The sequence below is a fragment of the Xyrauchen texanus genome, chromosome 41, assembly GCF_025860055.1.
Source record: "Xyrauchen texanus isolate HMW12.3.18 chromosome 41, RBS_HiC_50CHRs, whole genome shotgun sequence".
Classification (NCBI taxonomy): domain Eukaryota; kingdom Metazoa; phylum Chordata; class Actinopteri; order Cypriniformes; family Catostomidae; genus Xyrauchen; species Xyrauchen texanus.
Genome location: NC_068316.1, coordinates 6,977,517 through 7,049,605, shown reverse-complemented (window position 1 = coordinate 7,049,605; position 72,089 = coordinate 6,977,517). Strand labels below are relative to the sequence as shown.

The window sequence follows — 72,089 nt, the reverse complement described above, 5'->3', positions numbered from 1 at the left end:
GCACCCAATTCCAATTTGTTTTCAGATTAAATCCTTAGGACTGAATTATTTGTCTTGCTAAGACTAAGGCTTGCTAAGGCTTACATTTTATGTATCATAAATGCACACAATTATATAATAGTTTCACACTTTTTGCATAATTTGGCAAAATTACTGCTTGATTGGAAATGATGACCAATAAAAATATTCTGCTTACAAGTGATATTTACCTTGATTGTTCTTTGTTTTCTTAAAATATCACTTGTTTCATGTTTCATATTTCACAGAATAGAAGAATAGGGAGCCCTGCAACATATATTAACATGATTTTAGTTTGATTAACATAACATGATTTTCGCATTTTAATCTTTTCTGTGTAAAGTTTATTGCCAATTTTACAACTTAATTGCTATGACGTAATGTCAACAAACCCTAAAATGACGATTTTGACAACTTTGCAGCTCAAATAATACATGAGTTTTAAAGGAAGAATTAATATAAGTGCTTTTAGAAAATGATAAACTTTACATTTCTGCATTTAAACCCCCCAAGAAAATGTAATGAAAAGGACGGACGAGTCGAAATATTTTTTTGTGGTAATTAACATCATGCTGCAAATGCTGCAAAATGAGATAAGCTTGTATTGAACCCAGAATATTAATTTAATGAAAATCATCCCCTGGCACATGAAATTGCCAGAATTTGAAGAAACCCATATATTGTATATGTTATTTTACATTATATTAAACATTAATGTGTTTTAAAGAATTACTTTGAAGTAGTTGCATGATTTGTAGGTGTGCCATTGTGTAACCTACTCATTCGCCCTGGGAAAAGGGGCCAGATGCCCTGTGAATTCAAGAAACAATGTTTATGTGTGCTTGGGTAAAATAATAATGTACAGTACATCGAGTCCCTGTGGTTGATCATTATTATTATTATTACTGAACTGGGACGTTGAAGTGCGTTTTATTGAGCCTGACACTGAACTTGTGGTATTTATTGAGGTTGGAGCCATTGGAATGAAATTAGGTGCAGTGGTCCGCTCTCGCTTCAAGGTGCTGCTCGAATACCAATCAATAGCAAGTTAATCTCCCTCGACATCTCAAAACACTCTCCTGTCACTCATATCGTAGGCTCATTAACCTCTCTGTGATGTGTGGACATCACATCACTTGTCTGATAAATGACTTGCCCCCTAGCATTTACAATATTGAACCACAGATGATTTCTCCTTGTCATGCTGGCACTTTGGTGATTTAGAGCTAATACAAAATAATGCCATGCACCTTAATTTAGAGGAACCAATATTATTTCATTTTCTTTATGCTTATCTTCAGTTCAGGAGAATGGTATTGCTATTTATTGAAGGTTAAGAAATAGCTCTATAATATAATGTAGTAAAGACGGTGTTGATTTAAATGTTAGGAATTTTGCCCTTTTAAAGGGATAGTTCACCCAAAAATGAAAATTCTCTCATCATTTACTCACCCTCGTGTCATCCCAGATGCGTATGACTTTATTTCTTCTACTGAAAACAAATCATTTTTAGAAGAATATTTCAGCTCTGTAGGTCCATACAATGCAAGTGAATGGTGGTCTGACCTGTGAAGCACCAAAAATAACATAAAGTACTCATAAAAGCAATCCATATGACTTCAGTGGTTAAATCTATATCTTTAGAAGTGATTTGATAGCTGTGAGTAAGAAACCGAACAATATGTAAGTCCTTTTTTACTCTAAATCTCCACTTTCAGATGCAAAATTGAAAGTGGAGATTTAAAGTAAAAAAGGAATTACATTTTGATCTTTTTCTCACCCACACATCATAACGCTTCTAAATATATGGATTTAACCACTGAAGTCATATGGATTGCTTTTAAGTGTCCTTTATGTAATTTTAGGAGCTTCAAAGTTCTGTTCACCATTCACTTGCATTGTATGGACCTACAGAGCTGAGATATTTTATGAAAAATCTTAATTTGTATTCCACAGAAGAAAGAAAGTCATACATATCTGGGATGGCATGAGGGTGAGTAAATTATGAGTGAATTTTCATTTTTGGGTGAACTATCCCTTTAAGACCAGATCTAAAGTGAAACTAGATTTTTACATTTTCTACATTAACAAGCACCGCTAAATAATAAAAATAACTTGATGCTGGAACAATGCTTTTGCGCATTTTAAAGAATGGAATTGCAGTTAAGCTGGAGATGATAAAATAGGTTTCGTGATTGTAAAAAAAGTTGAAATGGCAATAACAAAGACATTTGTCTATACAGCACAAATCGTATTAAATTTGATCTTAATTTCCCTACTTTTAGCACTGGTTGACCGAGTTAGAAATCTTCGCTATGCTATTTGCCGCAGCTGTGCACGATTACGAACATACCGGCACCACCAACAACTTCCACATACAGACCAGGTACCATTGCACTAAAACATGTTTATCACTCAACTCTATATTATTCAATACATCAGTGTGCTTGAAAACTACTGATGTATATTTTACAGATCAGATACAGCTATACTCTACAACGACCGTGCTGTACAGGAAAACCACCATGTGAGCGCTGCATATCGCCTCCTACAGGACGACGATGAGATGAACATCCTCTTCAATTTGTCTAAAGATGACTGGAGGTTAGAAACATGCAGTCAGGCAGTAATTTCGACTCTCCCCTCATTCATAAAAAAAATAAAATACAGAATTGTGGTTACAGTAAGGCACTCAAAATGAAAGGAAATCGGGCCAGAGTGTAATTTTAATGTGTATGGACTGCCCCCATTCACTTCCATTGTAAGTGCCTTACTTTAACCGCAACATTTTTAATAAATGAGGGCCAAGTCTAAATAATTTTTTTGTGGTGATCAATATTGTCACAAATGCTGCTTAACTTGTACTGAACCTAGAACATTCCTTTAAAAGAAAGATTCCAGTTACAGCTAAAAAGGGTTTAAAAGCTTTCCACAAAGAATTTAATATTTTTCATAATAAAATTAGAAAGGCATGGTGATTTAAAGAACCTAAGATGTTAAACAAAGCCATTGAAGAACTTTTATTTTATGAAGTGAATACTAAAAATCACTCTTTTTCCCAGAGATTTTCGGACGCTGGTGGTTGAGATGGTCCTGGCCACGGACATGTCCTGTCACTTTCAGCAGATTAAAGCCATGAAAATCTTCCTCCAGCAGCCTGAAGCGTAAGTTGGGTCGTACACTTTAGGGTAACAAGATCTTTAGCTTATCACACTCCTGCTGGTGCAAGAACATTTGTGCATCTTTATGTATTCATATCCACATAGTGAGGGGTTGGACAGTGTTTGTAACAGCTTTGTAGGGCTGAATCTTTCTATCCTTTACAGGATTGATAAACCTAAGGCCTTATCCCTGTTACTGCACACGGCTGATATAAGCCACCCCGCCAAAAACTGGAACATGCACCATCGTTGGACCACCTCACTGCTGGAGGAGTTCTTCAGACAGGTCAGTTCCTGTTATTTTCGCAGAGCCAGACCGTTTGACTATCAGCAAAGTCTGGTAAAATGTGGAGCTTAGTTTGGCCAAAAGCCACCCATTTGGACAGGAAGGAGCTGTCTGACCAACTTGTAAAACGATCAACAGTAGTGCACTTTTTTACATGTTTAAGGGGTGAGAAAATCTGAAATCGCTGATACTACAATAATTAATAAATAGTAAATCTGTGTGAGACGGTTGTACAGACGACACCAAGAAATGATGAGGAAATTTGTGTGTAGACTTTGTCGTCAGGATTTATGAAGACATGTCCAGATCACACAGCATCTGTCTATCTGGCTACATGTTAGCTTGACTGGATCAGATGATATCGTCAGAAATGTTGTGGCATCATGGAATGCTAAACCAATCGGACTGGGTTCAGATTGATCTAACCAATGGTGATAGTCCTTCATATATGGGCAGAGAATCCTGTGATCAATCACTCTAATTACATATGGCCACCAGGAGATGGCACCAAGTACTCAATGATTAAACTCTTAAAACACATTCTGTGAAATCTCATTAATAAAGACATATCTGGATGCTATGCAAATCTTTAGTATATGTTGTGTTTGCATGTGTAATTAGTTTTATGTACAAGTATAATGTTTTATTTGTTTGGAGAGGCTTTTGGACTTTTTTTTCCTTAAGGATAAACTGTTTACAAGCCACTAAGTACCTCAAATAAAACTCTAAATGTCTATGATCAGAATTTCATTTTCCATTAAACTCACCAATTCAAATCCAGCAACTTGTTTTTTCTAGGAAGAACTCATTGCAGCAGCCCAAGACTTTGTGTCCCGGTAGACCGTTAAAAACCTGTGTACTCTCACTCCCAGAAATTGTGTTTGCAATCAAACTGGAGATTGCAGTTTTAAGAAAGCACTTTCCATTTTTGTGTGCAATATGCATCAGATAGTCTGTGAATGGTGTGTTGGCTTGCCGTCTGAAGCAGAGACTGGTCCCTTAACCATTTTTATGGTTCTTAAATCTCACATTAAGCTTTCTCTCTCTCTCTCTCTTTCTCCCTCTAATGTCCTCTTCCATATTCCCATTTTCTGGTCATCTCCACGCTGATCTAATCTCAAATTGAGTCTTAATCCTATTTAGCATTCCAAGCTTGTAACGTCCACTGTGAAAATCCCATTAATCTCTTTAAACATCCATTTCCAGCATCCTAACCTCGACATTCGAATCTCGCTTGGTTTACTTTATTCTACTGGCTTTTGCATCTCCATAAAGACATACAAAATATTTTAGAATAGCACAAATTAACTAGGAAAAATGCTATTGAATGTGATAAAAAATACCCCAGATATTAATATTTCTAGGGCATTTTCTCTGTTCTATCTGTTATAGAACATTTTAAATATTTCATAAAATTCTATTTGGCAAAAGCATATAGGCTATATAGCACGATTGAGAGTTTGATATTGCTTATTTACAACAGTTCAATTAACAAGTATATTTTAAAAAAATGAGGAAAAACTGAGTACGGTCATAAAAACGCATTTATGCATGGAACTACTTTCTTACGCGACGAATCAGAATCTGCCGTTGCTGGTTCAAAACAAATGATGCGTCCAAACCTCTGTTTGTAATTCAAAAATGTAGATACTGTTAGAAACAGTATCTCGGCTTGGGCCGTTTCTACCAAGTTATTGAATAAACGAGGATGGATGTATGTGTGTGTGTGTGTGAGTGAGTGAACGTGTATTTATCACTTTGTGGGGACCAAATGTCCCCATAAAGATAGTAAAACCCGAAATGCTTGACGTTGTGGGGACATTTTGTCGGTCCCCATGAGGAAAACAGCTTAAAAATCATACTAAATTATGTTTTTTGAAAATGTAAAAATGCAGAAAGTTTTCTGTGAGGGTTAGGTTTAAGGGTAGGGTTAGGGGATAGAATATAACATTTGTACAGTATAAAAACATTGTCTATGGAAAGTCCCCATTAAACATGGAAACCCAATGTGTGTGTGTGTGTGTGTGTGTGTGTGTGTGTGTGTGTGTGTGTGTGTGTGTGTGTGTGTGTGTGCGTGTATTTATCACTTTGTGGGGAACAAATGTCCCCATAAGGATAGTAAAACCCGAAATTTTTGACCTTGTGGGGACATTTTGTCGGTCCCCATGAGGAAAACAGCTTATAAATCATACTAAATTATGTTTTTGAAAATGTAAAAATGCAGAAAGTTTTCTGTGAGGGTTAGGTTTAGGGGTAGGGTTAGGTTTAGGGGATAGAATATAAAGTTTGTACAGTATAAAAACCATTATGTCTATGGAAAGTCCCCATAAAACATGGAAACACAACATGTGTGTGTGTGTGTGTGTGTGTGTGTGTGTGTGTGTGTGTGTGTGTGTGTGTGTGTGTGTGAGTGTGTGAGTGAGTGAGTGAGTGAGTGAGTGAGTGAGTGAGTGAGTGAGTGAGTGAGACAGAGCGTGTGCGATCACCTGTTGGCACACCCAAGCAGAGATGCTGTTAGCTTTCTGGAGATCAGCTTTCTCAGTGGAAAAATAGCGTCCAAGCGGGGGTATTTCTTCCTATTTCGGAGTATTTCACTATAGAGACCGCAATGTCCTCCGCCATTTTAAACAGTACTTTTTCTCCAATGTGTAAACTCCAGTAATAGGTAAGCGCCTTGAGTTGAGTAATTAATCTGTCTGTTGTGTCTCTCAGATGTGATGAGCTGTAATGCTGAATTTTTTCGCTTAAAGCTATTTACCTGCTGTAGTCGTTAAGTAGTAATACGAGCAATGACTGACGGATTCACTTCAATTCACCAACTGCTCATATTATACACAAAAATTATCTTTTACCACCACCTGCTGGCTAACATATGTAATCTCAAAAAATTTATAAAAAAATACATGTAAGAGACACTTATACAGTAACTCTTAACACATATGCACTACTCTAGTTTAGAACAGCATGAACACAAGCGGAGTTATACACACAGTGAAGCATCGGAGGGCTAATGGTGTCAGACCATCAGTGCTCATGGAACGTCTCTCATCCAATCAGATTCGAGGACCAGAACTAACTGTTGTATATATGTGTATGCATATGTGTGTTATGTGTGTGTATATATATATACACACACACTGTACATATTTAATGTTGTTTTTGAAGTTAACAGCTAAAATTGTTTAAATTGAAAATTTATTTCAATTAAATAAAACGTAGTTGTATTATTTTTAAATAGACTACATGTTGTGTGTTTTATATACAGTAGTTAGAAAAGAATTGACCTCATAAATGGAAACATTTAAAAAATATTAGTAAATTTTTGACACTAGCTCCCAAACTAGTGTTTTTTTCTTTGGATTAAATAAATAAATTAAGTACAGCTAAATTTTCTTTGCTTAATGAAAATAGGTCTAATTCTTATCCTAACACAATGTCATGAGTATCACTCCTGTAGAGCCACACCAATTATCAGATTGTCAGATTTCAAATCACACTGGTGTAACTGAAAGATTTGGTTTATTGACATTTTAATGTATATCTGATCAGCTCATCACCAGGTAAGGCGTCTCCAGATATTATAATTGTAATATCAGGGGCATGAATGAATCATTGTTCATCTTTCCTCAGGAAATTGGAAAGTGTGATCTGCATACGTTCTCATGTGAAACTGCAGTAATTTGTTTAGGAGTCTGTTTTTTAGAGGTCACAGCTTTATCACTCAGTAAAAAGACACAGAACATCATCACAGCAAAGTTGATTACAGCTATTGTTCCTCAGGATTAACTATGTTACTTGCAAATTAAGTGTTATGGACTTCAGAGGAATTATTCGGAATACAGAGAATGCAGCTAGAACTGAACACGATATGCAAGGAGGAGTTTTGAGTTAAAATATGTGAGGAATTGAAATTGACACCTCAGCAGTGCTTATATAGTCTTCGGAAACTTGGGCTTGCCAGTCACAGTGATGTAATAAATGTGAAGTAGGACAGATTTTATCATTCTTAAACATAATTACTAAACAATATGTGCATCTGAAGTTTATTTTTAACAATCTTCTTGGTTATTTAAGTCTGATTTAAATGTTTAAATGCATAAGCGTTCTAGCTTTGTGAAAAGGTCATTGGTAGTGCTAGTTATATTGGAACCAACAGCAGACCCGCAGCCTGGGTGTAAGCATAGCGATTGTCAATTCTAATTGTCAGAGAGAGTGTGTAAAATGGTCAATAAAAAATTTACAACCAGATAACAAGTAAAAAGATATATGATGTTGTGACCCCTTCAATAATGATAAAGCTTGGCGAGATTGATTGGCTGGTGCTAGTGTGTTTGTTTGGGTTACAGCCTGTCCGCTATGTTTTATAGGGAGATAAAGAGGCGGAGCTTGGATTGCCTTTCTCTCCTCTCTGTGACCGCAAGTCTACCATGGTGGCCCAGTCTCAGATCGGTGAGTGATCAATCATTTGTGAGTAAAGCAGGAAATGGTTTATCCCCATTTGTGTTGTGATGTTCCATTCACTTCTGTAACTTAGGTTTCATTGATTTCATTGTGGAGCCCACCTTTACCGTTCTCACGGACATGATCGAGAAAATCGTTAGTCCGCTAGCCGAAGAGTCCTCACACTCCGGGCTGGCTGGATTCAGACGATCCAGGTGAGCACAACCGAATGGGCAGCAAAGGCACTGGTCTATTAAATGAAAATCAACACTGGTGTCTATTTGCTGTAGTTGAGATATGGTGTGCGTTTGATTAAATTACATAGGTTTTTGAGCTCTATGGCATGCTGTGGAAAATAACAACCAATGACAATAATTTTGACTTAACCCTGAGTTTGTAAATACAAGCCAAAACCATGTGTATATTAATGCACTTACAATGGAGGTCTATGGGCCAAGGCATTGCATCGTTATAAACTTTGAGAAATACAAACTGTTTAGAAAGTATTTCCACAAGAATTAACATGATATGTTCACATGAGACTCGTGTGATAAAATCTCTTTCTAACCATGTCTATGCAAACATATCCAATCTTCCTGCCATGACCATGTAATGCCAATAAATCTAGTAACTTTCACATGATATGGATCAAGAATACTAGAAACAACTGTTTACATAGAGAAAAACCCACCCACTGTAATTAGCCGTATGCTTCCACATGGAAAAGGAGTCTTACAGCATAAAGGACAATTAGAAAAAAAACTTTACGGCTCAAATAACACACTTTTTCAGATGGATGAATTAATAAAAAATAAAAGATGCACTTTCCCCTATTAAACCCTCTGGAGTGTCTTAACCCATAGATTTCCATAGTACTTACATTTCAGTAGACATGTTTTTTACTTGTTTTTACAAACTGAGGCACGAGTTGAAATTATCGTCTGTTGTAATTGACAGTATTCCACAGATAACATCCATCGTTACACATTTACATCCAGACTTGCACTGGCCAGTTTTAATTCCACAATCCACTTTGATGAGGTCATAGTGTATGAACCTACCACACATACAATATATACCAGAGTGTCCTTGTTATTCAGGTGAGCTGGTATTTCTTTCTGGTACGCGAGCACACACACATCCCGAGTCTTGTTTTGGAAACTCTCACAGTTTCTGCGTCCTTGATCAAATTGACAACTAAAGACATTACTCATAAAATTGATGTACTTCCATATAAACCAAAGCCAAGCATTAAGTGGAAGCTAAATAAACCCTGTCTTTTTATGTGTTTATGCAGTCTGAATAACATCCCGACAGATGGTAAACGGTCTAATGCAAGAAGCACGGGATTGGAGAGCGGCACTTCTTTGAACTGCTCCATACACACTGTGGACTTCAAGTCATTCAAGGGCACCTGGAACGAGGAAGTGCACAAAAACCGAGAGAAATGGAAAGCGCAAGCAGCCAAAGGTACAGGTTTAAACACACACATATAATAAACATACAGAAATACATAAAGTGTGTTGTAATATTTAATCACGACACACTACATACAGTGGATAGAAAAAGTATGTGAACCATTTGGAATTACCTGCATGTATATATTAATTTGTTTTAAAGTCTGGTTTGATCTTCATTTAAGTGTATTTTTCTTGTACATATTGAATACATAATTCAAACATTCACAGTGTACGTTGGAAAAAGTATGTAAACCCCTAGGCTAATAACATTAATAAAAGCTAATTAGAGTTAGTAGTTGGCAAACCTGGCATCCAATTAATTAAACAATATTGGAGGTTTGGGTTAGAGCTACTTTGGTGTATAAAAAGCACTTAAACATTTTGAGTTTGCTATTCACAAGTAGCATCTACTGACGTGGATCTTGCCTTGCAAAATAAGAGATCTCAAAAAACCTACAATCAAGTACGATGTTGCTTGCATAAAGCTGGATAGGGTTACAAAGTTCTAATTTTTGCACATATCTATCCTTGAAGAGCATAGATATTAATCTGTCCACAGTTAGACAAATTGTCTAGAAATGGAGACGATTTAGTACTGTGGCTACTCTCCCTAGAATTGGTCGTCTAGCCAAGATGACTCATATGGCACACTGCAGAATGCTCAAAGAGAGAAAAAAGTTTATGCACCAACGTGTTTGTCTATACTTGTGATTTTGATGAATTACTTGTGACATTTTATAGCCAATTAATGCAGAAAACCAGCTAATTCCATAGGGTTCACGTATTTTTTCTTACCACTGTATGTACAACATGGCAACAGATCTCATCAGAACACTTCGTCATCTCAGAGACATGATGAGTTGTCTGGCAATAGAATTACTCTGACAGTAGTTATGAACTCTTCATTTGTGTGTTAGATTTAGAAGAGAAGGCCAAACAGGATGATAACGAAAAGAAAAATGACAATGCCACAGACTCACAGATCAACGACAGCAAAACGAACAAAGACAATGATACTAAAACACAAGACATAGACAAACCAATCACAAACTTGCCTGAGAAATCTCATGACAAAGGGAAAATAGATGCAAGACAAGAGAAGGATGGCAAGGAGAAAGATTCAAAAACTCAAGAGGATTCAAGCAAAGCTACCGTTGATAACAATGAACCCACAGAGCAGCAGCCCAGAGAGGAAGAGGGCGATAAAGACCCAGGGGGTGTAAAAGGGACACAAACGCTAGCGTCTGATGCCAAAGAGCCTGAGACCGGCAGTGACACAGACAACAGTCAGCGAGCTCAAAGCGGTGAGTTCTCTGAATGTATTACATATTGCTTTTTGCAATTAGTAATTTGAATAAAGCAATATCCTGTTATTCTCAGTACTTTCAAGCAAAGCATATGGTGGCTTTTATGTCTAACATCTGTACCTAAAACCTCAACACTTTTTTTTTTACCTTCCTTGACTTAAATTGTATTATTCAAGTATATAAACTAGTGCTCGACCAATATGGGGTTGTTAATATTGATTATACCAAAACATCTAGAGGAGAGGGTGGCCAATGTAATGCCAATATATTATATAATCTAATGAAATCACATGTTCGCAGAGTCATAAACTATAGTATAATAGCTACAATAAACTATAAAGTAGTCAATATAACTATGCAATAACAGCTTAAACATAATATATTTTCTTTGCTTACCATTGTGGTTTTTGTAACAAGTACTATCACCAGCAAAACTTTGAATGCTAAAATAGTAATGGCTTAGTTTTATATAGTTTATTGTAGTACACTTAATTCTTATGGTGTTGTGATGTGTGCTCTTTACTGTATACTATGCTTAATCATTTATAATCTGCTGTGTAGGGGAATAGAGTGCAATGTAAGTGTATAATGTTCACAAGCGAGTGGACTAACTAGTGTTTATTACTAAGGGTTACAATAGGGCTAAAGGCTCACTTTAAGGAAAATGTGCTTTTTTTCTGGTCACAAAATATATCAAGATTGATAAAAATAAATGTTTCTATATATATATCGATGAAGCAACATTTGTGTGAAAGAAAATAATAACGGAAAGATCTTTTGATTATTTTATTATTATTATTATAATTTTTTTATTTTAAAGGTGGTGTTATAGTGATATTGTGTAAATTTAGGAACAATAGTTATAGGGCAAATTTTTCAACTAAGGCAAATACATTTGAGACAACAAGATGCTTTCTTTGAGTAACAAATTAAGAGAATGCTTATTCAAAATAAAACATTCAAAAAAGGATGAACCATTTTCTGTTGACTTCAATCACATCTCAAGTGTTCTGTTAACAAATCAAGCTCCATTGTGATTTGACTAGTCATAGTCAGCCCACTTAAGAAAAACAATGTGTTTTGGGAGGGCTTTAGCTCCTGCAACAGGGGGGATTTTACCCCAAATACTATCCTTTCACTTATTGGACAATTATTAAAAAACTGTTCATTCAATCCCTTGAACAAAACTGCAAATGACAAATAAATATTTTGTCTTCAAATAAATGTGAGAATTTCTGGGTCTCTCATTAGCTACAGAAATGTGCACAATTTTAAAATGAGTAAATATTCGATCAAATTACGCAATGACCTCATGGATCAGGTGTATTTTGTAGTGTAAACTGACAAACAGGTGTTAAGGAAAGTACTTTGGTAGTTTTTGTGGCTGTGAAAATGAAATCAAAAGTGCCATTTCCCCCTAGGGACCTTTAGCCCCAATGTACCCTAGTGCTGTACTCTGTATGGGGGCCTTTATTGTGTTTTTTAGGTGCTGCTGTGTGCTATAGTACGCTTTAGTGTAGTGCACACACATTTATGTTCTTGCAATACATTTTACTAAATCCAGAATATATTGCGTTTGCAATGACTAGTGTAAGTATATATGTGCAGTACTAAAAATGAAACCATGTAGTTCCAGACTGAATGCACGGTCAGTATATTAAGGGAGAAATTCACTTGTGTTTGTAGGACTGGCCAGAGAAAATGGTTTGTCTTTTCATTGTTTATTTGTTAATAATATTGCAGCACAATCAGTATAGTATGACAAATGTTCGCCTACTATGAAAAGGGTCCGTCTTTTCATTTGTTTGTCTATTTATTTTTTGTATACTGTTCCCTATACAAGCTAAGTTAGTGACCCATGTCTTATCTGACTGTCAGGGAACGAGGAACTGAATTCACCTTCACACAGTGACGACAGTGAAAGCAAAAGTTCAGACGGTAATACCATCATCTTCCTAAACTGCTAGCAGCATCATATAGTGGCTGAATCCCGATTCACATACTACTACTACTACAGTAGTATGTATGAAAAATATGTACTGTGTTGGTGATGGTCACACCACCAAAACTCCCCAAAAACTCAGCTCAACATGGAACATATAACATGTAGTTTTTATTGTATCATGACACCTGGTTAGTACACAAAGGCCCCGATTTACTAAGATCTCAAATAACTGGTGCTAATTTGCTTGTGCAATCTTTGAGACTGCGTTGGAAATTGCACGTGTGTAATTTACGTGATTTTAATTAACACTGCAAATAACTACTATCATGCAAATATGTTGGACACACCCTCCAAAAGCAGGCTTTTGCATGTTGTACTTGAACCAAATGCAATTACTGTACAGCTCTCACTAAATACCATTCTATTTTTATTCAATATGGCATTTATATGTTTATTTATAGGATTGTATGAAGTCATCATAAACAAGTTTAAGTGTAGTTGATGTGAATGCACATGACACTCTTCACTTGAAATATTCATAATTCACAAAGAAAATACAACATTATGTACGTGTTAAACCATTGCACCACTGATGTATACTTAAATTAAAGTTGAATTTCAAAACACTATTATCTTGACCATGGCAAAGTTAGCAGCGCACAAGAGACACGGCAAGCTGCACGGTACAGAACTTGCGCTCCCTGTTCATTTCACGGGATCAAGACGAAATCTGTTCTGCATGTAGGTGTATATTGGACTGCCTACTGGAAAGAACCGGCACTTAAAATATTTAGAAATATTTCAGCACAATAACGCACAAAAATTGCCAAGACATGCTATCTTTAAAAGACTATGTTAGTAGATCAGCTCTGACCTTTTTTAGTGTGCTGTCAAGTTGCACATGTGTTTATACATGCAAACATTTAGTAAATCAGTGCCAGAGAGTACAATCTACTTACTTTTTGTGACAAGTGACTACAACATTAAGAACCATCAAAGAACCATCACCAATCAGGGGTACAGTATGTGGCAATTTTAGTCCAAAAAGCATGCACTGATACATTCTTTAACAATCCACTAAATAGTGAGCCATTCGGGCACATTTAGCATACTGTTTTCAACATATAGTGATTTGGGATGCACTAATCTCAATTTTGCATGTTGTATTTATGATGGATAATATATTATTTGGGATTCAGCCATTATCAGCAGGAGAGCTTCACTAAGTCACTTTTAAATCATCACCTCTCATCAGAGCGCATGGCATTTTCATGCATCGTCTTTCACATTGTCTTTCACCTCAATGTTTAGTATTCTCAGGCTCTCTCATTTTTGCTGTAAAAATGAAAACAAAAACAAAATTTCCATTCCCTGATGTGATCAAGGCATCATACTGTACATTTTGTACTGTATAATTTGACAGACAACAAATATGGACATCTGTATGTCAAACAGTAAGAAGTTTTTTTTACTTTAAGGGCCTGTGATATATTTTTGACTTGCACATTTATAAAAAGTGATATATATATATATATATATAGTGGGATTATTTCTGTTTTTATCCTAACAAAAAGTGCTGCGATGGCAAATTTAATTTGCGAACATATATTTTTGGTTTACTGAATATTTATTTAACTTTACGTGGTTACTGACCTTGAAACCCCTGTTTAAACACACACACACAGACACACACACACACATACACATATATATATATATATATATATATATATATATATATATATATATATATATATATATATACACACACCATCAGCCACAACATTAAAACCTGCCTATCCACCTGCCAAAGCAGTGCCAACCTGCATCTCATAATAGTATTCTGAGATGATATTCTTCTCATCACAATTGTACAGAGAATTTATTTGAGTTAATGTAGACTTTGTCAGTTCGAACCAGTCTGGCCATTCTCTGTTGACATCTCTCATCAACAGTGCATTTCTGTCCACAGAACTGATGCTCACTGGATGTTTTTTGTACCATTCTGAGTAAATTCTAGAGACTGTTGTGTGTGAAAATCACAGGAGATCAGCAGTTACAGAAATACTCAAACCGGCCTGTCTGGCACCATCAATCATGCCACACTCCAAATCACTATGTCCACATTTTTTTACCCATTGTGATGGCTGATGTGAACATTAACTCAAGTCAAGTCAAGTGCTTTTTATTGTCGTTTCAACCATATACAGTTAGTACAGTACACAGCGAAACGAGACAACTTTCCTCCAAGTCCATGATGCTACATAAAAACAACATAGGACAAACACAGAACCACATGAGACTACACAGCTAAATAAAATACCTATATATATACCTATATAAAGTGCACGTGCAAACATGTGCAAAAAGTACAGGACAATACAATACATTTCTAACAATGAACAGGACAATAAGCACAGTGAGAGACAGTGAGAGACCAGTACACAGTAGTGCAAAAAGATGACAGTTTCTAGAAACGTAAACATAACATACTATGAGATAGTATTCTATGCACATAGCAGTTATTGAGGTAGCAGACAGTTATAAAGTGACACTTTGGAGCTCCTGAGCCGTATCTGCATGATTTTATGGACTGCACTGCTGCACCATGATTGGCTGATTAGGTAATAGCATGGATGATTGTTGGTGCCAGATGGGCTGGTTTGAGTATTTTGTTGATACAACAGTCTCTAGAATTTACTCCGAATGGTGCCAAAAACAAAAAAGTCATCCAGTGAAGGGCAGTTCTGTGGGCGGAAACGCCTTGTTGATGAGGGAGGTCAACAGAGAATGGCCAGACTGGTTCGAACTGTCTACAGTAACTCAGATAACCGCTCTGTACAATTTTGGTTGTTGGTCAGGTTGGCACTACACAATATTAGGCAGGGGCTTTTAATGTTGTGACTGATCAGTGTATATACAGTACTGTGCAAAAGTCTTAGGAACATAAGATGTTTCACAAAAACATTTGTCATAAGATGGTTATTTATATCTTCAGCTTTAGTGTGTCAAAAAAGCCTAAATAGATAGAGGATATGTGTCGAAATCTCCAAAAAGCTTGGAACATCCTATCTGCCAACTGTTTTGAAAGCACCAAATATTGATTTAGTTTTTTTTTTTTTTATGTTTGCAGGATTTTGTATGATGTTAATTGGTAAATGAAAACAATTTATGGAATTATTTTGAAAGAGATCCTCAATATTCAACATTTTTCACAATTGTCTAAAACTTTTGCACTGTACTGTATGTTATTTTAAGTATACTGTATATATTTTAAGCCTTAATTATGGAGTATGAGACCCTCCAAAACACCCCATAATTTGCACACTGGTTCATCCAAAGCAAGGTATTTTCTTCTCCCTTTGCAATTCCCTCCATTTCCCCTTAAAAGAATAATATAACAACAACAACAACAACAAAAAATGTCACCCTCATGTTGTGACTGAGGCTAACATTCTGCCTTTTGTGTACCACGGAATGTAGAATGTTTTGGGGGGTGTAAATGATGGCAGAATTTTCATTTTTGTGTGAAATTTCCCATCGCATGCCAGTTGTCGTAGCATGTCATTCCCTTGTCAGACCTCAGTCGGAGCTATGGAACACAAGCTCTAAATGTGCCAAATATCTGCTCTCCTCTGCAGACACAGAAGAGGAGTACAGTAACTGTGGGAACAGCCCCTCGTCACTGGCAAACAGTGCAGCTGCTGCCTCTGCGCCTGATGCAAACTAACAGACTCCAAACCCTGTTCTGTGCTGTCACCTGGTGGTTACTTTCTTTTATTACTCATCTCTTTGCTTTTTGAAGGACATTTTCTTTCTTAAATAAGGTTTTCTGTCTCTCATAGTTTTTCCTGCTTTATTTAATTCAAACCTGACTTTAAAGATGTATGACCTTACATGCAAACAAGGTTTTGGGTCGGAGATTCACAAAACAATCCGAGACTTTTGCTTGATGATGCTACATGGGCCAAAGTCATGATGTTCCATGGTGGCTTTCGGAAACTATTGCCACCGAAGCCACACGGAAATTAAATGTATGTACCATGTGTTGATGAAGGCCACTGATCTAATTCAACAGGGATGGCACAACAAGCATCAAACCTCCAGACAGCAGATGGAGAACCTCAAAGAACTTCAGTCCCATGCAACCGGACCACAACCTTTAACTGGCCCTCATTACAGCATCCAAAGAATGTCTGCAGAATTGCTGTTTGTTTACCTTTTATTTTTAGCATTTTTTTTTTTCATCATTGTGCGCATTTACTTGCACACCGATACGCTGATAATGTCCATAATGCCCTCTGCTTTTGACATCAAAATGAGAACAGACATCCACACAACACTTCTGCACTTTGCATAAGCCAGTAAAAGAGATGGTAAAGGTGTTTACAAGCAATGCAAAATTGGAGTAACGGGCAAAAATCTATTGGTTTTTGCTTAAATGTTTATGAATTTACCACGATAAAGGAAAGTAGTTTAAGGCATTTAAATGACCTTGCACGTTGTTGACTTGCTAAGCATAATCGGTGTAATATTGTGCATGTAAACGCGCTCATTGTTTGTTATTTACTGTTTAGTAGTAGTTCTATTGATGTTGCCGTCATCCTGTTTTTTGTTATGTGTGTGATACTGTACTGTTTCCAGTGCTTGTGTGCGTTCTCTGTACATATGCTGGTGTGGATCAAACCATGTATGTGATAGAGGCTTTCACTCTTAATATAACGGCCTGTAATCTTTTGTCAATATCCTTTGCCGATTAAGAAATAGCAGACAAGAAAGAGTGCTGTAATACTGAAAATCTCAGCCGGCAGGCTTGTGACTTTGGCACAGTGACATTCAGTACCTCAGCATGATTGCAAGTGATTTTTCTTTTATGTACAAAAGTTCTATAAACAAGAAGTTAATATAGAGTAGCTTAAATTTTAGGCCGCGTAAACACTCGTTTTTTAGAGCACGTATTCAGTGTTCTGATGACTTTGTTTTCAAAATTATGTGGTAATGGAGAACATTTTTGAAACAATCAATCTTAATGGAAAGGGGGAGACGAGAACCGGCTTGATGATATAAATAATAGTTTAATGAAGAACTAAACAAAAAGATAAACACACAAAGGTGTCGGACAGCTGTCCGTAAATCTCTCTCTCACATTGCAGCTTCCAATCGGCCCTTATCCCTCTCTGAGGCTTGATTAGCCTGATTAGGGGCCGGGTGAGCGGAATCACTACCCGGCCCCGCCGTCCGCCATGTCATAATTAACACTTTACAATAAGGCTCCATTTGTTAACATTAGTTAACATGAACTAACAATTAAAAATACTTTTACAACAATTATTAATCTTGGTTAATGTTAATTTTAACATATAGGCAACTCATACATTTTTCAAATCAAATGTTTTACATGAACCTTATTGTAAAGTGTTAACCAATCAATGGAGCTTTTCAAAAATGCTCTCCATTACTGCATACTTTGGAAAACGATTATGGTCGGAAACTGAAAATGGAGTTTTAAATAAAACGGATAAGAGTGTGTTGCTTTAGACTCATTATAGAAATCAAGCTTAGAATGGCGCTTGTCAAATCAGATTAGAGGACCGGGACTAACTGTTATAACATCACTTTGATCACAAAAGATATTATTCTTTTAAAAAATAACTCATTGTGACTGATAGGATTCACACAAATTGTAATCAGAATATGGAGTTATTTTTACAGAAACTATTAATAGGATTTTCCCATATGTGATTTGTACAACATACCCGTAGATCTTTATCAGTTCCATATTGTGAAATTACAAAGAAGAGGAAAAGAAAATGTGGGAAAAAATGCATATATTTATTGTAATCAAGGTGCATTTGCCATTATACAGTTCAACTGTAACAGTTGTGTCCACAAATATTAGCACCCTTGGTAAATATGAGCAAAGAATTGGTAAAAATTGTCTTTGTTGCTTATCCTTTTGATATTTCATTCAAAATATTCAACCAAAATCTGTCCTCTAATGGATATCAAACAATTGGAAACACAACACAAGTTTTATATAAATAAAATAAAATTAAAAAAATAATATATATATATATATATATATATATATATATATATATATATATATATATATATATATATATATATTGTTTTTTTATAAAACTTGTGTTGTGTTTCCAATTGTTTGTATATTTTTTTTTCTTTTTTTTTGTCACAATTATTGGCACCCTTTTATTTAATACTTAGGGCTGTTATCTTGGTAAATAGAGCTTGCACAGATTCTTCTTCTATAATACCTAATGATGTTGGAGAACACCTGGCAAGGGATATGAGACCCTTCCTCCTTACAGAATCTCTCCAGATCCTTTAAATTCAGAGGTACATGCTGACTATCCTCTTCAGTTCACCCCACAAGTTTTCCATGGCAGAACCTTGATTTTGTGGTCAGTGAACCATTTCTTTTGTGTTGATTTTGATGTTTGTTTTGGATCGTTGTCCTGCTGGAAGATCCAACCATGGCACATTGTAAGCTTTCTGGCAGAAGCAGTCAGGTTTAGATTTTTTATCTGATGGCATTTGATAGAGTCCATGATGTCCTGTATCTGAACAAGATGTCCAGGACCTCTGGCATAAAAACAGCCCCACGACGTTAAAAATCCAACACTATATTAAACCGTGGGCATGGTGTAATTTTCCATATTGCTACCTCTCTGTGTGCGCCAAACCCATCTCTGGAGTTTGCTGCCAAAAAACTCCCGGTCCCATTTAAAGTTCCAGTAGTGTCTGGCAAACTGAAGATGCTTGAGTTTGTTGTTGGATGAGAGCTTTTTTTCTTGAAACCCTCCCAAACAACTTGATGGTGGTGATGTAGGTTCAATTCTCCAGCTGCGATCCTTGGAGAATTTTGGCCACTCGAACCATCCTCCTCACCGGGCATAAAGACATTATAGACCCACGTCCTTTGATAACATCTCCAGTTGATTGGAACTTCTTAATTATTGCCCTGATGGTGGAAATTTGCCTTTTCAATGCTTAAGCTATTTTCTTATAGCCACTTCCCATTTTGTGAAGCTCAACAACCTTTTACCGCACATCAGTACTATCTTCTTTAATCTAACATACTGATTGATGATTAAGGGAATTTAGCCTGTGTGTTACCTCATATTTATACCCCTGTGAAACAGGAAGTCATGGCTGAACAATTTCATGTTCCTAGTCACCCCCTTTTCACAGCCTTCTCTGCTTACATTTACCAAGGGTGAAAATATTTTTGGCCACAACTGTAGATAACACAAGTCTTGTCCATCTGATGTTGTTATTCGCACCTGATGGGCCAACTTTCTCTCAAGCTTCTGCAAATATTTTTAGCCCTTCAAGACCTTAAAATGTAGTAAATGTAATTATTTTGACAGTAGGTTGTATTTTGAATTTTCTTCTATTTTTGTATTAAATGTATATAAAAGATAACTATTTATGAAGTGTTGTTTATAGAGCTAGTCACATTTTCGAAATTTGCTATGAACAATATACTTTTGAGGAGGCATATCATGCATATGTAGATGAGAGATTTATTAGAGATAAACATTGTTTTATTTTTTAATCTGGTTAACAAAGAAAAATATTTCAGTAGAGTAAATTCAACGTAGTGATTCTCTAGATACTGAGTGCAGATTAAAAAAAACCTCTTTGGTTCCATGTCCTATGGGTATTTATTTAAATATTTATATCACAAAAACGTAATCTATATTGCCCAAATTTGCTGATCTATAGAGGAGACTGTGACACAAGTGTGTATGTACAGTTCTGTTAGGACACATTCTTATGATGCACTTATTCAAATGAAATATTACGGAAAATAATTTTCTTATTAACTGTGTTGATGAGAAAACTAAAAAATTAGAAAACAAGTACAACAAAAACAAAAACAAGTTAGGCCTCCTTGTATAGAGTATAGGCTGTTATAAATTGCCAGCAAAATCCTAGAAACATCTGTTGCCTCAACCAAAGATTAATATTTTGTCTGTATCATTTTAGTGGAGGTCATTGCAAGTCAGCAAACACGCATGCGTTGTGAGTAATTGTTTTTGAAAGAAAGAAAGAAAGGAATAATGCATTGTTGCCTTAAATATTTTATTATTCATGACCTTGTAAATTATTCTCATGTCCCTCATTCTGTTCTCCTTAATAGAATATTCATAGAATATTTGTGTTGATCTTCCATCACTGTTTAGTTTGTCCTTCCCTGACTCTGTTATGGGTCACAGCACACATCTTTAGCTTTTTTTTTTTTTTTTTTCAGATATGAGAAACATCTCAATGACATTTCGTTCTTAAATTCCTAGAAAAGCTCAAATTCATATGTGAATGTCTGCAGAATGCTTTGCCCGAATTTGTGATTGAACTTTGCAAGGCTCCTTTGGTTGACGCTGTTCCATTATTAAATATTGCAAATATTATAATGGTATACTATTGTGTTTATCAAAATCAGCACATGCAAAGTTTTCTCTTTTTCTCTGTGATTATAACTGTGATTTGTGCCACTGTGACATTTGCCATATCTGGAGTTCTGCAAAATCCTCTTTTAAACTCATGTTTAGCATTTTTGGACTCAGAGCGGGAGATTCTCTAACTGAAATGCTACAATAAATGTACATTTATAGAAACTGAAGAGTAAACGTGGCATACTGTGAGATTCTGCCTTAATGAGTCATTTTATAGTTCTGCTTTGTAGTAACTCGTGTGCAGCTCTGTCTAGTACACATGTGTGTCTGCCTGGCAACATCTATTGTTTTTTTTTTGTTTTGTTTTTTTAACTTGATAACACAAAATACTGTTCCATTAGTGAAATAAATGGACACCTTTATTATTATGTGCTCAATATAAGCTGTGCATTAGCAACTAGTGCTGTGCTGCCATCTGTTAGGTGTCTAATGTACTGCAGTCATTTACATACACATACACAAAACTAACTCATTTTCATATCAACAAATATTTATTATTTTATTCTTTTTTTCAATCGCTACATTTATTTGTCATAAAAATTGTATTTGTCTCCAATAATAATGTCTGTTGATGAGGACTTTAATTTTTTATAAGGAAAGAATCATCTTAAGGTAGGTGTGGTCATGTAGTCATGTGATCATGCTTCGTTTGGTGCTCCTTAATTGCACTTTTGTGACAATAAATCTTTACTCAAAGGGCTCAGATGACGAGTTGGAGTCTTTATTTGGGATCTCTGATGAGATTCATGTCTATTCATTCATATGTTTAAAAAGAAACATTATCTAAACCTTTCTTCATTCAGATTCTGCTCTGTTTTTTGCAGGTCATCGCAAGTGCCACCTGGTGCGATACGCTAAGAAACCAAGTTACTGTGCCTACTCCTACTTGCTCTTCCTGCCACAGAGAGAAGACAACAAACCCACAGACCCCCGCAGCAAAGCCAGACATCTATAGAGCATCTCTCTGAGACGGGGGAGGTGACCTCACCTCAGCACTGCACACACACATTCATGTCTGAGTTACACACAACAACAGGTCTACACAATTAATATTGTTGAAACACATGAGAACATTTCTAGGACACATTTCAACATTTTGCTTAAAGAAAATGAAGCCTCTTTTTAGGACTCTTAAGACTTTTTAGTTTTTACATTGTGACGTTTTCATTACTGTAATGTGTCCAGAGGTTTTTTATCAGGATCTTTTATTTTTATTTAATGCATTTATTTATTTGTGCTATTTTATTATATATGTGAACTGCTTTGTCATTTTGAGTCACGCTGACCAACAATTTAGTTTTATGTACTAAGGTAAAATGGAAACAACTTCGCACCATTCTTATTTACATTACGGTAATGAAAATGATGTTTCTAAGTAATACGGTAAGTAGAATTACAATATTATAATATAATATATATATATATATATATATATATATATATATATATATATATTTTTTACATATTATTATGATAGATTTTATTTGTTTATATTTTTATTATTAATTCTTTTAATTTCCATTATTCTTAATGGTGATTCTCATTATAGATTCATATACTGTAATACAGTACATTTTTACTGTATGTTTATATCAGCATAAATGAAAGGCAATCAAATTAATACTTCCATGTATAAATATTTGCATTATGTAAAGAGAATTAAGTGGTAAAATGTGCTTAATTGTCATAAAATAATATCACAATGTAAAAGAAAATCTTAATTGTCCCATAAATAGGCTAATTTGTTATATATTTTGATTTTGGGTTAAAATAAGACTTGGACAGGTTCGTGACTAGTTTCAAAAGATTAAGACCCAGTTAAAACCCACTGTACATATTACACACTGACACTGTCAATACAAAGTATATACAGTACGGCTTTCAGAATTATGCTTAATAATTGTGCATGTTAATTAAGACTTTGCTGTCTAATTTATGGATTGTCAAATACATGCACTAAATTTACATTTACATTGCAATGATCATGTTTTAATTATAAGGAAGTCCCTTCACTGCGTGTTGTGTCACTACAGTGTAACACTCAAATGACGACATGACAGCACAAAAAATATATGCAAAGCCTACATTTAATGAAGACTCTAAAATAAAACAATGAAAACCAAAGCTTTTGAAAAACACATCTACTTCTTCATCTCCTTCTCTTCATCCTCCTGGTGAATCATTCGAACCTCTGTTTTTATCAGTCTCACACCTGTGAAAAAGAATCACAAAGAATTCAGCAGACAAAGAGACATCGACAGAGAGAGAGAGTGAGAGACAGAAAGTGAGAAAGCAAGACTTCTTTGTATTGTTTGTTTGCTCGTTTTCAGTGAAAATATCTACATTTTAACATTTTTGACTAATAAAAGATTTTTGTAGTGTTCTAGAATGAGAAAGTCTTGCCTGGAATGAGTGGAGGGCTGTTGAGTACAGGAGTGTCTTTCCTCCGAGGTTTCTTCTGTCCCAGTTTGTCTTGCTGATGTTCTTCAGAATTGTGCTTCTGATTGTCCATTTCTGCATTCCCATCTGCAGAGGAACACCACAACACTTCAGAACCAGGTTCACAAACACACACAAGGACTGGTGTATGTGCATGTATCAGTCAGACTGTTGCCATCTGTTGCCACCTTTGTTTATCCCTACGGTTCCTCCAATTTTTTGCCTATCAATTGTCAATCGACATTGTTTCTCTTGACCTTTCCTTAAAGACTTATTTTCCTCCACAGCACACACATCATGTACACATACACACAGATTGAATGGAAAACAGGCAAAAACATACTGCGGTACTCACAGAGATGCTCGTGCATGGTGAGTGTGTGCTCAGCTTTGTCTGCGAGTGACCTCACACAGTCAGTAGACATGCTCCGTATGGCAGTCTGTTCAGGTATCAGATAACAGCTTGTGTTCAGTACACACACACATATATAACAAAGGCTATGTCATACTTACTGGAAAGCAAATTTGTTGGACCTGAGTAAGGCACTAAAAACAATAGTAGCTACTCATTTCACAAAATTATAGTTTTTTATTTTGTTTATATACACTGTTAAAGAAAATCCTGTTGTTTAAAAAAAAAAAAAACTGTCCGCTGTGGTTGCCAGAATAATTATGTAAAAATGCAGTAAAAATGTAAACAACTTTAAAGAACAACCTGTAAATTTACAGTTTAAAATGTGTAATTTGCATGACCATGCTGCCACTGTAAAAAATAATGTATTTGTTAATCACCGTAGTAACTACAGAAGGGCACATGATGACATGAAGTTCATCAATAGTGGCTCTTCCAGAAGTAATGACCAATAAACATGTAGAGACATTATCACTCACACAAACACTAAACACCATCAGGGTAACACATGTGAGATTTCAATTAAGCAATAAACATTAACTAAGCTACATCAAATATAAAACAGAACACCCCAGTGTACGTAACTGATATTAAAAATAAGATGAAACATAACTCTTCCCATAAAATATAATGACATGTTAGGTCATACAGGGAATTCTGTGAATGCACGATTATGGTTTTTTACTGTAATTTTAACAATAATTTACTGTAAAAAGTACATGTACTCTCTTGTTAAACATAATGTAAATTTGTACCATTAATTATACAGGAAAATCTTTTTACATTTTAAAAAAAATATTTTTACAACATTTTAGTGTAAAAACTACTGTATTGTCTTTTCAAATATATTAAAACATTTTACTGTATATTTTACAGTTAATATTCGTTAATCAATTAACATTTTATTTCTGTAGCATTTTTACAGTATTTTACTGTTAAAATCACAGACATTTTATACAGTGCATATTATATAAAGTATATATATATATATATATATATATATAACTGTAAATACTGCTTTTTGAGCCCCAATTTATATAATTATAATGGTATTTATGCTCATGCATAGGATTACACTGCCGTTCAAGTGTTTGAGGTCATTTCCTCATTCTTTATTTATTTATTTTTTCACATTTTAGAATAATAGTAAAGTCATCAAAACAGGAAATTATGTTGTGGCTAATAAAAATCCTAAATAAATCAAAACTGTGTTATATTTTAGCATCTTCAAAGTAGTCACCCTTTGCCTTGAATTGTACTCTTGGCATTTTCTCGACCAGCTTCTTGAGGTATCACCCTGGGATACTTTTTAAACAGTATTGAAGGAGTTCCCATCTATGTTGGGCACTTATTGGCTGCTTTTCTTTATTATTCGATCCAAGTCAACCATTACAAAAATTACAAAACTTGAAACATTTCAGTCATGTGACCCTAAACTTTTGAATGGCAGTGTGTATTCAATAATAACATTCAAAAACATCACATGCAATGAAAATAACCCTGATTCATCACTCAAATGAACTGTATGTTATATTATTTATGCTCATGAAAAGTATCATATTCAAAGAAATCACATTTAATAAACAAATGCCAGATTCATCACTTGTTATGCATTTCATTTCATAGTCGAAGTCATATTAACTGTTATTTTCCTCTAAATTAGTTTCCTGAATTACATTTATCATGTAAATATGTGTAACATATTTACATGATAACAAGCTCTATTTACACACAACGGTTCTCATTCATTGAATTGAACGCAACAATTTCTGAGCATGCTTTCATAAACGATTTACACCAACATTAGTTGTGCTCATGTTGCTTGACTGCAGCCTAGAGAATACACACTAAATACAATAAATATTCTCTAAACTTAATTACTCAAACATTATTTACTCCTGATTTAAAAAGTAAAATATGACCCACTAAGCAAAGATTTGCTGAAATAAAGAGTTTGAAATTAGAAAGGACTGAAACAGAACTGAACTGAAAGCTAAAGTAACAGAAGGCCTTACCTCACTGTGGTCGAGATGGAGATTGAGAGATTAAAGGCCAGATGAAAGAGAGAGTTTATGTACTCCAGGAGGAGGGCCCATCTCCATTAGAGCCTGTTGTCACGGTGACAGAGGGCCTTGTGATATGTCAATCATTCCAGCTTCCATGACCGCACATCATAAGAGGTTTTGACCAACTTTTAATTTAGCAGCGTTTGAAACACAGTAATGATGAATCTGGGGTTCGATTAGACATTGCTTTAATTCCCAATGAGTGATTTTGATTCGCTTATTTCTGTACTTTACAACCCATCCACAGAGCTCATTAAGAGTACAATGGAGAACATGAATGAGAGGGAGTAAATAATAATTATAATAATAATGGAAAACAATGTGGACATATTGTTTGATGGGAGGCTTTGATGTCTGTTAATTCTCTCCTGATGTGAATGCTGTTTCCTCCCATGTTGAGTGTGTGTGAAGTGGTCTTGATGATTCTCATTCACTGAACTACTCTGTTAAACAGGAGACTACTGTATTCATATGTCAACTCAGTGACTGGTAAAGAAGTGTCTGCGAAGAACATAAATGTTAATGGCTAAATGTGGTGTTGAAAATGGCACTGTGCTGAAGCTTGTTGAAACAAGATTAAACAGCCTGTCATATTAAATTACAGTGACGAGTAGGTTTGCAACATTTGAAGTTTTAAAATAGGGACACTTAAATGCGTTGATTTAATAATAATGTTCAATTGTACTTGTCTTTATGAATGTATTCATATATTGTTTGATCTTATTAAACATTTATATTGAAAAAACTATTTTCAGACGGTCCCTTACCCAACTTGTATCAATGTTAAATTGGCGATCTGGAACGATTTCATCTTGACGCCATCTGGCCAGATTAAATACAGGACAAATCGTGTCAAACTGGACACATCATTTTATCTTTAAATATGGGACAGGTTGCAAACATAGTGGTGAGGTAAACAGGAAAACATTGTTCCATTCACAACGGTAATTAAAGGCTTTTCATTCCACAAATCAGCACCCTTACAGAAATATACCTGACAGTTACAAAGCAGAATAAAAAAATTAATAAAAAAAGCTTTTAAGCCTAGACACTAATTAAGGATGAAGTTATGACTGTTTCTCCTTACCAAATATGTTCAGTTCTAATGAACTTTAATTGAAAAAGTGAATTAAAGGTGCACTCAGTAACTTTTTGCTCATGTCATCTTGGACATACAGTGACACCTAGTGGTGTAGATCATTCAAAATCAATAGTTTTCAGTTACAGATGCCATTGTACAAATTCACTATTTACAATCAGCCATGATTAATTTAATCCAACAGTGCCCAAGAACAAAGCGGTTACTGAGTAGTTTTCAGCTGGTCATGTGATTCTAAAATGGCAGCCCCCATGAGGGCACCCCTGCTACATTTTTTTTTTGTCATGCCAATAAAGCTCTTTGAATTGAATATAGAGGAAGAGGAAGAGAGGGTGTGATGCTAATGTGCACAAATAAGCACAAGTGGACACAGAGATGACATATATATCAGTCTTTTATTAGTTCTTAATATGATTCACTTTATAAAAGTGGGGAACAAATGGCAAGAATCTTAAGGTCTTCTTTACTCTGAAATAAAAAAAGAAAGGACATGCAAAAAATATGAATTTTGTTTGTAGTCTGCAATCTGAAAAACAGTGCAATCCATTTAGATTAAAAACCCCATGAAATCAAAATTCTAAGTTTTGTGGATTTTAGTCAGAGGATCAGGAATTGGCAGGTTAGCATGTTTCTGTTAGCACCTGCTGGTAGATGCTGAAACTAAACCCCCGATGGCAAAAAGCATATTTCTCCATAGACAGCAATTCAAAAGACTAAATGGTTAATTTTAAATTATTTCATTACATTGTAGCACATCGTCAAACCAACATGGTTTGTTTTTGAAGGGCTCTTAAAAGCTTGAAATTGATTTATATTTTTCCTTATCTATTCCCATTGACAGGTGATCAGTCACATGACACTCAATCCCAGAACTGAGCGCCCATGAGCAAAGATGGCCTCCATTTCTGGGAACCCTGCACTAGCTGAGCACACTCATAGAGATGAATGGGGATGGTAACGGATAGCTCTCTCCAGGTATTATATAGCTCCATGCTTTTAGTACACATCTGTTAGCTTTGAGGCTATCTGCATGCTGATGTGCAACAAAAAGTTTACAAAAACATTTAGGGGGTGTACACATTTACATTTAAAATGTATAGTCTTTCTCTTCCTGGACAACAGAGCTATTCTCAAACCTAGAAGTCTAATTTGCCATGGATTCCCATGGAAGGAATTTACTATGGGTTTTTCTAATAGAGATTTTTTTTAATTAATGAGTAAAATTAGGTCTTGGTAAACATTGCTTGAAGACACTTGGGACATTTTGTCCTTGTGTTCTGCCGCTGGTCAGCAATTCCGAGTAAACTTCCAGTCACATTTGAAGGAATGCAATGCGAAGGTTGTACAAAGTAACATTTATCTTTAACAATGCTATCAAAGTGGATAGTGGAGAGCATTCAGTGTCGGATCAAGTTTTGAAAAGTAGTGCTGCGTTCCATTCAACTCAGAAAGACGGATTTTACAACTTCCTACTAGGAAAATTGCAATGAAATCCATCTTGAAGTACAATTCTCAACTCCAATTTCACAGGTGCATGATGTCACACAAACCTGTCGACACTCAGGGAGATATACAAAGTAAGTGATAAACATTCACTTTATTAAGTATTATCAATAAATTAGTTTGTTTCCACGTTACATGATATTAAAGCTTGTTTAACAAACGCCTGCAGAAACAGGTGCATAAAACATTATAATCTCTTTTGATGATCGTACACCTGAAACACAAATGGTAGCGCTGCAGCATTGTTTATCAGTTGGGTTGCTAGGAGACATCTCTAATGAGAGTCAAACTCCTGCTAAGCTAACGGGAGCGTTGCAGTTCCGAATATCGGGGAATGGAATGCATTAATGGTCGGAGATATCAAGTCTTCAACTTGAATGGAACGCAGCATAACCATGTACCCTGATGAAACGAAATGTATTGCAAGCAACATTAAAGGGTAACTAAACACCTGCTCAGAGTCTGACTCCACCCACTAGAAATATTTGAAAATGCAGGAAAAGTGGGCAGACCCCGGCGGGGATAGAGGGAACGAACTGAGTGCGGGGCTGAGCGGGGGGGGGGTCACCTGAGACTCGTAGTGACGGATTAATTGACAGCTGCTGTCAGACTCTATGTTATTATTATTCCTCACACGGTCGCAAGACGACATGTACATGAATCTGGCGTGGTGAGCTGGAACCTGCTTATGTCAGCTGTCACCGCTTACGTCACGAAAGTACCGCAACAGCCAATAGGAAAATTCAACTGCAGTAGCCACCGTTCAACCTGAAGAGGGCAGCACTCAGATGTTTTTACACCATATATTGTAGAATTAAAACACTTTATACACAAATGTCAAAAAAATTACTTGAATCAATGACCAGTACTAATAAAGCCCCATGCTTACAGATCATTAACTAAAAAAAGTTGGTTTAGGGTTTAGTTACCCTTTAAAATCGCAAATATTATCAGATAGATTTTTCCAGGTATAATAGACCATATAAAAGAGTCATATGAAAAATTATGATTTTTGAATGTCTGTTTGGGAGACGTTCATTTCACAAAACAGTGATGCTGCAGTTAAAATTAGACTTGCTTGAGCATTAAGTGTCGTTTCAAATTTTGGCTTTCGTGTGTGGACGTATTTTGAAAATGTCAATTGGTATTATTAGTTAGCTGTGACAATGTATGATGCCCAAAGGCATAGGGTGTCTTATTCATTGTGAAACTGTGTTTTCTTAATGGCACGAATCAAACTGAAGGCCTAGACTTTAAATACACGGCCCACCACTGGTCACATGACAACAAATGCTTCATCGTTTTCAAATATCTCAGTTTTTCCGGTCCACACTACAACATGAAGAAGGTGTTTTCAAATGTATCCACTTAGGAGAGCGTTTTCTAAAAGCTTTGTTTTCGCAGGACAAAAATGCAGTCTTAGTGTGGACTGAAGGCAAAAACATACCGAAATCAATGACTTTACAAACAAAAACGTATTGGTGTGTACGTGGCCTTAAAGTAATGTATACAGCATACCTTATTTTACTCATTTACCAAAACTGCCATTATAAAAGCCCATAGGAAAATCCTGATGGAACCCGTGACTTTTAGACCACAACCTGCATAGCTCTATGTACCACAAATATTAATCACTCATTTTGTTCACAGGGGCATAGAATGATGTCCCCTCGCTAATACTACTTACCTCTGACTAGCAATAGCATGTTGCATAAAAAGAAATAAAAAATATGCATATTACAAAAACTATTATATTCTAAAGGCTACTGGATATTTGAAAAACAAAGACAAGCCCTGTAATATGGCCTGCCCCAATATCCTGTTTCAAAAGGAAAGAAAATTGCATTTGTTGAACAATTTCATGGGGTCTTTATGTAAACTTAACTATGAGGATAACTTTTGGTTTCAAATGTCAAAATAATTTCAGAGAATCACTGTGTATGAAACTATAACAAGACAAACACAAACAACACAAACCTTCTTATTCCAATGAGTTATTGTTCATCGAATGTTGCAAGGAATTTTTCAACTGAAAGATAAAAGTGCACAGTTAAAAACAATTGTGATATTTAACCATAGTCAGATTCAATTCTTACAGTAATGGCCGCAACATACTCTACAAGTACGTAAACACTTAAGATAGCTAAGGTAACTCGATTCTGTGCATTGTTGTGTTCCAAGAAGTGTATAAACTGCAACACAACGCAAGTGCGCCTTGGGTCTTAATGTTGCCTCAAGGGGCGCTATAGCGGGATTAGTGTGAACTGTCCACTTCTACAGGGAACTTTCTCTTTCAAGCCAACTTTAACTAATGTCAGAGCAACAGTTAAGACCATGTGTTGACAATGCGGTGGCCAAGTATTTGCATCTGTGTTTACGTATTGTGTAGATCATGTTTTGGCCTTTAGGATTAGGGAATTAAATGACATTGAATGATTTTGTTTCCGATTGCACTGAATAATCCTTTACTTTCTTTTGAGCCGTTAGACTGAGGAGTTCAATGTTCAACAATTTGTTCATGAATCAGACATCACTAACCGAACGCACTCACAGAGTATTTCAGTATAATGCTTTGTTCAAATCGGCAGAAGAATGCAGACGTTCAAGACACGTTAACCGAACGTTTTTTTTATTTTCTCGATTCCCAACCCTAGTAGGATTTAAGATGTTTCTTACACTTTTAATGAAAGCTACAAAGTCCAGCCTGTCTGGCTTGCAGCTGGGCTCCCACTGGGTTTGATATTTGTGTGGATCATGGCATGCTGCTCTCTGACAGGTACAGTGATGGTGAACACATCTCAGTGGGCTGGATGTCACTGGCAGCAGGCAGCACTGAGTGCCCACACTCCTGGTTGAGGGCAGTCTAAGACTGGGCCTTTCAGAAGGGATGATACGCAGTTGGGAACACAGCTGAGACTGTTCATCCAAGAGCCGGTTCAGCTTCTACAAACACAATAGAACAGGCATAAAACAAATTCAATACTGATATCTATTAAGTGTATTTTACTGCTGGGCTGGTGGTTGTCTGATGGCCAAGCGGGATATTGGCTGGTACAGAAGGATGTGGGTTAAATTTAAAGTAGGGCTGAGTAATTTTGAAATTAGAGGTTCTCAACTGGTTTTGCTCCAACTTTGAACCCAACCTTTTTATCTTACTTACAAAAAAATTTAAAATAATAAAAAATGTATAAATATTATCTTAATTGCATAGGCCAAACAATATTAAAAAAATTATTAGCATGACATATTCTTGTCTTTATAGTTTAAGTGTTTATTTACAAAATGTTTTATTTAAATGTTTTCATGCTCTCGGCAGCCGATAATTAACGGCACAAAACATATACATTTTTTGTACAGCCTACCAGGTGATAGAACTACTGTTCTAATTGTCAATTACTAAAGATTTTATTTTTTACATTTTAGATATTATATACAGGTTATACATAGAGTAGAAATATTACCATTTTAATGCTATCATCATAGTGATGTACCAAATCGGACAGCTGCTGTTCGAGCATCCCGGCTTCCTGTTTGACAGCTTCTCGTAGCCTCAAAATATCCTCCACTTCCTCTCTAAGACAGAAAAGAAACTTCAAACACAGAACAACACTACAAATAACACAAAAAAACCACATACTACAGAGCACTATTAAATTAGCAATATTTCCATTATAATGTCAAAGTTTCACCTGTGGGAGTCTGTAAGCGAGCAGTGTACAGATGCTTGTTGTTCCTCTAGTCTCACTTCAATTTCCGTCAGAACACTCCGGAACTTTCTCATGCACTTCATCATCTCCTCCAGATCATCCAGAGAGTACTGAAAAGAATGAGAGAAGGATTTACACTGCCAGTCACAGTTTGGACACACTTTACTGAATTTATGTTTTTCAGGTCTTAGAAACCCTTTGATCTGAAGGGTCATGTTTAAAATGCTTAAAATTAGTTTTGATCTGAAGGGTTATGCTTATGTGACTGGTTACGATTTTATATATAGGTTTCGAAATTACAATTAATTTTCCTTTAACAGGGAAAAAATTATTGAGCACACATTTGCATTTATGCATTTGGCAGACGCTTTTATCCAAAGTAACTTACAGTGCACTTATTACAGGAACATCGCCCCGGAACAACCTGGAGTTAAGTGCCTTGCTCAAGGACACAATGGTGGTGGCTGTGGGGATCGAACCAGCAACCTTCTGATTAACAGTTATGTGCTTTAGCCCACTGCACCACCACCGCCCCACAAGCTCACCTTTAAGTAAATTTAATATCAGTTATTTTAATACTTTTACATGATTGTTTTTCTCATTAGCTACTTTAACTTCTCTTTGAGTAAATTTCCATAAAGTTCCCTTTACTTTAATAATGTTGATTGGGAACTTTATATACAAATCTGGAAGTTATATTGCATAATATTACAGGCCATCTTAACCAAAGTGGTCTACCAGCTCGAAACATCTTGACCAAACTAGTCTACCATGTCGACTTCAACCCCACCAGATTTTAGTCCAGCTCATCAACCACATAAACTAGCTTGGATCAGTTAATGGACAGTTTCAACCATTTACAAACCATGTAAATCCTGCTATAGCTAGCTATAGTTTAAACTGGATTTTCCAAAATCCAGGAAGGAATTAGAAGCATTGCATTTTGGAGTTCATGATGTCTGATTTCCAAAAGCAGGAAACTTAATTTGAGTGTTTTTAAGCAAGGATGTGTGTTAAATGGGATTTTGCTTGTGCGCGTGTGTTGTTAAATCTTGTGAAGATTCTGAAGTGGTCAACGCGCTCTACTATTTTCCATTAAACATGCAAATGAACCATACAAATTCAAATGAGCCTCATTAAACTTAAGCAGCGCATGCAGCTTTTCATCTCGGAGGTTGTAGAGAAAATGGTAGAAGAGATTTTTCCAAGAATAGAAATGTTTAATCTTAGTTTGTTCTTAAAATCAGCATAACCCAATATTTGTAGACAACCCACAGAACTCCATATAAGGATCTCCAAGAATAAATGTAAATGTCTTCTCAGATACCCCAATAAAAGATTGTCTTACTTAAATTCCACATATGCTGAAAAAATAGAGCCTTGCTACTGTAGATATCAAAAATTGCAGGCAGCAGTTGCGATAACAATGTTTTAATTATAATTTATTGAATTTGAAAAACTCATGTCTCATGATAAAGGCACAAATGATTCTTAATTATATCGGCTTTGACAAAGCCAACATACTTTTATTGTTTTACATTTTTACATGTAACTCTTCCTAGAGCTTTTAAACTACAGTACATCTACAACACTTGGCACTGAACTTCAGCCTGTTCTGACTTGCAATGCTGTGAGCCATATCTTATCCAACTGATTCATCCTGATCTCACAGAATCACGTTGCTATTCCTACATTTTTGCAAAATGATTTTTATTTGGCTCATTGCACATATTGTGTCATTTTCGTAGTGAAATGAACACTAGAGGCACTACAATAACTTTAACAACAATCATGAATAAAACAGATATATCAGATTATTAGTTCATAATCACTTTCTTTTAGCCCATGATTTGTAAGCTGATACATTTTAACATTTGCATTGCATAACCAACTACATTTACAAGCTTGTTTGAGAACAGGCTCACATTTGCTTTATCACACCATGATATAGGCATAGGTTAGGGTTAAGGGGAGGGAGGTCCATTTTGTTGATTCTCTTTTGCTGAATTCAATAGATCATTAACCTTAGAAACGCAATAAAAAATGTAACCAGCTTTTAGCGCAACATAGTGGACATTTCACCTCGGAACGGCCACGATATGTGTAAGGAACCATGTAATATATTGCAAAAATGTTGCCACTTTTAAATTTGATCTAAATTTTCATGACAGTTTCCCCATAGCTGACAAATTAAAAATTCCCAAATATCCCATAGATCCTGTTGAAAATTTCTACCTGTAATTTCTGCTATAGCTTTCAAGCAACATTCACCAAACTTGGCACAGTCCTTCAGACTTTTCTAACGCCATATGCTTTTTTTTTTCTAGCATCTAGGATCTAATTTTTTTCCATAACTAGCAATCAAAAATCAAGTCTCAATTCAAATACCGTATGGCCGACACAGTATGGAGCTCACCAGTTCTTTTGCTGTTTTTGTTTGTTTGTCCGGTGTTTAATAATTTATTTCTGATCAGTTTTACCAGAGACAAGCTGCTGAATATTCGGCAGCACATGCCAGTCAATCTTTTACCGTTTTTTTGATTACTCCGACATTCTGTTTGACATTTTATTTGTAGGAGCAATGGTGCTGTACAAGCACACTAAAAGAGGCAAGTGAGGGAAGTGAGCCGGCACGCTGGTCAAGCTCCGTCAGCGCAGCTTTCGAACCATGATGCCAAGCATCCATCTAGCGAATCTATGCTCTCTTCCTAACAAAATGGACAAATGACTTCTCCTCACCCACAAAAATAAGGACTTTGCAAATTCTGCTTCATTATGCTTCATGGAAACCTGGCTGAGTGAAGCCATTCTAAACAGCGCATTACATCTTCCGGGTTTCCAGCTGTTCAGAGCGGATCGCATCGTGGAGTTAACGGGGAAAACAAGAGGCGGTGGAATGTGTTTTTTAAATCAACAGATGTAACAACACTGAAGAAGATGTGCTGTCTTAATTTAGAGGCTCTCTTCATAAACTGCCAACCTTCAAATCGCCACAGATGTTTTCCTTGTGTATTCTTGTGAGTGTTTATATTCCTCCACAAGCATGTGTGAGCGCAGCGCTGCAACAGCTGGCTGATCAGATCACAGACATAGCGATAACACCTGGACTCTCTTATTATTATTCTTGGAGATTTTATCAAGGAAATTCTCACAAGTGAACTGCCCAAATACAGACAGCACATTACATGCCCCACCAGAGACCGCAATACACTGGATCACTGCTACGCTACAATAAAGGATATATATCGCTCTGTTCCTCGAGCAGTTTTGGGACTCTCTGATCACTGACTGGTTCATCTTCTTCCGATCTACAGGCAGAAACTATAATCAGCTAAACCTGCAGTGAAGGCAGTTAAAAATGATGGACAACAAGCCTGTTTTGACTGCACTGATTGGACTATTTTTGAGGCTGCAGCCACCGGCCTAGATGAGCTCACAGATACTGTGACATCATACATCAGTTCCTGTGAGGATATATGCATTCCTACAAGGATTTATTTAACAAACATCAATGACAAACCATGGTTTACAGCAGGACTCAGGCAGCTTCGTCAGTCCAAAGAGGATGCTTACAGAAGTGGGGATAAAATCTTGTACAGTCATGCCAAAAACAGACTGACAAAGGAGATTAGAGTGGCTAAACAAAGCTATTTTGAAAAGCTGAAAAGCAAGTTCTCAGCTAACTACCCTGTCTCAGTGTGGAGAGGCCGGAAGGACATTACCAACTACAGGACACCATCTCCCAACTCTAAGTAATCAACAACTGGCTGACGATCTGAAAGTGTTTTACTGTGGATTTGAAAAGCTCAGTCTCACACCCCACACCTGCTCTGACCTTCATATCACACAAACATTTACACCTCCTGAAACCCACCTCCTCTCCTCTCCTGCTACTCAACCTGCACTTAGGATATGTGAAGATGATGTGTTCCGAAAGCACAGGGCCAAGACTGTGTTTCACCGACTTCACGAAATCCTGTGCTGACCAGCTTTCCCCATCTTCACACAGATCTGTGTCATGAAGTCATTTGAGAAACTGGTGTTAGCCCACCTGAAGGACATCACTGGACCCTTTCTGGATCCCCCCTGCATTTTGCTTATCAAGCTAACAGATCTGTGGATGATGCAGTCAACATGGGACTGCATTACATATTTCAACATCTAGACAGACCAGGAACATATGCAGGGTCCTTATTGTGGACTTCAGTTTGGCTTTTAACACCATCAACCCCGCTCTCCTAAAGACTAAATTAACCCAGCTCTCTGTTCCCACCTCTATTTATCAGTGGATCACCAGCTTTCTGACAGACAGGCAGCAGCTAGTGAGAACGGGGAAATTCACTTCCAGCACATGTAGAATCAGCACTGGTGCCCCCCAGGGATGTGTACTCTCCCCCCCTCTACTCTTCTCCCTCTACACAAATGACTGCACTGCCAAGGACCCCTCTGTTAAGCTGAAGTTCGCAGATGACACTACTGTCATCGGCCTCATCCAAGATGACGATGAGTCTGCCTACAGAAGGGAGGTTGAACAGCTGCTGTCTGGTGCAGTCAGAACATCCTGGAGCTGAACACACTCAAAACAGTGGAGATGATAGTGGATAGTACTGAGGAACACCCTAGCATTAACCCAGCTCACCATTCATTTTAATGATGTGGCTGATCAGTTTATATTTAATTGATATTTACATATCCTCCCTCATATCCTTATTCAAAACATTACATCACCAGCACATAACTGTATATAAAATATTCGAAAAACATTATTGCTCGATTGTATATTTCTGTATTTTATCTGTTATATCTTATTTTTGTCACAATATATATAATATAATATAATATAATTATTATATTATAAAACTATTACCATAGTTTTAATTTTCCTGTATTATTGCTTTTGTTTTACTATGAATATCAAGGTTAAATTGTGGTTACTATGGTAAATGCAAATGTATTATGGTAAAATTGTGAGGAAGGAAAACTATTGCGAGGACATGCAAAACTATTTAAAAAAACAAATTCCATCCTATCCTATGAGGGGCTCCGTAAAATGCTGTCGGACATTCTGACGGATAAAAAATAACTTATGTAGTCTATTCTTTGCCCCTACTTTGGAAACATTTCCACAGTAAAGTATGCAAATATGAAGTGTGAAGTTTGGGTGGAACAATCTTTAGCTGTGCATTGTACTCACAGGCAGATTTGAAGACAGCTCAGGTTGAGGTTTCTCCCAGCCGTTGTTGCAGCTTATCTGAGATCCGCAATGGGAGCATCTCTGTGTCCCTGCACACAACATGCCATCCCATCTGTGATCCTCCTCCTCAAATGACAACCCCGTGTCCAGAGACATTGATCGTGTACGGAAACGTCCAAGACCTCTAGAACATTCCATAGAGTTCCACATGTCAGCTGGACATGTCTCCACAGATGTGAATGGTGTATTTGTGGTGGGTGTTTGTGCTGTGCCCGAATCATTATCGGTGGCCACATCAGACCTGGATCTCTTGGAAAATGACTCCCTTCTGCGTTTGAGCGCCGTTGGGGAATCGTGCCCAAATGCAGTATCAGATGTCACATTTTTGTCCCGGTATGAGGTCATAGAATCGCACGTCTGATCTGAATGTCTGGAGATCTGATCTTTCACGCCCAACTCATAGGGATCTGCAAAGGTGGCGACCTCCTTTTCCACACCTGTTCCCAGATCAGTAGGACAAGAAGTTGAGTGTGTCTCCGCAGATTTCGGTTTGTCAAACAAGGACATACGTTGCTTACCAACACGTTGATCTAGACTTTGCAATTTGTCATGGATTTCAGGTGGATAACAGACAGGATCCATCTGAACGGAGTACACTAAAGCGCAAACATCCTTGCCCTTAATTTTACTAATGTCTGGTGGCAAAGAATTAGCTTTTTCAGTACATATATTGCTCTTCTGTGTCAAGTGTGCTCCTGATTCCACTTTTCCCAGGACAGTATAAGAGTCCACTGTGTTGTTAATAGTTCTCAGAACAGTGTTTCTAGAGTGTGTTGTATGGCCAAATTGTGTGCCAGAGTTCTGTTTATCTGCATTGGGCCCCTCATTGTTTTGCTGTTCTGTACTCTTCTGTTGACTCTCTGTACTGTCTTGTGATATCCCATTCGGCATCTGCAAAAATGCACAAGAAATCAAATATTTACAAACACAGCTAAATCCATGGTATTGTAAATATGTAAATGCCTTTACATTTTTTGACATTGTTGAACCATGGCTGTCAATCTTAACAAAACATTTACTGTAGCTTTATAATGGTACAGTGATGCATCAGATCATAATTGCATGGAAGTTGAGAGACCCGTGCTGATCACATTGAATCAGAGAGTTGTTTACTCGCTGATTTACCTCTGTGAATGAATCATTCAATCTGTTTTGGAACAGGGCTCATCTAATGTTTCTAAAAATTCATCTCAAAGAATCATTTCATGACTGATTTTCTCCATTAAACAACATCTTATGGAGTTTTGTATTCCTTGCCACAGTCGCCTTCAGCTTCAAATGATGCATGTTGTGAAAAGCGCTATACAAATAAAAGTGACTTGATTTGAAAAATGTATCACGATTCGGACATTACTTTTCTTCATATCCCAACTTCTATATAACAAGGAATGGCATGTTTTTCTGAAATGTAGTGGAGTAAAAAGTACAATATTATGCTTCGTAATGAAGTGGAATAGAGGTAGACCGATATATCAGTTTTATGATTAGTCGGTGGCGATAGTTGCTTTTTGAAACTATCATTTATATTATATAATTATTTTCATAGTTGCAGATAGTTTTTTGGTCGCTTTAAAATAATAAAAAATAAAATAATAAGAGTCCCCGATGCTTCTTTATACTTAAAGAGTTCTGCATTATGCACCAAGTTTTTAAATGTTTTCTGGTTATTATTGGGATTTTGATTGAACAATAAACTGCATCTGGAATTTTTCATTTTGGACTCTTTCTTTGCCCACCATAGTAAAGACAGAATTATTATTATATAGATATATATATATATATATATATATATATATATATATATATTTTTTTTTTACATTTTAAATATCGATTTTAAGAACTCTCAGACGATAAAACGGTTATTGACCTTAGGTATTGTTATCGGCAAATTCCCATATCCCTCGACCTCTAGAAAGGAATATTAAAGGAATATTCTGGGTTCAACACAATTTAAGCTTAAATGACAGCATTTGTGGCATAATGTTTAACACAAAAAATGATTTTGACTCCAACTGTGCTTTAAATAAACGAAAAAAAAATTGAGGTTGAAAACAGAAGTGAATGGGGCCAATTGTTGGAAAGGCAGAAATGTAAACTTATAATTTTATAAAAGCACTTACATTAAATCTTCTGTTAAAAATGGTGTATTATTTGAGCTGTAATGTTGTTTAAATCATTGTTTTTACAGTCCTCTTAAGGTTTACAGAATTATGTCGTCATGGCATCGAAGTTGTAAAATTGGATATAACTTTACACAGAAAAGATTAGAAAGCTTTTAGATCTTAAGGTTTAAGTAAGATTTTATCTCAATTAAATCATGTTAACACACATATTGTTTGTCTTGTGGCTATACTTCTGAAACTTCTTAACATTTACAGATTGGCCACATTCACTTCCATTGTAAGTGCCTCACTGTAAACTAGATTTTAGCTTTGAAAAGATGAGACATGTCGAAATTATTATATGCCACAAATGCTTGAATTGAACCCAGAATATTCCTTAAAGTACAGAAACAACGTAAACATACTTTGTTACTGTCCAGCATTGCTTCTCTGATGTATATCATGGTACTGAATGATTATCATATTAATGTAACTCGTATTTACATGGTACTCCGGATTTGCAGGTACATCAGAGAATGCCGTGGTATTTCCAAAAAACAATTATGATGGTTAAACAAACTCAGGCCATTGGCTGAACCAAAAGTTCACATGTTGGATCACTCAAACTAAATAGATTAACATTTAAGAAGCACAAAGGGGGTAAAAAAACAACAAATGTATTATAGTTACAAATTAAGATAGGAAAACATGTACACATTGAAAAAATTACTCGGTTCACCTTTAAAAAGTGTTTTCGGAATAGACCGTAGTAAAAGCGCAACACATAATCAAGTGCAGTATGAAGGATAAAGAGAAAGCAGGTGGGACGAGATTTATTTCTGCATATTATAAATGATCCTTCTGCAATGTGAAGAGAAGGAATATCATATCTTACCTTCATGAACTCCGATCCTGGGCTGTTCTGCTGAGAGAGAGCATGTATGAATGGTTCCTCAAGGAAGCCACTGCTGTCTGACTGACAACTGTTTGTCCTTATCACATTAGATCCTAAACGTTTACCTACACAAAACTAAGAGCCATGAACATGTGCCCTAATATCACAAACCAGCAGCAGAACACTAAAGCCTCTTGTTTACAACTCTGTGGTCAGGCATGCAATTATTCAGGACAGTAATAGAAAACCTGAACGCATGCACTGAAGCACACATGAAAATGTCTGAACAATCTCATGACCCATTTGCATAATATCAGAGATGGAAATTGTTCCATGTAAATTATTTGAATCAACACAGTGGCTTTTGAAAAAAACTTTCACTTTCCATGAAGATAATAGGAAAAGCTATCAAGAGATGATATATAAAAGGTTATCATTGTTTAAAAAGTTTTAAAAAGCACCCAACAATTCTATCATCATTTACTCATCCTAACATTGTTTCAAACCAATATGACATTCGTTATGGAACAACATAAGAGTGAGTAATTTATGACATAGTTTTAACCAGTTTTTTGCGATTTGGGATGCTGTTAAAATAAACAGCACACATAAATGACAAAAACAAGTGCACCAGTGCACAATCTAATGCAATTAAAATAGCATATTTGTGTTTAAAATGATAAGAGAGAAGATCAAACACACCTCCAGGATCCACCGGGCCACTGCAGTGCCCAGAAACGCGTCCCTCATCAAATCTCTGGATTTGATAGAAGAAATGAAAAAAGTTACATAGGGAACAATATGGAATAGAGGTCTGTGCAAGATAGATTGTTTTTCCATTCCGAGTATAATCCCATTTCCTACCCACTCCCGCAGAATTTAACTGTGTCCAAGCGCTCCCTGATTGTTATGGATTTTCTTCCCGCCCCTTTCCACTCAGTTTAGGTCCCATTCACACTATCACACATTTTTATTTTTCCCCCCAGTTTAACCTTTCCAATAATTTTAGGTTGCATTTTTACCTTTAAGAACCATAAACATCTCAAAAGCATATATTTAACAAAGTAATTTATTTATTCAATAGTATTCTGTTTCTTTATTGAGTGTTTTTATTACTTGTAAGTTTTTTCTGTGACTGCAGTACAAATAAAGATGGAGGTGAAGTGATGGCTCCAAGGTTGACACAAAATGTAAATGGGTCATATAATGAGGACATTTCCTTGATCTTTTGAGCTTGTTGAGCTATGAAAACATACTATAGCTTTAGAACTCAGAAATGTTCTACAGTCCAAAAACCCCCATCTACAACTCCCTGACCACAACAAATGTATGCAATGAAGGCAGAAATTACACATAATACAACACCTCCTCTAGCTCAAAAGATTCCACAGGTTGATGCAAGATCCCTTCAGTGGGCGTGGGCTCAGACACAAGTTTTAGGGGGTCTGTTGTTCCTCTAGTTGGGTGGCTAATTAAAATGGGCTCAGCCGATTCGAAATTAGAACTCTGCTCCTCTTGTAATGTAGACAGACCGCTGTTGTCAGAGAGACTTTGCCTTGACCGTTTTAAAGGAATTCTTTTATCTGCCGGTGAAGCCTCAGAGGATTCCACGCCAGACGGGGCTAAGTTCGTTGGAGAGAGTGTTTGCTGGTTCTGTGACATTTGGGCATGGCTGAGACTCTTCTTGGAGGCTCTACGCAGAATCGTAGCCATGCGTTTTCTCCTTTCCCGTGCCTCCGCTGACATTCGGGAAGCTAAAGATGCATCTGCACCTGGAGAGAAGGGGCCAACCAGAGAGGAGAAGGTCGTGGTGACCTGCTGAAGAACCTCGAGCTGTCTAAATCGATCTGAGCACAGAGAGGACGACAGAGTTAATTTCATGACTCATGAATAATATAAAACGGTTCTTCTGCTTATCAGACTTTCAACAGACTGCAGGACATTTTTTGTTCAGGAAATGAGTCAACTTTTATTTTATAGTAAAAAAGCCATTTGATCTGAAGGCACGTTCGTCTGTCATTTTAAACTATTTTCAACCTCTTCAGCTGCGTTTACATTGCAAAGCCTAATGCATTTTCACAAATATTTTTCTCATCCGTTTACATTCACTGTAGACTTTAAAATTTCTGGCATAATTTACTCAACCTCATTTCGTTCCAACCCTATATAACTTTCTTCCATGGAAGCCAAGAGAGGAAATTCTGAAGACTGTGCTAGTTGCTCTTTTCCATAGAATTTGCAACTGAATGGGGAATACACTCAAAAGCACAATAAATGTATTATAAAAGTGCTTAATACGACTTTTGCAATATATTCCAAGTCTTCTGAGGCCTTCAGTCCCCACTGTAATTGCATGGCAAAAAGAGACAACTACAGTCTTCAAAATTTCTTCTTTTGTGCTCCATTGAAGAAAGAATGTCTTCTGAGTTTGGAACAACAAACGAGGGTCAATGTGAGTGTTTCGATGTAGGTCAAATGACCAGATGTCTGATAAAGGTTGGATTTCCAGCCACATTTGAAAATGGTCCAAAATAGGATGTCAAAAAATCTCATAAGTGTTTTGGATGTTTACACACATGCAACAAAAACTGGCAAATAAATAAATAAATAAAAATTGGTTGACAATGTAAATGCAGCCTTCGACTACTGTGTATGGATATGAAGATCAGACTTCGAAAGACGAGCTCCTGCAACCCTATAGTGATATGTTGGGTACTCACTCCTGACATCCGGGTTTTCGATGTCGATTCGGCTCTGCTGAGATTCCAGAAAGAGCTGAAAACTGATGCCGTTAGCATTGGACTGATAACTGAGGAAACGGGCCGGGATTCTCCCCGTGATGTCAGGCTCATCGATGCCGAAACCCAAATCCAGCAACAGTTCTTCAGGGTCATCTTTTAGCATATTCAACACATCCATCACACTGCAGTGGGGACATACAAGTATACTGTTTATACTACTTGAAAAGAGAACTTTAAAAAGAATGAGACAGAAATGTTCACAAGTGTTTTGTCACGAGTCCAAGTCAAGTCTCAAGTCTTATTCATGCTGAACGCTTTTTTCATCCGTTCTCGCTGTTTTCAACTGTTTATCTATATAAACATGCAATACAGACATTTTTGGCCATTGCAGCCATTGGGAGTATCTTGTGGTTTTTCAGCATGTTGGTTAGGATCTCTGTGTTTTTAGAGCCGATTTCAACTTAAAGGGACACAGTACTTCACCCAAAAATGAAAATTCTTTCATCATTTACTCACCACTCCTCAGCCTCCATACAATGCAAGTGAATGGTGGACAGAATTTTGAATCTCTAAAAGTCACATAAAGCCAGCATAGAAGTAATCCATAAGACTCCAGTTGTTAAATCCATATTTTCAGAAGTGTTTAAGTATTAATATTTCATAATAAATCATTTTAAACTATAAATCTACACCTTTGATCGGCACCGACCAGTATTTGGTGATACGCACAAAGAATGTGAATCACCAAAAAACAAAAGAAGAAGAATGGGGAAGTTAAAGTGGAGATTTATAGTAAAAATTTACTTAAATATTTAACTGTTTCTCACCCACACCTATCACATTGCTTCAGAAGATATGGATTTAACCACTGGAGTCACATGGATTACTATTATGCTGACTTTGTGATTTTTACAGCTTCAAAGTTTTGGTCACCATTTACTTTGGACCAAAAGAGCTGAGATATTCTTCTAAAAATCAGTTTTCTGCAGAAGTAAGTCATTCACATCTGGGATAGCATGAGGGTTGGTAAATGAGAGAAATTTACATTTTGGGTGTATTATCCCTTTAAAAAGAACTTTAACTTAAAAAATACACACGTCAATACACCTATGTTCTGTTAAATTTGCGGCACTTCATTTAGGTTTTATTTAGTGCAAGAACACAACTGGTCTAAATGGCCACGTCTAGTCTAGAGGCTGTGTCAAGTCTCAGATCCCTTTGCATTTGAATTTGAAATTACATTGCAGTTTGGGGCTTCTGTAAGTATAAACCTTGTTGCAAGACAATTAATCTTATACTTTAAAAAAAAGTATTATATCTATGGATTTCCTATGAAAAAGCACCATTGTAGAATACAGGAGCAAATGGCCGTACATTTTCATGAAATCTAAGCGTGACAGAGATGCTGCCCTGTGTCTAAACAGTGTCGATTTAGAACCTAAATATTTCTCCTTGTAGACCTAAAAACATGTTTGCAAGTCTCAAATTTGGAATCCAAGTCAAGTCTCAAGAAGGGCTGGCCGATAAAACGATATCAATATATATCACGATAAAGAAAATCCACGATAAGCTTTTGAGGAATTTTCGATATGTAATGAATGTCGCTAAAACACAAGCAGTTCAGCTTTCTCAGGCTGCATTTCCACTGGGGCGGACAAAATCCACTCAAAAGCGCTAGGAGAGAGCTTGCTCCGCACTGCTGCCAATCCTACAATCCGCCTTGTGAGCATGACGCTCGGCTTTCATAGGAATGAAATGAAAACGCTCTCAGATTCGCTCACAACGCGCCAATGGTAACGTAGGGTCAGACTGGATGAACTTGCTAATGCTAGCTGCCTTGCTAATGATTTGGCTACATCAGACACGATTGATTCCATCCGCACCGCAAGACTTCATGACAACGGTTGCGCCCTCTCATCGTTTCTAGTGAAGTGCACAACAGAACAACAGTAATCTTGAATATTGTTCTCTAGCACCAAACATGCATCATTTCTGCCCTATCCTGCTCCGCACGTGTTGCCTCTTTTTTCCTGCAAGTGTGTAGACATGAAGCGCCGCGTGAGCTAACGTGGTTTCAAAGCACCTTTTAGACCATAACATTTGTCCCTTCTAAATGTATCTTTATTAATCGGCTTTTTACAAACCTTTAATATTAAACAAATCGATTTCTGTTCTATTTTTGTGAAAATTTATTAGATGTCTGGAATGGATAAGGAAAGACAAAAATTACAAGTTGGTAGACTAGTCTTTCACTTTAATGAAAATATACAAATGTTTTTTACTTTTTTTTTTTTTTTATGTTTTCTAAATTTTCTCTCGGGACACCCCTGAACCCACATTCAGCATCATTCCAGTCACAAGGGCTTCTATGCCCCATACTTGGGTATCTGAATCTAAAGAAATATAAAAAATATTTCATTTTAATGTAAAAATATTCCAACAAATACTGGACTGCTGTCACTATGCTTCAGAACAAACAGATGATCTTTTAACATTAATTTTCAATTGATAAACGGTAAAAGACAGTAAAATTGGTAAAAGATCCCGCAGACCCCACTACTTTGGCAGTCTCTGGACCCCCTGTACAGTTTTGTAGAGACTATTTTGACTGTTTAGAATTGATTTTTTTCTTCTTTTCTTCCATCAACTTTGAAATAAAAAAAAGAAAGTGCAATGTGTAAATGTATATTGTGATAAATATCGATATCCAACAATATGAAATAGATTATCGTGATAACAATTTTGGCCATATCGCCCAGCCCTAGTCTCAAGTCAATTTTTTTCCAACTTAAGTGTGACCTGAGATGCAACGTTGGGGTCCTACCTGACTCCAGACTGTATCGAGAAACCTGATGCAAAACTGTTCAACCTGGATAGAGAAGGAGGGTCTACAGACGACCTAAATGTGGATGAAATCAAAATGAAACATCAGGTAGAAGATTCGAGACATCTTACCAAGAACTGTTGTCCTGCCCCATACAATCCTCTCCAAATACCTCCACACCCTCTTCTTTCACAGGTCAGCAAAGTTCTTTTCATGCCTATTGCTCCCATCAGTGACATTCCACCTCATGCAAACCAGCCCATGTGGCAGCAGGTCATCAGTACTGGATCAACATTTGCATGGGAAATATGACTCAGGTTTGGTAGGTGTCTGAACAAGGCTATGACACATCACGCACATATACACATTCACTCTCTGCCCAGGCTCATATATAGTATATACACAAGCCATACTTAAAGCAAAATCATATAACAAATGTTCCCTATCCTAAACAACATATGATGTAACATGGACATACAAAGTGTATTCCAATGTCCAATGCAAACCTGGTGGACATGTATACTAGAATTGTTAAAGTATTTTGGGATGTTCAGTATTTGATACAAGTACATTCATTAAATAATCACTCATTTTTCTGCAGTTGGCTAGACACTAATTTATATACCAAGTTTATCAAGCAATGTTCTTCAAGTTACAAGTTAAAATACCACATACAACAGCAGTAACCCAACAAGAATACTGAAAACAAAATGATTTTTTTTGTCTTGTTTTACAGTAAAAATATTTAAACACCCTTCAAACAAGAAAGAATGACTCTTAAAGCAATATAGTGTAAGATAGTACAAGTTTTCAGACAATATATCTTGAATGTGAAAAGTTTAATTTTGAAGGTTTATTATTCTTACCGGATTGGGCATAAACCTCACTAGATTGTTATATTTATGCTTAAAACAGGTCAAAACTATTTGCCAATAAAAGTAACAAGTAAATGTGTTCTTACCTCCGAAAGCTCCAAACAGTCCCGAGGGAGAGTTTACTATATAAAGATGCTGCATCAGACACAGAAAAAACATAGAGGTCATTTAATGATGGAAAACAGCTTCACTTTCTATTAAACACCTCCAGTCCCCAGTAGAGTAGCTATATTAGGTCAATATTCATCCTTGTAGTCCTCTCATAAACAATTTCCACATAAGACTTTGGCATGTTGTCAGGAACGCGCTGGGACTTGATGTTGTCTTATAAGTGCATCCTGATCCAATGAACCCAACTTGTGTTGCCAAACACAGCGGATCACAGCGGATTCCAAAGAGCAACAGTCCATTCCGTTCTGTCATCCTTCCGTTGCCACAGTGTTGCAAAATCAAAGCACCACATTTGTTAAACGGGGTGTGCCTGACTGAGGGCAAATGACTGACAGAATGTAATGCAGAGATTTGTCGACTTATCGAGTTAGTGTGGACAGCCAATAGCTCAAGACTCCCACTTAAAAGAGAATACAGTGAGCATTCTGAACAGAATTACACAAATTAGGACATAAGAGGCCTGGACAGAAAACAGCACTCAAAGCAAGACAAATCCCTGTCGACAAAGACAGCATGCTGAGCAGACAGATAGCACCTTGGTCAGAATAAAAACTTCTTTAGGTGGACGAAGTAAATAAAATAACTCGATATGAGAGAGGTATGGGAAGCAGGAAAATGCGCTCCTCTTAGGCAAAAAATGACCTTTTGGCCTGGTCCATAAAGTGAAATGTCAGCACGAGGTAAACCTCCACAAATTTCCCTACAGCCAGTATGCTGTAATGGCAATGGAAAATACAAAAATGCAATGGATTGCTGTTCTTCAGAAACCACTGTGATTAACATGCAAGTAAACTGAGTTTTGTGGGCTACTTATTTAGTTGCATGATCAGTTTGATAAGTGACACATAAAATATCAAAATATAACTGGGTGTTTATTCAACTTCAGGCACTTTTAGCAATGTGAATTTTTAGAAAGCAGTCTTGATCAAAAATTTAAAAAAAATTCTACCACTGAATTTTGTCTACTAAAAATGTACAACAGTGTATGTAAATGCACCAAAAGAGATTTATGTATTTTTTTCTAAAAGTCGTGAAAATTCCCACCACAGTGTCATCTCAAATTCAGTATTCTGTTAAACAGAAGGAAATTAAATTTTTTTATGTTTTTTAAATGAAATGACTGACTCCTTTGTCTTGCAGAGACTAATTTAATAGCTAACATTTAATATTTCCTAAATAAACACATTTAAATAATATTTTCAAATGTGTTGTGTAATTATGCAAAATTGCAGCTTAATCGGAAATAATGTCGGTTTGTTAATTTCACTCTTGTGTAGATTATAGTAGTTTTAAACATGTAATAATTTGTATTTTTATAACAGAATTTCATCGTTTAATATTGAAAGCCTGGATCTGGGACAAGACTAAAACAGTCACGTCTGTAAATAAAAGGTATTTAAAAAGTACCAAAAACAAATGGAGATCGCATGGAAAAACATTTCCAATTCAGTTTTAGTCAGACATTTAAATCATTTTATAATTTTAAGTGCATGTACCTTTAAGTGCATGTGCTACAGAATTGTACGAATTATTCTGATAGCCCATAAGCACCTAAAATTGAAATAAAGCTATATCATTTTCAGCACTCACAGGTAAACAACCATAGAGATTTTGTGTGGTTTTAACATGTATGACTGTTATAGTGCCACCTATTGTCTGATCCACAACAAATTTTGCAGGCTTCTTTGGAATCATGTTTCATTTGTATACTAAATTTGTTTTCAATCTGAAGTTATTGGCTTTTGGGTAAACTGAGCCACAACCAGATGTTTAAATGACCCTATTATAGCCACTCTAAATAAAAAAAGTTCTATGTCTTTTTATAATTATTTATCTAGAAGTTCAGAGAATTGTTTTGCGGAGGTTGAGTGAAAAACCTAAGAATAGTTCACAAATGTAGTTTTTATTATATTTTATTTATATAATCTCAAATATTTAAAGAACAATTTGATTGACTCCTATGTTTCTTGAGGCAAAGTTGTTTAGAATGAGGAGATCTACCATATGATATGATTAACGTGTGTCTGTGTGAAACATTGCAGAATATACAACCATTCACATGCATGTAAATCATAATAGCGTAAACATTTAACATGCTTCTTCAAAATTATATAGTTTTTTTGTAGGACTTATTGGCTTTTGCGTAATCTAGGCCAAACCCATGTTTAAATTACCCTGTTATAGCCATGCCAAATTAAAGATTAAACTTTTTTTTATATATATATATATATATATATATATATAATTATTGATGTAGTCTGTCCAAAGATAATTCATGTACAGTTTTTGTTTACCTCATGTAAAAAAAAACATAAGACTAGTTCGCAAAAGTAGGTATTTTAAATAATCTCAAATATTTAACTGACACCAATGGTCCTTGAGGCAAATTTATATAGGCAACTTGTAATATTCAGCAATTTAAATGCATGTAAAATGCGATAGTGCCATATATATCTATACTTTTTTATTATTATTATTATTTTGCACAGACCTCTAGGGTCAAGAGTCAATTAGCCCACTGCGTTCCGTTTCAATCGACCTTTGTTAACCTTATCCAAAAGCTGCTGAAATTGATTGATCGATGGCAGCCATGTTTTTGGAGATAAGCAACTATTCTGAAGGAACTTGAAGGCACCTTGGACAAAGATAATGAATGCAAAATTACAGGTCAATATAACTGCAAGCAGCAATAAACAAGGTTCAAGCTATTACGGTCATTTAAGTACATATGCAACCATTACAGGTGAAACTCGAAAAATTAGAATATCGTGCAAAAGTTCATTAATTTCAGTAATTCAACTTAAAAGGTGAAACTAATATATTATATAGACTCATTTCAAGCAAAGTAAGATATTTCAAGCCTTTATTTGATATAATTTTGATGATTATGGCTTACAGCTTATGAAAACCCCAAATTCAGAATCTCAGAAAATTAGAATATTGTGAAAAGGTTCAGTATTGTAGGCTCAAAGTGTCACACTCTAATCAGCTAAACACCTGCAAAGGGTTCCTGAGCCTTTAAATGGTCTCTCAGTCTGGTTCAGTTGAATTCACAATCATGGGGAAGACTGCTGACCTGACAGTTGTGCAGAAAACCATCACTGACACCCTCCACAAGGAGGGAAAGCCTCAAAAGGTAATTACAAAAGAAGTTGGATGTTCTCAAAGTGCTGTATCAAAGCACATTAATAGAAAGTTAAGTGGAAGGGAAAAGTGTGGAAGAAAAAGGTGCACAAGCAGCAGGGATGACCGTAGCCTGGAGAGGATTGTCAGGAAAAGGCCATTCAAATGTGTGGGGAGCTTCACAAGGAGTGGACTGAGGCTGGAGTTACTGCATCAAGAGCCACCACACACAGACGGGTCCTGGACATGGGCTTCAAATGTCAAACGTCTTACCTGGGCTAAAGAAAAAAAGAACTGGTCTGTTGCTCAGTGGTCCAAAGTCCTCTTTTCTGATGAGAGCAAATTTTGCATCTCATTTGGAAACCAAGGTCCCAGAGTCTGGAGGAAGAATGGAGAGGCACACAATCCAAGATGCTTGAAGTCCAGTGTGAAGTTTCCACAGTCTGTGTTGGTTTGGGGAGCCATGTCATCGGCTGGTGTTGGTCCACTGGGCTTTATTAAGTCCAGAGTCAACGCAGCCGTCTACCGGGACATTTTAGAGCACTTCATGCTTCCTTCAGCAGACAAGCTTTATGGAGATGCTGACTTCATTTTCCAGCAGGACTTGGCACCTGCCCACACTGCCAAAAGTACCAAAACCTGGTTCAATGACCATGGTATTACTGTGCTTGATTGGCCAGCAAACTCGCCTGACCTGAACCCCATAGAGAATCTATGGGGCATTGCTAAGAGAAAGATGAGAGACATGAGACCAAACAATGCAGAAGAGCTGAAGGCCGCTATTGAAGCATCTTGGTCTTCCATAACACCTCAGCAGTGCCACAGGCTGATAGCATCCATGCTACGCCGCATTGAGGCAGTAATTAATGCAAAAGGGGCCCAAACCAAGTACTGAGTACATATGCATGATTATACTTTTCAGAGGGCCGACATTTCTGTATTTAAAATCCTTTTTTTATTGATTTCATGTAATATTCTAATTTTCTGAGATTCTGAATTTGGGGTTTTCATAAGCTGTAAGCCATAATCATCAAAATTATATCAAATAAAGGCTTGAAATATCTTACTTTGCTTGTAATGAGTCTATATAATATATTAGTTTCACCTTTTAAGTTGAATTACTGAAATTAATGAACTTTTGCACGATATTCTAATTTTTCGAGTTTCACCTGTATTATGTATTAATTAGACAGTCCATTAGCACCTAAAACAATGATAAAGTGCCTTAAATTTTCAGAACCATCATGTTAGGTAGCACAGACATAATGGCATTTTTTTACATTCTTGAGGCAGAGGTGCAATTTTTTTTTCTGTTTGTCCTCAGATTGACGCAATACATAAATGTCAAATATTTGGTGATAATATCTCATTCCATTGATGAGTTATAACCATTTAAGTAAATGTGGCCATGCCCACTTTGAACATTTTGGCGTACCGTTGCGACAATGAATCGAAAGTTAAAACTTTTTTTATTATTATTATTATTGATATTCAGACTCCAAAGACATGAAAGTGCCCAAAGTTGAAGAAACGCCCAGCTCAATATATTTTTCACTACTTGGGAAATTGTGATTGATATAAGTGCCCAGATATGACTTGATGAATGATCAGGCATAATACTCATGCAAGATGTTGGTTTGGCAAAATGAGCTAGTCTCAATGGATCAGGATCCCCTTATAAGAAGATATCAAGGCCCATTGTGTCCCTGACATCATGCCAAAGTCTTTTGTAGAGTTGATTATGAGAGGTCAAGAACATCAAATACAACAAGGAAGTATTCATGGAGCATGTGTAAAGGGAGCCAGCTGGTGCATGATGGTTGTGCGGTATGTGTAAACCTCACTACCTTGGCCTCAAGAGGCGCACTAGTGACTGACGCAAGAGGATGTAGCCTTGTTAGCATGCCTCAGAGCTGGTTGAGCAGGACCGGTTACACATGTTTGACATCCTTTTTGATCCCGAAACAACTTTTATGTCAAACAATCAGTGCCCTAACCCTAAACCCAAGGATGTATCCTAATCTTCAACAATGGTATGTTGAAGATTAAATGATGAAAAAGGACTAAATGTAAAAATGTAAGAATATGCTATTGAAAAACCAACAGTACATTGCTCGACCACTATTCTAAATTGGATGAGCCACATTCAAAGCAGTTGTAAAACAGCTAATATACCAAAACACCAACTGTACGCTCTAAAATCAATGGGAAACAAGTTAAAAAGAACGTTTTTGAACTCTTAAAGAACTCAACTAAAAAATCTGACTGGTTGTTAGGAATGTTTTTTCAAGACTAACAAGAAGGCTGATCCAGGAACATGCCATCCTACTTGGGTAAATCATGTTAAACTAAAAGTATGTCTTTCTCCCTTGTATCTACTCTTTATCTGTTTTGCGTGACTGGAATCCAAACAGCAGCAGGTGAACTTTCTACAAATGTTCCGTGACGCAGCTCTGCTTGACATCCACTAAAGCAGGACACAGCAGCGACTGTTTTGTCTCACTTTATGCCCGTGTTTGTATGGAAAGGTTTGCCATATTTCAAATCCAGACTTGGCACAATCATTAAGAATCGTCGAGACTTGGCCAGCTGCTGCTTCACAAACATAGAGATGTCCATACGTGACTAGTGATGCCAATATAGATATCTAGAGACAAAGGTGGTTGGTATTATACCAATATATAGCCTACGTTAAAAATGAGAGCTAATGAGATTGATGAAATTTACATTTACATTTAGGCATTTGGCAGAAGCTTTTATCCAAAGCGACTTACATTGCACTTATTACAGGGACAATCCCCTACGGAGCAACCTGGAGTTAAGTGCCTTGCTCAAGGACACAATGGTGGTGACCGTGGGGTTCAAACCAGTGACCTTCTGATTAACAGCCCTGTGCTTTAGCCACTACGCCACCACCACTTCACAATAAATGAACACTTATTTCACCAGATATATCTGACTGTGAATATCAAAATTTGAACTACAGCCCCCACCCCCAGTGGCCGAAGCTGGAAGTGTTTTTGAACATATGGGCACCTTTGAACATATTTGGCATCACTCTGGACATATCCAGAGTGATGCCAAAGCAAGTTGTTTTTACTTGTAATTCATGTAATACAGGAATACATAACTGTCAGTGGATTAAAAATATAAACTTAAGAGGGAAAATGCACTTTCCGAATGGCACTCATCATTATGTAAACATGATTACTTCCTGGTTTCAAAGGGACATCTCTCCAAGGCTGTTCGCGAAATATGCCATCAGTAGTGCCAAAGAAAATGGCATTCTCTGCAGAATGGGATGGCCACTTATGTAATAATTGATGCGATCACCTTAAAATACCCATATATTTGCTGTATAATAGTCCTAGTTAATAAATCTGTCTATTATAAGTCAGTACCACCTCTGGACATATCCAAGATGAATTGCTTGTGTGTTCAAAACACAGTCCTTTTTAAGCCAATTATTTGGTTCAACTGAACAGCAATACAACCAGGGAATGTTTACCTTCCACCCCCAGTGCCAGATCATCTTCTGCACTCCTGTTTCTCCTTATAGGCTTCACTGTAAGCAAAGCAAAATATTAAAATACATTATTTACAAAGATGACCAAATAATGAAATTCACAGCAACTAATTCACACCCTCAAGTCACCTGTCAATAGGGCATCTTTTTAAAGTTTCAAAATTATTGTATATTGTATATTCGCAGAGCAAATAGAATTTTATCAGTATCTCAATTATATAATCAAGGGCACTACACTGTAAACCAGGTGGCATATTTCGACTGAGCTCCAGTGTTAAATGGGTTTTCACAGAATTGCTTTGCATATTATTTGAAGACCACATTTATCAAGCTACATTCTACTGAATTGAAATTATATAACGAGCAACTATAAAATGAGACAAATGCACATACATAAACATAAATAGGCTTGCCCCAAAAAAACAAACCCCAAAAAGCATGTATCATCTCAGCTTCTGAATTGAACAATAACAACAGATTATTCAATATTTCATAAAACATATGCTAAAGGTTTGCTTAGAACAACAGTACATGTTTTATTATTAGTGTATTCTAAAACAATAATAATTGCATTTAAATTGTATATAGTTCATGCAAATCACATAAGCTCTTTTTTTGGTCAAAATTGCAGTGAAGTGTATTCTTACTTGCCATCTCCATAGCAACGTCTGGTTTTGCATCGTCCCTAAACAAGGAAGTCAAACTCTATTAGTGGTCACTATGAGGAAAAAAGCTGTAAAGAAAACACTGTCGAAAGAAATGCAAAACACAACATCCACACAATGAAGGAGCATCCAGCTAGCTGGGTTTTAAAGAGTGTTTTATCTCCCATCTCAAATTAAGCCACACTAAAAGAGACATGAAAGTAGCTCTTACTTGGGGACTGACGTAAGCCAGCACTGCACAATGTCTTCATCACAGTTCCCTGTTCAAAATAAACAAGGCCAATCATAAAAATGTTCGATCTGGTTCCACTCCATGTATATCATCTTCTTACAGTTCAGTTTGCTTAAGCCAATTCAGTACGAAGAGTTTACTTGCTATAGTCTCCTCTAAACCAATGTTTTCCAACCTAATTTGACTCATGCGGTCCCAAATCCCCAAATTAATAAGGCTCACGTTTAAACTTAAAACTGATTTTATGCTGGATATAATACTGCATAATCATTAATATTATTAGTTTAAAAAAAAAAAACATTGATATTGTGGTACCAGACTAACCAAATAGCATATATATTTTCTGCCATGCATGTCATAAACACACATTTATAAAACATGCACACATTACACCTATTATTTGGTTCTTTTTTGCTAATAAAATAATATATATTTGGCTTGGGTGACCCATTGAATTAATTCTAACCAACAGTATCAATTTATGCGGATTATTAAGAGAGAATAAAATTGTTTAAGCAGTCTCAAAAATCACTTTGGCATTGACCTACAGTACATAACATTTTGAACCACGCATCTCAGAAGATTAAAAAGATACATACTTGTGTTAGTATTGATAATTTTATCAATCTCTGAATTATTCGTCCTGCTCCATCTATTCCGTGAAGCCCGTAGGATCGCTCTTCTGTCTGTCAACAAATCTGTAGCCATCACTGTGGACATGCACAACCAAACATCCAACACAGTAGCAGGCACCTCAATATGAGGCCATCTCCTTTAAGGCAAAACGTTGGAAGATGCAAATGTATTTAATCCCAGCTCACAACACTCGGGTCAGAATAAAGACACTTTTTTTGGCATTAATAGTGTGAGTGAGTAGTTTCCGGGTTCTTGTGTTTATCAGCAATAAACAGTTGGAACTACTGGAAGGAACAGTCAGTCCCAAATCTTGTATGAAGGGTACAGTTAGAGCTTGTCACAAGGCTATCTAATGCACAGTAACAAAAAGTTGATATATGCATATATGTAGAAAAGAAAGAGAGAGAAAAAAAAAAGTTTGTTTGGTATGAAATGATAAACATTTTTCATATGTTGTTGGGGCAACTTATGTATGTAACTATTATAAGTTATATTATAACTATTATATTAAAATTACATAAAAAATTTGAAGTATATGTGTCACTTATTATTTATACAAATCCTATATATCCTACAAAAAACTTTGAAAACTTTGGAAATGAATTATTATGTATTCAAGGTGTAAGAAAAGAAATTTAATACCTTTTACTTGATGGTTACACCAAAAAAAAAAAAAAAAAAAAAATTCAGTCCTTAAATCAAATGCTTTTAAAAAATTATATGAAACTAACATAGACACAAATATATAATTTCTATGAAATTTGATAGGCTAAATGCGGTTTACACCATATTTTAAAAAGATTTCTCACTTTTATTATCCCGGACAACTTTATTTGTCAGCGACCCATATATATATATATATATATATATACACACACATACATACTTTACACACACTGGTGGCCAAAAGTTTGGAATAATGTACAGATTTTGCTCTTATGCAAAGAAATACTGGTACTTTTATTCACCAAAGTGGCATTCAACTGATCACAATGTATAGTCAGGACATTAATAACGTGAAAAATTACTATTACAATTTGAAAAAAATAACTAAATACAATTCAGAACTTCTTAAACTACTTCAAAGTGTTCTCATTAAAAAATCCTCCACATGCAGCAATGACGGCTTTGCAGATCCTTGTTATTCCAGCTGTCACTTTGTCCAGATACTCAGGTGACATTTCACCCCACACTTCCTGTAGCACTTGCCATAGATGTGTCTGTCTTGTCGGGCACTTCTCATGCACCTTACAGTCTAACTGATCCCACAAAAGCTCAATGGGGTTCAGATCCGTAACACTCTTTTCCAATTATCTGTTGTCCAATGTCTGTGTTTCTTTGCCCACTCTAACCTTTTCTTTTTGTTTGTTTGTTTTGTTTTGTTTCAAAAGTGTCTTTTTCTTTGCAATTCTTCCAATAAGTCCTGCACCCCTGAGTCTTCTCTTTACTGTTGTACATGAAACTGGTGTTTAGCAGGTAGAATTCAATGAAGCTGTCAGCTGAGGACATGTGAGGCGTCTATTTCTCAAACTAGGGACTCTGATGTACTCTTGACTAGTTGAACATCTGACATTCGACATCTCTTTCTGTCCTTGTTCTTTGTCTGTGAAGACTGTAGTGTACACCTTTGTATGAAATCTTCAGTTTTTTGGCAATTTCAAGCATTGTATAGCCTTCATTCCTCAAAACAATGATTGACTGACGAGTTAAGACATGCCAGTCTATTGCATACTTTGGCAACTCAAAAACAAACACAAAGACAATGTTAAGCTTCATTTAACAATCCAAATACCTTTCAGCTGTGTTTGATATAATGGCAAGTGATTTTCTAGTACAAATTTAACAATTTAGCATGATTACTCAAGGATAAGGTGTTGGAGTGATGGCTGCTGGGAATGGGGCCTGTCTAAATTTGATCAAAAATGACTTTTTCAAATAGTGATGGTGCTGTTTTTTTTTACATCAGTAATGTCCGACTATACCTTGTGATCAGTTGAATGCCACTTTGGTAAACTAAAGTACCAATTTCTTTCTGAAACAGCAAAATCTGTTCATTATTCCAAACTTGGAATGCCACCACACTCTCTGTCTGTGTCTGTGTCTGTGTGCGTGCGTGCATGCATGTGTGTGTGTGTGTGTGTCCACCCCCACAGCTCCCAATTGGTGATGGGGCAGTTGTGGAGAGAGTGGAGTGTTTTGGAAACCTGGGCAGTGTGCTTATGACCAGCTCCAGTTTGACAGCAGAGGTCTCATTCCGAATCAGTTGAGCGACATTATCTTTTCATCGGTTGAGTAACGCTGTGTGGAAGCTAACCGGTTTGTCGCTCCGCACGAAGCTTCAGGTATTCTCGGCCACGGTCATTCCCTCCCTTCTCTATCCTTGCGAAAAGTGGACCCCTCTAATGGAACATCTTTGTCGGTTAGAAACATTTAGCTGGCCTGCCTAAGATCCATCCTGGGTTTAACCAGGCTGGACTGTGTGAGGAGTTCACAAATCTTTGAAAGATGTGGACAAAGTCCCATCGGTGAGCTCCTCCGGCAGGCAAGGTTGCAGTGGCTGGGTAATGTAGCCCGCATGCCCGGCCACCGCAAGCTTTTGTTCGGCCAGATAGAGGGGGCTAAGCGGGCGTGGCATGGGCTGGAGAAGAGATGGAGTGATGTGGTACAGGAGGATGTGGAGCAGAGTGGACTTGCCGATGATTGGTACCAGCGGTGTCAAGATCGGCCTCTTTGGAGGAGGCTTGTGAAGGACGCTACTAGCCAGTTGGAGGCAGTTGCCCCAACAACAACGGAGGGCAGAGGAGTGACGCTCACAACAATGAGCAGAGCGCCGGGTGGCTAAAGCACAGCAAGTTGGCACAGTAGGGGGCACAGGTGGTTCATCAGTCAGTAGACACGTCACCTGTTGGATCTGTCCCGTCACCTCCTGCCATCGGGCGTTTGACACTTCACGTGGCCTAAACGTACACATAGACTGACACAAGCGTCATGGTGACGTCACCGCCCCTTAGTGGCGAATGCCGGTTGTTGTTGTTGTTGTGTGTATATATATATATATATATAGTTTATAATTTTATTTGTAATGTATAAAGATGTCCAACTTTATTAACTTTACAGTCTCTTTCAATATTATATTATAGTATTTATCACTATACTTACTAGTCTCATATATATATATATATATATATATAAATATATACACACACCACAGTTACTTCCGGTCCTTGAATCTGATTGGACGAGAGACGTTCCATGAGCACTGATGGTGTGACACCATCAGTACTCAGACGCTTCACTGTGTGTGTTTATCACTCTGCGTTCATGCTGTTCTAAACTAAAGTGTATCTGTTAGGCGTTACTGGCTTTATTCTTGAAATTACATATGTTACCCAGCAGGTGGTGCAAAATATATTTTTTGTTTGTAATATGAGCCAGTTGGTGAAGTAAAGTGAATCCGTTAGTCATTGTTTACATAGAACTGCGCTCCGTGATTGCTCGTATTACTAAAACATTACCAAATCTACGAAATAGCTTTAAACGGCTTTAAACTGACAACTTCAGGATTAAGGCTCATGCTGAGAGACACAACAGACTGATTTATTACAGAACTCAAGTGCTTACCTTTTATATGAGTTTCCACATTGGATACATACTGTTTAAAATGGTGGAGGACATCGCTGTTTCTATAGGGAATGACTCTTGTGCACCGGCTACCGCAAAATAGAGAGGAATATCCCCGCTTGAAATTTTTAAATTACTAATGAAGTCTTGGACGCATCATTTACCAGCAACGGCAGATTCTGATTCGTCACGTAAGAAAGTAGTTCCATGCACAAATGTGTTTTTATGACCGTACTCAGTTTTTCCAATTTTTTTCAAATGTACTTATTCATTGAACTGTAGTATAAGCAATATCACACTCGCAATCATGCTATATGGCCCTACATCAGCACTGCTGTGATTACCTACGGCACTCGGCCTGCGGCGTAATCACAGCAGTGCTGATGTAGGTTCATATCGCACTCTTGCTCCTGTCATATTGCTTAAATATATATATAATATACCACAATCCTGCTACTAACTTCAACTTCTAAATAATGTAGACAATATTAAAACACACCACTTTACAATCCACATACACATTAATGCACAACATAAGAAGGAAGCACATTTTGTAACACATGTAAAAAGACTAAAGTAAACTATTTAATGAATCTTTACACTGTAAACAAGCTAAACATATCACCTGCCGCTTTACACCGCAACACAAGCATCAAATGTTATTCAAACCAGAACTCTCCTGCACTTTTGAGGAGTATGTTCAAAACGATCACTGAACTAACCTCACACACGACGCTTGTTTTTACTCTGCTTATCTCTTTATCAACCATGGCTAAAAAAAAGAAACACTGTTTCTAATGTGGTCCACATTTAAGAAGGCATATGTAAATAAATGAGGAGGGAAACAACATCCACCAAAACACACACTGTGACAGGACATTTGCATTTAATGTGTCAGAAAGAGGAATTCGCCGCTTTTCATGCGTGCAGCAACATGATAACAGTTGCCTAACCTGTTGAAAGAAGTGTGTGGGATTTCAAAATAGGCTACTCGTGCGTCCACCTCTCACCTGTTAACTGAGTGTGAGGGGGACTAAAAGAGTCCTGATAAGATGTATTCTTATATAGGCTATAGTAAGTGCCTTTTTAAAAGTAAGTGCCTTTTTTAAATTACTGATAAGGAACCGCGAGTTAACTGCAGTTCTGGTGTTTAACCGCTAGATGTCACTAAAAGACTAATCCAATCCTGTTGTAAACCAGTGAATTTTCATCCTCAATAATGAATGCCACCGCGCATTGTCCAGCTAGAATAATGTATGACCATTTTACCCAAAAGACTGGGGGATAAAAGGTGTAAACTAGATTATTTTTCTGTGTGAATTAATATTCTGTGCTCACTATGGACTAGTTAACTCTTCACAAACAACAAGGTGACTGACACAAATTTGGCTGCTTAATGCATATTTATCAGAGCACTGTTTATTGAATCTTTACTTTGACTTAATTTATACTTTAGTGAAATAAACCCATCCACTTTTCAGCGTAAAGTTCATCACTTTAATTATAAATTTACAACTTAAGATTTCAACAAGCATTTTTTACTGTCTGTTGTCATTGCATATTTGAAGAATTCTTCTTTGTGACATTGTGTAATAACTATAAGTTATAAACATATACTAATGCTAAGTTCATATATGAATGACTATAAGCTGTATGAATCAAAGTTGCATTATAACTACTGAGTGGCTCTTTAGATGTGCTTTAAATTGTTTGAATGTCATCGCAATAGATTACAAATAGCTAATTTCACATATCTAGCCATTTTTGTTATTACTTTTAACCAACTGGTGTAGTGGAAGTCCTCAAGTTCAGAGTTTTTTTTTTTTTTTTAAATAATAAATAAATTATTGTATTATTATTTTTTCATATAATTTCAAACCTAACAAACATATATTGTGAATAATTTTTTCTTGTAAAAACAAAAGTGCTTGTCTAGCTTTAAAATAAATGGTTTACTAAATAAACTTGGTTTAATATTTAGTTTCTTAACGCAAAGGTATTCCTACATGTTTAAGTGTACTTGAATTGTCCAAATACCTTTTGGGGCCACTGTAAATTATCTGTTTAAAAATGTTCATGTTAATAAATATTATTATATAAGATCTTATTTTATATTTATTTTGTGTTTTAAGACATCTTGTTTTGAACCATTTTTTTGCAGGTCCTTAAGATTGACTTTCCTTGCATTCTGTGCACATTCCAAATGGGATTTGACACATTCCGACAGGGGCAGATGTGCACATGTGGAGCAGACGGGCGTGAAGTGTCTTGCTCCAGGGCACAAGAGCAGTTCCCCTGCCTTCCACTTCATAGTGATGCTTGCCATGACATCACCAAGAGTCTCTTTCTTAAAACTTCATGAAGCTCAGAGCTGAATAAAATGCTGTTAGCACACAGGCTGAATGCAGTGCACAGTTGGAAAATGCTTTAAATGGGTGTATTAGCCCTAGAACACATCTATTTCCCCCCAAGGCCACCATAAGTGTCCTTGGAGAAAACATAAGAAACTATCTTCACTTGAACATGTTTAGAAAGATTTGTGTCTGATGTGAATGAAACAAAAGCGTTGAGTAATCATGTAGTTTTTGATGGTTTTTGTTCATTTTGGAACACGTTTTCAATGCGACATGAATATTTGAGCAGCCTGCAACAGCTAATTTAATCATTTAACAGCTGTTACAATTACTCGGGCTTCCACACCAAGATCTGCCTGCAAGAACTGAATGTCAATTGTTATTGTTAGTTGAAAGATTTGGAACAAAGAATATTGAAAAGGTATGATTCTCTTATTTGATTTTATTCATTTTTAATCTTATTCTATTTTATTTATTGGATTTTCTTGTTTCGACTAACGTGAAGTTCCTTCCTTATTTCTTTCTTTCTCTCTCTTTCTTCATTCCTCTCTTCCTTCCTTCCTCTCTCTCTCTCTCTCTCTCTTTCTTTCTACCTCCTTTCTTCCTTTCTTTCTTTCTTCCTCCTTCCTTCCTTTCTCTCTCTCTCTTTCTTTCTACCACCTTTCTTCCTTTCTTTCTTTCTTCCTCCTTCCTTTCTCTCACTCTCTCTCCCTCTCTCTCTTTCTTTCTTTCTTCCTCCTTCCTTCCTTCCTTTCTCTCTCTCTCTCTTTCTTTCCACCACCTTTCTTCCTTTCTTTCTTTCTTCCTCCTTCCTTTCTCTCACTCTCTCTCCTTCTCTCTCTTTCTTTCTTTCTTTCTTCCTCCTTCCTTCCTTCCTTTCTCTCACTCTCTCTCCCCTCTCTCTTTCTTTCTTTCTTTCTTTCTTCCTCCTTCCTTCCTTTCTCTCTCTCTCTCTCTCTCTCTCTCTTTCTTTCTTCCTCCTTCCTTTCTTTCTTTCTTTTCTGTCATTTCATTCTTACATCCTTTCATCCTTCCTTCATTCATTTTTCCTTCCTTTTTTCTTTCTTTTTCCTCTTCCTTCCTTTCTTTCTTTCTTTCTTTCTTCCTCCTTCCTTTCTCTCTCTCTTTCTTTCTTCCTCCTTTCTCTCTTTCTTTCTTTCTTTCTTTCTTCCTCCTTCCTCTCTCTCTTTCTTTCTTTCCTTTCTTTCTTTCTTTCTTCCTCCCTCTTTCTTTCTTCCTCCTCCCTTTCTCTCTCTCTTTCTTTCTTCCTCCTTCCTTCCTCTCTCTCTCTCTTCCTTTCTTTCTTCCTCCTTCCTTCCTTTCTCTCTCTCTTTCTTTCTTCCTCCTTCCTTCCTTTCTCTCTCTCTTTCTTTCTTCCTCCTTTCTTCTTTCTTTCTTCCTCCTTCCTTCCTTCCTCTCTCTCTCTCTCTTTCTTTCTTTCTTCCACCTTCGTTTCTTTCTCCCTTCATTCCTTCCTTTCTTTCTTTCTTTCTTCATCCTTCGTTCCTTTCTCTCTCTCTTTCTTTCTTCCTCCTTTCTTTCTTTCTTTCTATCTTCCACCGTCCTTTCTTTCTCCCTTCATTCCTTCCTTCCTTTCTTTCTTTCTTTTTTATTTCATCCTCTCTTTCTTTCTGTTGTTTTTTTTTTCATTAAAGCTTGCGTTGTTGAGAATCATGTGCTCATCTCATGTGTGGGTTCCAGTCCCACTGTTTTGGATCTGAGCAGAATGGTGTTGATGGTTTTGAATGTGACTTTGTGTTCTGCATTTTGGACGTAGCATGTTACAGGCTGTCTGTGGGTGGGTTGCACAGACCCCCACGAGCCTGCTGGTTGGTTATTGGGTCCAGACCATGACTAATCAAAACCCCACCAGGCTGACCAGATGGGGCCTTCAGACTGACCGAGAACAAGAGCAGGCCAACATTTCAGAGGACAATGTCTTCATTACGTAACTTTGTTCAAAGAAAAGTTTTAAACATATCATAATATTCGAAAGCCACACAGAGCACGAGAGGTGCCTTTTCTCCCCCTTGAGCAAAACATAGTTAAAAAAAGGTACCAGATAACATAACAATAAAAATCAGCGCTAAAGATTTTCAGATTAGCTGAGACTTGTGTGTGATAACACATGCAGGGCAAAAATAATAATCTTATGGCCCGGGACCAGTTTGAGAGATTTCTGGGCCAGTTGACTGAGCTGTCACTTGCTCATAATTGCAATCATGATAAATTAAGTTAGTTGATCTTGTACGTGTGGTTTTATCCATCTGGCTAACATGGATGCATTTTTGTCACTATTATGGCAGACTATTTGGAATTATTTTCAGTTAGAATAGAAAAATATAAGCTAATCAGCATGGTTTTGCATTATATTCCATAACTGTCTAGCAAAAGTCTACGAATATATATGCACTGATCAGCCCCAACATTAAAACCACCTGCCTAATATTGTGTAGGTTCTCCTCGTGCCGCTAAAACAGCGCCAAGCTGCATCTCAGAACAGCATTCTTAGATTATATTCTTCTCACCACAATTGTACAGAGTGGTTATCTGAGTTACCGTAGACTTTGTCAATTCAAACCAGTCTGACCTCTCTCATCAACAAGGCATTTCCATCCACAGAATTGCTGCTCACTGGATGTTTTTTGTTTTTGGCACCATTTTGAGTAAATTCTAGAGTCAAGTCAAGTGGTTTCTATTGTCGTTTCAACCATATACAGTTAGTACAGTACACAGCAAAACGAGACAACGTTCCTCCAGGACCATGGTGCTACATAAAAACAACAAAGGACCAACATAGGACCACATGAGACTACACAACGAAATAAAATACCTATATAAACTACCTATATATACCTATATAAAGTGCATGTGCAAACATGTGCAAAAAGTACAGGACAGTACAACAAATTACTGACAATGAACAGGACAATAGACAGTGCAGCGCTGACCAGTACTCAGTAGTGCAAAAAGATGACAGTTTCTAAAAATGTAAACATAACATAATATGAGATAGTGTTCTATGCACATAGCAGTTATTGAGGTAGCAGACAGTTATAAAGTGACAGTAATTAAAGTGCAACTCAGGACACGTGTGTGTGTGTGTGTCAAACCAGTCTCTGAGTATTGAGGAGTCTGATGGCTTGGGGGAAGAAGCTGTTACACAGTCTGGCCGTGAGGGCCCAAATGCTTCGGTACCTCTTGCCAGACGGGAGGAGGGTAAAGAGTTTGTGTGAGGGATGTGTGGGGTCGTCCACAATGCTGGTTGCTTTGCGGATACAGTGTTTTTTGTAAATGTCTTTGATGGAGGGAAGAGAGACCCCAATGATCTTCTCAGCTGTCCTCACTATCCTCTGCAGGGCTTTGCGGTCCGAAACGGTGCAAGTCCCAAACGAGGCAGTGATGCAGCTGCTCAGGATGCTCTCAATAGTCCCTCTATAGAATGTAGTGAGGATGGGGGTTGGGAGATGTGCTTTCCTCAGCCTTCGAAGAAAGTAGAGACGCTGCTGGGCTTTCTTGGTGATAGAGCTGGTGTTGAGGGACCAGGTGAGGTTCTCCGCCAAGTGAACACCAAGGAATTTGGTGCTTTTGACGATCTCCACAGAGGAGCCATCGATGTTCAGCGGAGTGTGTTCACCTTGTGCTCTCCTAAAGTCTCTTTTGTTTTGTCGACATTCAGGGACAGGTTGTTGGCTCTACACCAGTTCGTCAGCCGCTGCACCTCCTCTCTGTATGCTGACTCGTTGTTCTTGCTGATGAGACCCACCACGGTCGTGTCATCGGCGAACTTGATGATGTGATTCGAGCTGTGCATTGCTGCACAGTCGTGAGTCAGCAGAGTGAACAGCAGTGGACTGAGCACACAGCCCTGGGGGGCCCCAGTGCTCAGTGTGGTGGTGGTGGTGGAGATGCTGTTCCCGATCCGGACTGACTGAGGTCTCCCAGTCAGGAAGTCCAGGATCCAGTTGCAGAGGGAGGTGTCCAGGCCCAGCAGGTTCAGCTTTCCAATCAGGTGCTGGGGAATGATTGTGTTGAATGCTGAGCTGAAATCTATGAACAGCATTCGAACGTATGAGTCCTTATTGTCTAGGTGGGTGAGGGCCAGATGGAGGGTTGTGGTGATGGCATCGTCCGTTGAATGGTTTGAACGATACACAAACTGCAGTGGGTCTAGTGAGGGGGCAGCTGGGTCTTAATCTGCCTCATGACGAGCCTCTCGAAGCACTTCATGATGATGGGTGTAAGTGCGACGGGACGGTAGTCGTTGAGGCAGGACACTGAAGACTTCTTTGGCATGGGGATGATGGTGGTGGCCTTGAAGCACGTTGGAACAACGGCGCTGCTCAGAGAGATGTTGAAGATGTCGGTAAGAACATCTGCTAGCTGGTCTGCACATCCTCTGAGCACTCTGCCAGGAATGTTGTCTGGTCCAGCAGCCTTCCGTGGGTTGACTCTACGTAGAGTTTTCCTCACATCTGCCGTGGTAAGACAGAGCACCTGGTCGTTGGGAGGAGGGGTGGACTTCCTCGCCATCACGTCGTTCTGCACTTCAAACCGAGCGTAGAAGTCGTTCAGCGCATCTGGAAGGGAGGCATCTTTGTCACAGGCAACTGATGTTGTCCTGTAGTTGGTGATGGCCTGGATGCCCTGCCACATGCGCCGCGTGTCACCGCTGTCCTGGAAGTGACTGTGGATTCTCTGGGCGTGTGCGCGCTTTGCCTCTCTGATTGCCCGTGACAGTTTGGCCCTAGCTGTTCTTAGGGCTGCCTTATCGCCTGCTCTGAAGGCGGAGTCTCGGGACCTCAGCAGCGTGCGCACCTCCGCAGTCATCCACGGCTTCTGGTTGGAGCGTGTGGTGATGGTCTTGGAGAAAGTGACATCATCAATGCACTTGCTGATGTAGCTGGTCACTGATGCTGTGTATTCCTCCAAGTTGGTAGAATCACCATATGTTGCAGCCTCCATGAACATGTGCCAGTCAGTACACTCAAAACAGTCCTGAAGAGCAGAGATGGCTCCTGCTGGCCAGGTTTTCACCTGCTTCTGAAGCGGTTTTGTGCGTCTGACGAGCGGTCTGTATGCTGGAATTAACATAACAGAGATGTGGTCTGAGTAGCCGAGGTGGGGGCGGGGCTCTGCCCGGTACGCGCCTGGGATGTTTGTGTAAACAAGATCAAGCGCGTTCGCCCCTCTCATTGCAAAGTCCACATACTGATGGAATTTAGGGAGCACTGTCTTGAGATTTGCATGGTTGAAATCTCCGGCGACAATAAACAGTCCATCGGGGTGAGCGTTCTGCAGTTCGCTCATAGCCCCATACAGTTCACAGAGCGCTTCCTTAGCGTTAGCGCTGGGGGAATGTAAACTCGGTTATGCAAACAGTGGTGAATTCCCGTGGTAGATAAAAAGGTCTGCATCTAACAGTCACAAGCTCCAACAGCGATGAACAGTAACTAGAGACTAGCATAGAGTTCTTGCACCATTCCGTGTTGATGTAAACACACAAGCCACCACCGCGAGTCTTACCGCAGAGAGCTGTATTTCTGTCGGCACGAAACGAGGCGAGCCCGTCTAGCTGAATGGCGGCATCCGGAACTCTGTCGCTGAGCCACGTCTCCGTGAAAACAAAGACGCAGCAGTCTCTAAACTCACGCTGCGTAGCCTGCTGGAGTCGGATATAGTCCAGTTTATTGTCCAGGGAGCAAACATTTGAGAGCAGGATAGACGAGAGAGCCGGCCGGCTAGGGTTTGTTTTTAGCCTAGCATGGACCCCCGCCCTCTTTCCGCACTTCCGCTTTCTCGCACACCGCTTACGACGTCCTCTCCCCCGGCCACCGGCATCAGGCGACGCCGAGGGCTGGAGGCCTGGTCTCAGCAGCAAGCTGAGTACGCGTAGCGCCTCCTGCAGGTCATCATGCAGCTTGGTTTTTGCATGAGTCTTATATTTCAGTAGTGTCTGGCGATGGTAGACACGAACACCAGTTGCTCCGATGTCCATGTGTTGCAAAAGTCGGGCTTTTTTAACAAAAATAGCACCATTGTGGATCCGGAGTGGCCGCTGCGTGCTACCGCGCCGCCATCTTGGATCAAGGTTGTGCGTGAAAATCCCAGGAGATCAGCAGTTACAGAAACACTCAAACCAGCCCATCTGGCACCAACAATCATCCATGCGATTATCTAATAAGTTTAGTATCATGCAAATACTGGTCAGGAGCTTCAGTTGATGTTCACATGAACCATAAGAATGGTAAACAAAAATGCAATCTCAGTGATTTGAACCGTGTCATGATTGTTGTTGCCATATGGACCTACACAATATTAGGCAGGTGGTTTTAATGTTGTGGCTGATCGGTGTATAATAGAACATTTTAGCTGTATAATTCCCAGCATTTATTGTAAATGAAAAAGTTTTTGAAGGATAGTTCATTCCAAAAAAATGATGTAAACTAAAATGTATATTTTTTGTAGTTGTGCCAGTAAAAATATTTGCACACTGCAAAATACATTGTTTTCTTACTCCATATTTTTCTCTTGATTTCCAGTTAAATTGTCTAAAATATTTCGCTTTTGCTTGATAATCAGAATTACATAAGATATGAAGTCTTCTATAAAACAGACTTAAAAACAAGTTCAGATGTCTTACCCCATTTGAAATGTTTCTTATTTTAAGCATCAATTTGACAAATTGTTTTTATATTTTTATTAATAACTTAATATCTAATGTCATTTTGCGTCTCAAGTTGCAGGAATATGTATGCAAGACAAATAGATAAGCAAACATCTTAAGAATGTATTTATTTTGCAGAGAACAGCAAATAAATATCTAAAATACTGGCCCAACTGGTCCAGCAGAAAAGGTCCTTCTTGTCGAGTTCTAGCGTGCCTGTGTGTGTGTGTGTGTTTATATAAGAGTGAGTGTCCGTGTTGCCAGATTCTTGTTTTCTAGAAAATTCACAGGAGTCTCTGAGGGTTGGAGAGAGGAGATTAAATTAAGGCTTAAGTGGGGACAGCTGCCTGCTAAAAACCAAGGACATTTAGGCCTGTTCCTGAGGGTCTGCTTGCACACTGTCCAAAACCGCTCCAACACAAGGATCCTTCAGCTGGTAGCAACCGAGGTTAAATTGGGTACATCAAAATGAAATTGACTGCAGCCAGTTAGGTTCTGGCAAGAGAGAAACAATACATGAGCCCTGGTAAATGGAACAAATCTGAACAAAAGTATGTGTGCTCATGTAATCACACTTCTGTGTGCTTGTGTGTGTTTTCACAGATACATGCATGATTTATTGAGCTCCACAATCTGACTCTGTCACTTAACAAAGACTGCACTGGAGTGTTAGCAAGTTGTTTCTTTACAAGCAGTTTCTGTCTTCTACTGCTATGGATCATTGACATCTGTATTACCATATTAGCTGCTAAAAACATGGATAAAAATGATATGAAAGCAATGCATGAATTTAGCATTTGAGACATTTAATCTATTTCTCTGGGTACAAGAGAAAGTCGCAATAAAAGGAAAAATAGTCCAATTTCCAAAACAATATTTGTTGTGGTGCCTCTCATTGCATCAGGGTAGATGATTGCAAATGATGAAATGACATGCCAAAAAGCAGCTGGAAACACTAATGCATAACATTACCATAACGTTCCTGCAACATTCAGGTAACAATAAATAGTAGGCAGCAGAAAGAGGACAGTCAAATAAACATATTTTATTTTACAAACATTTCATAAAGAAAGCTGAACTTTTATGTCATTCAAACATAGACAATAACACATTCGGGTCTCAAGAGTAGCCAAATAAAGTCTTAACATCTCCGCATTCAGGGGTGCTTTGCAAACAGATGTCAGACAGTTTAGGAAGAAGCCATGTCTGAAATGTGCCAGAGGAGCCCAATCTGGGACTAGGGAACAACCACGAGGGACTGCAGGAGACTGTACGGGACAACACCGGTCCAATGTGTGCCTCCACAGGGGACAAAAGAAAGGATAAGAACAATTTAACACATGCCAAAACGTCACCCATTCCAAATCGGTTTTAAACCTAACTTCCCACCAATCGCAGCATGCAGGTCTGATCAGATTTTAAGCACGGACAGGGGTGAGGCTAGTCATATGGACTCGTATGGAGGCAACACTGATGGACATTCTTGGCACAACTCCAACATAAATCACAATCACATCAACATTTCAAGCACGGGGAATCTATACCACACACACACTTCCCCCCACCCGTTCCCTGTCCTGTGATATTATATTATATTATGTGACCTGCTCCATTGTTTTGAGTCACTATGTCCTAGAAATATATTTTGAGTTGTATGCACTAAAATAAAAAGGAAAGCACTTAAATGAATATATCAACTAACATATCTTGACAATGGTTTAGAGTTTCAATATATTTATTATAAAATAATTAACAATATAATCAATATAATTTTAGAAAGCTCAGACTTTCCTTTTTACTTTAGTGCATAAAACTTAAAATAGGTCAAAATGACTTAAAATGATGTAGAAGGTCACTTAAATAAGTTCAGAATGTAGGACAGTCTCTCGTACCTTTTTCCTATTGCAAGATTATTACAACATGATAAACATATTTAAGACCCAAACCTTTTTTAAAACTCTAAACATGTTATTTTAATAAGACAATTCACTAGGCACCATCCTTTCACTTGAAGACAGTTCCTCAGACATAATCTCTAACAATGTTATTCTATTAATGTTGTTCTGCAATATAAATCAGTGCGATTAATTTGACTAAAAATAACGCATTAAAAAAATTAACGCAATTAATCGCAATGCCCGCAATGATAAGGAAGATTCCTGAGAAATGCAAGCTTGTAGTATCACCTGTTTACTCCAGAGGGCAGTAAGTGAAATTTCAGCTGTGTGGGCAACACACAGTTTATACAGTGAAGAAAACACTTCAGCAGCAGAACAACAAACATGCGTTACGTTCTTGCGTTCAAAACACTTGATGGAGCACAAATTCGAACTAAGAGATCTCAAGATGTGTTTAAAGATTGAGTATTAAACTATATTTAACTTGACACAATGACCTAAACATTTTATGTCTATGACGCAACATACTCGAGACGTCTGACGCAGGTGTACATTGACGGGTCCTTAAACAAGCCCTCATAATAAATCTCCAACTGATTGACAAATTCACTTGTGTAATGGATTGCTGTGAACTGTGTGCTAATGATTGACTTATGATCAATAATATGGTAGTAAACAATACATTGTATTCTAAAGCCGCTTTTTGTATGGTCTTAATGATTAACTTCTGCATACATATATATATATATATATATATATATGTGTGTGTGTGTGTGTGTGTGTATATTATTATTTTTTTATTTAAATATATCTATGTATCATTATTTCATCATTATATATTGAATTATATTTATATGAGGGGCTTTCTCAGCAAATATTTATTCTAGGGTTAAAGCTTAATATTTTGTCTTTCCTTGTCATCAAATCCTCGTATTTGCAATTAGCATTGAGCAGGCGCACCAACAGGCATCTAGAACTCTCAAAAGACCATCTTTAGCAGAGCTACTGATCTTACTGTGTGTTTGTGTGTGTGTGTGTGTGTGTGTGTGTGTGTGTGTGTGTGTGTGTGTGTGTGTGTGTGTGTGTGTGTGTGTGTGTGTGTGTGTGTGTGTGTGTGTGTGTGCGTGTGTGCCACTTGTCGTGTGAACATCCATGCCTTCGTTTGCTGCCTGTGCCTGGCATCGCACTGTCCTTAAAAGATGATAATGTGTTAATGTAATCACTGGCAGACAGCTCTTGTCAGCCGAGTGTTCCACATGAGAAGGGGCCAGTCCTCAAACGCGAGCCTGCAGGGTACACAGCAGGTCTGTCAGGGGAGTGAGAGTCTGTCAAGGGAGCATGTGTGTCTGGCCCACACATTGCTTTTGTGTTTTGCTATTTTTTAATATTACAGGTCCTTTTTACTGAGCGTGTGTGCTAATTTTTTTATGTTGGATGTGCCTGCCCCCTTTCCTTTATGCAGCACAATGATTTATTGCCCAAAAAGACCAGATAACTAATTAACAGAGTAATTAATTAATATGAATTTGCATATTTGCATTTGCAAATGGGTAAGTTTGACTCATCAGATGTTGGTGTGTGGGCAGAACCGTAAAGCTCGTCACCAGCTGAGACATTTTTGGAGGGGGACAGAAGGGGACGAGAGTGTGTGTTCCTAAACACAAACATCCAAGATACACACCAGTCAAGCATGACTGAGTTGTCGCTGTCAGCAAACTGCATCTGTATACTGTGTTCATTATGTTTCAGTTGTGCTGATAAGTGCAGATAAACCTGACTATCCCAACAAAAATTTTAGCAGGCTCCATTTCACTCCAAGATTACTCATGGCTAATGCACAGCACCAGTATTTGTGCCTGATATTTTGATTGCCGTTAACAGGACTGGTAAAAATCTGTCAGCATTTAAAGCATTTAAATAGTCAATTAAACTTGCAAAGGAAATAGAAAGTGTTGCATGTCATTTATGTCATGTTATGTTTTTTGTGGCAGTCCATCTGAGAGAGGTAAATGCACCTGCATTTAAAGAGCTTCTGATTTTAATTATAAATGTGTGTGTGTGGTTGGAAGAGAGAGAGAGAGAGTGAGAGAGAAAGAGCGAGGGAGGTGTGTGTGGGGGGGGGTTCAAAAGCTAATGGCATGAGTGTCTGGTCTCAATGTGGGAGGAATCAAAGATCTGT

The 72,089-nt window shown here is 37.3% G+C and overlaps 3 protein-coding genes across 8 annotated transcripts in view; 1 reads left to right on the top strand and 2 right to left on the bottom strand.

Annotated features, from left to right (window-relative positions):
• Positions 1-23,567, top strand: part of pde1ca (phosphodiesterase 1C, calmodulin-dependent a) — a 91,779-nt gene extending 68,212 nt beyond the window's left edge. Inside the window, exons 8-18 of one of the 5 annotated variants that reach the window (XM_052113702.1) lie at positions 2,304-2,404; positions 2,494-2,622; positions 3,081-3,182; positions 3,345-3,465; positions 7,833-7,914; positions 8,000-8,120; positions 9,203-9,375; positions 10,283-10,669; positions 12,551-12,610; positions 21,925-22,078; positions 23,480-23,567. In XM_052113702.1, coding sequence (XP_051969662.1) covers positions 2,304-2,404; positions 2,494-2,622; positions 3,081-3,182; positions 3,345-3,465; positions 7,833-7,914; positions 8,000-8,120; positions 9,203-9,375; positions 10,283-10,669; positions 12,551-12,610; positions 21,925-22,055 — 1,407 coding nt within the window. In that variant the 3' untranslated portion in view covers positions 22,056-22,078; positions 23,480-23,567. Of the gene's footprint in view, positions 1-2,303; positions 2,405-2,493; positions 2,623-3,080; positions 3,183-3,344; positions 3,466-7,832; positions 7,915-7,999; positions 8,121-9,202; positions 9,376-10,282; positions 10,670-12,550; positions 12,611-16,258; positions 18,638-21,924; positions 22,475-23,479 lie in introns of those variants that run through there. The other 4 variants (XM_052113701.1, XM_052113703.1, XM_052113704.1 and 1 more) reach the window with 4 other exon arrangements.
• Positions 22,722-24,642, bottom strand: ppp1r17 (protein phosphatase 1 regulatory subunit 17). The gene is made up of 3 exons (XM_052113728.1): positions 23,895-24,642; positions 23,504-23,626; positions 22,722-23,312 (listed from the first exon to the last, which is right to left on the bottom strand). Exons 1-3 carry the CDS (start codon positions 23,962-23,964, stop codon positions 23,242-23,244), a joined length of 264 nt encoding a protein of 87 aa, XP_051969688.1. The 5' UTR covers positions 23,965-24,642; the 3' UTR covers positions 22,722-23,241.
• Positions 24,643-27,492: 2,850 nt separating this feature from the next.
• On the bottom strand, positions 27,493-55,460 carry itprid1 (ITPR interacting domain containing 1). 2 transcript variants are annotated; one of them, XM_052113697.1, is made up of 16 exons: positions 55,334-55,460; positions 54,714-54,762; positions 54,485-54,522; positions 53,820-53,876; positions 47,104-47,152; positions 46,143-46,217; positions 43,298-43,500; positions 41,943-42,424; positions 41,280-41,334; positions 40,578-40,702; positions 37,521-38,471; positions 32,309-32,436; positions 32,081-32,192; positions 31,296-31,562; positions 30,597-30,648; positions 27,493-27,584 (listed from the first exon to the last, which is right to left on the bottom strand). In XM_052113697.1, the coding sequence occupies exons 1-15, from the start codon at positions 55,452-55,454 to the stop codon at positions 30,601-30,603; spliced, it is 2,760 nt and encodes a 919-aa protein (XP_051969657.1). In that variant the 5' UTR covers positions 55,455-55,460; the 3' UTR covers positions 27,493-27,584; positions 30,597-30,600. The 2 variants fall into 2 exon arrangements, with proteins under 2 accessions (XP_051969657.1, XP_051969658.1); XM_052113698.1 differs by lacking the exons at positions 53,820-53,876; positions 54,485-54,522; positions 54,714-54,762; positions 55,334-55,460 and adding an exon at positions 46,315-46,425 and having other exon boundaries at positions 47,104-47,536.
• Between the last annotated feature and the right edge of the window lie 16,629 nt (positions 55,461-72,089).

Bases quoted from the DNA above. Each gene is read 5' to 3' on its own strand.
- ppp1r17 (XM_052113728.1), bottom strand. From the start codon at position 23,964: ATGTCTACTGACTGTGTGAGGTCACTCGCAGACAAAGCTGAGCACACA. The intron at 23,627-23,894 runs GTGAGTACCGCA...GTTCCTCTGCAG, and splicing joins CACCATGCACGAGCATCTCT to ATGGGAATGCAGAAATGGAC. The intron at 23,313-23,503 runs GCAAGACTTTCT...TCTTTTTCACAG, and splicing joins CAGCCCTCCACTCATTCCAG to GTGTGAGACTGATAAAAACA.
- itprid1 (XM_052113697.1), bottom strand. From the start codon at position 55,454: ATGTCCACAGTGATGGCTACAGATTTGTTGACAGACAGAAGAGCGATC. The intron at 54,523-54,713 runs GTAAGAGCTACT...TTCCTTGTTTAG, and splicing joins TGGCTTACGTCAGTCCCCAA to GGACGATGCAAAACCAGACG. The intron at 30,649-31,295 runs GTAAGAAACATC...TTTATCTTTCAG, and splicing joins TTGTAGCTTTCATTAAAAGT to TTGAAAAATTCCTTGCAACA.